Consider the following 69,745-nt stretch of genomic DNA (forward strand, 5'->3'; position numbering starts at 1 on the left):
CTCACTTGAAAAGTTCAAGTGCCAGAGTTCCTTTCCGGGGCACCTTCAAGACATCAAATTCGTAGCATGCGGGTAAAGCTTTCCTCCTACACTGTGCATTCGCAGGCAGGTTGAAGGTGATCATTTTGTGGATAGAGTCTCGTGGGGATGCCGGCTAAGCTCACTTGGGAAGTACAAGTGCCAGAGTTACTTTCCGGGGCACCTTCAAGCCATCAAATTCGTAGCAGGCGGGTAAGGTTTCCTCCTAAACTGTGCATTCGCAGGCAGGTTCAAGGTGTTCCTTTTGTGGTTAGACTCTCGTGGAAATGCCAGCTAAGCTCACTTGAGCAGTACCAGTGCCAGAGTTCCTTTCAGGGGCACCATCAAGAGATCAAATTCGTAGCATGCGGGTAAAGCTTTCCTCCTATCCTGTGCATTCGCAGGCAGCTTCAAGGTGTGTTTCTGTGGTTACACTCTCGTGGAGAAGCCAGCTAAGCTCACTTGAGAAGTACAAGTGCCAGAGTTCCTTTCCGGGGCACCATAAAGATAAATAATTCGTAGCATGCGGGTACTGCTTTCCTCATAAGCTGTGCATTTGCAGGCAGCTTGAAGGTGTTCATTTTTTGGATAGAGTCTCGTGGGGATGCCGGCTAAGTTAACTTGAGAAGTACAAGTGCCAGAGTTCCTTTCCGGGGCACCATCAAGAGATCAAATTCGTAGCATGCGAGTAAAGATTTCCTCCTAAGCTGTGCATTCGCAGGTAACTTCAAGGTGTTGTTTTGTGGTTACACTCTCGTGGAGAGGCCGGCTAAGCTCACTTGAGAAGTACAAGTGCCAGAGTTCCTTACCGGGGCACCATCAAGAGATCAAATTCGTAGCATGCGGGTACAGGTTTCCTCCTAAGCTGTGCATTCGCAGGCAGCTTGAAGGTGTTCATTTTTTGGATAGAGTCTCGTGGGGATGCCGGCTAAGTTAACTTGGGTAGTACAAGTGCCAGAGTTCCTTTCCGGGGCACCATCAAGAGATCAAATTCGTAGCATGCGGGTAAAGGTTTCCTCCTAATCTGTGCATTCGCAGGATGCTTCAAGGTGTTTTTTTGTGGTTACACTCTCGTGGAGAGGCCGGCTAAGCTCACTTCAGAAGTACAAGGGCCAGAGTTCCTTTCCGGGGCACCATCAAGGGATCAAATTCGTAGCATGCGGGTAAAGCTTTCCTCCTACACTGTGCATTCGCAGGCAGGTTCAAGGTGTTCCTTTTGTGGTTAGACTCTCGTGGAAATGCCAGCTAAGCTCACTTGAGAAGTACAAGTGCCAGAGTTCCTTTCCGGGGCACTATCAAGTGATCAAATTCGTAGCATGCGGGTAAAGCTTTCCTCCTACACTGTGCATTCGCAGGCAGATTCAAGGTGTTCCTTTTGTGGTTAGACTCTCGTGGAAATGCCAGCTAAGCTCACTTGAGAAGTACAAGTGCCAGAGTTCCTTTCCGGGGCACCATCAAGAGATCAAATTCGTAGCATGCGGGTACTGCTTTCCTCCTAAGCTGTGCATTCGCAGCCAGCTTGAAGGTGTTCATTTTTTGGATAGAGTCTCGTGGGGATGCCGGCTAAGTTCACTTGGGAAGTACAAGTGCCAGAGTTCCTTTCCGGGGCACCATCAAGAGATCAAATTCGTAGCATGCGGGTAAAGGTTTCTTCCTAATCTGTGCATTTGCAGGTAGCTTCAAGGTGTTGTTTTGTGGTTACACTCTCGTGGAGAGGCTGGAAAAGCACACTTGAGAAGTTCAAGTGCCAGAGTTCCTTTCCGGGGCACCTTCAAGACATCAAATTCGTAGCATGCGGGTAAAGCTTTCCTCCTACACTGTGCATTCGCAGGCAGGTTGAAGGTGATCATTTTGTGGATAGAGTCTCGTGGGGATGCCGGCTAAGCTCACTTGGGAAGTACAAGTGCCAGAGTTACTTTCCGGGGCACCTTCAAGCCATCAAATTCGTAGCAGGCGGGTAAGGTTTCCTCCTAAACTGTGCATTCGCAGGCAGGTTCAAGGTGTTCCTTTTGTGGTTAGACTCTCGTGGAAATGCCAGCTAAGCTCACTTGAGCAGTACCAGTGCCAGAGTTCCTTTCCGGGGCACCATCAAGAGATCAAATTCGTAGCATGCGGGTAAAGCTTTCCTCCTATCCTGTGCATTCGCAGGCAGCTTCAAGGTGTGTTTCTGTGGTTACACTCTCGTGGAGAAGCCAGCTAAGCTCACTTGAGAAGTACAAGTGCCAGAGTTCCTTTCCGGGGCACCATAAAGATAAATAATTCGTAGCATGCGGGTACTGCTTTCCTCATAAGCTGTGCATTTGCAGGCAGCTTGAAGGTGTTCATTTTTTGGATAGAGTCTCGTGGGGATGCCGGCTAAGTTAACTTGAGAAGTACAAGTGCCAGAGTTCCTTTCCGGGGCACCATCAAGAGATCAAATTCGTAGCATGCGGGTAAAGGTTTCTTCCTAATCTGTGCATTCGCAGGTAGCTTCAAGGTGTTGTTTTGTGGTTACACTCTCGTGGAGAGGCCGGCAAAGCACACTTGAGAAGTTCAAGTGCCAGAGTTCCTTTCCGGGGCACCTTCAAGACATCAAATTCGTAGCAGGCGGGAAAGGTTTGCTCCTAAACTTTGCATTCGCAGGCAGGTTCAAGGTGTTCCTTTTGTGGTTAGTCTCTCGTGGAAATGCCAGCTAAGCTCACTTGAGCAGTACCAGTGCCAGAGTAACTTTCCGGGGCACCATCAAGAGATCAAATTCGTAGCATGCGGGTACTGCTTTCCTCCTAAGCTGTGCATTCGCAGCCAGCTTGAAGGTGTTCATTGTTTGGATAGAGTCTCGTGGGTATGCCGGCTAAGTTAACTTGGGAAGTACAAGTGCCAGAGTTCCTTTCCGGGGCACCATCAAGAGATCAAATTCGTAGCATGCGGGTAAAGCTTTCTTCCTAAACTGTGCATTCACAGGTAGCTTCAAGGTGTTGTTTTGCGGTTACACTCTCGTGGAGAGGCCGGCGACTCTCACTTGAGAAGTTCAAGTGCCAGAGTTCCTTTCCGGGGCACCTTCAAGACATCAAACTCGTAGCATGCGGGTAAAGCTTTCCTCCTACACTGTGCATTCGCAGGCAGGTTGAAGGTGATCATTTTGTGGATAGAGTCTCGTGGGGATGCCGGCTAAGCTCACTTGGGAAGTACAAGTGCCAAAGTTCCGTTCCGGGGCACCATCAAGAGATCAAATTCGTAGCATGCGGATAAAGATTTCCTGCTAATCTGTGCATTCGCAGGCAGCTTCAAGGTGTTTTTTTGTGTTTACACTATCGTGGAGAGGCCGGCGAAGCACACTTGAGAAGTTCAAGTGCCAGAGTTCCTTTCCGTGGCACCTTCAAGACATCAAATTCGTAGCAGGCGGGTAAGGTTTCCTCCTAAACTGTGCATTCGCAGGCAGGTTCAAGGTGTTCCTTTTGTGGTTAGACTCTCGTGGAAATGCCAGCTAAGCTCACTTGAGCAGTACCAGTGCCAGAGTAACTTTCCGGGGCACCATCAAGAGATCAAATTCGTAGCATGCGGGTACTGCTTTCCTCCTAAGCTGTGCATTCGCAGCCAGCTTGAAGGTGTTCATTTTTTGGATAGAGTCTCGTGGAGATGCCGGCTAAGTTAACTTGGGAAGTACAAGTGCCAGAGTTCCTTTCCGGGGCACCATCAAGAGATCAAATTCGTAGCATGCGGGTAAAGCTTTCTTCCTAAGCTGTGCATTCACAGTTAGCTTCAAGGTGTTGTTTTGTGGTTACACTCTCGTGGAGAGGCCGGCGACTCTCACTTGAGAAGTTCAAGTGCCAGAGTTCCTTTCCGGGGCACCTTCAAGACATCAAATTCGTAGCATGCGGGTAAAGCTTTCCTCCTACACTGTGCATTCGCAGGCGGGTTGAAGGTGATCATTTTGTGGATAGAGTCTCGTGGGGATGCCGGCTAAGCTCACTTGGGAAGTACATGTGCTAGAGTTCCGTTCCGGGGCACCATCAAGAGATCAAATTCGTAGCATGCGGGTAAAGCTTTCCTGCTAATCTGTGCATTCGCAGGCAGCTTCAAGGTGTTTTTTTGTGGTTACACTCTCGTGGAGAGGCCGGCTAAGCTCACTTGAGAAGTACAAGTGCCAGAGTTCCTTTCCGGGGCACCATAAAGATAAATAATTCGTAGCATGCGGGTACTGCTTTCCTCCCAAGCTGTGCATTCGCAGCCAGCTTGAAGGTGTTCATTTTTTGGATAGAGTCTCGTGGGGATGCCGGCTAAGTTAACTTGAGAAGTACAAGTGCCAGAGTTCCTTTCCGGGGCACCATCAAGAGATCAAATTCGTAGCATGCGGGTAAAGCTTTCCTCCTAAGCTGTGCATTCGCAGGTAACTTCAAGGTGTTGTTTTGTGGTTACACTCTCGTGGAGAGGCCGGCTAAGCTCACTTGAGAATTACAAGTGCCAGAGTTCCTTTCCGGGGCACCATCAAGAGATCAAAATCGTAGCATGCGGGTACAGCTTTTCTCCTAAGCTGTGCATTCGCAGGCAGCTTGAAGGTGTTGATTTTTTGGATAGAGTCTCGTGGGGATGCCTGCTAGGTTAACTTGAGAAGTACAAGTACCAGAGTTCCTTTCCGGGGCACCATCAAGTCATCAAGTTCGTAGCATGCGGGCAAAGCTTTCCTCCTAAGCTGTGCATTCGCAGGTAGCTTCAAGGTGTTGTTTTGTGGTTATACTCTCATGGAGAGGCCGGCGAAGCTCACTTGAGAAGTTCAAGTGCCAGCGTTCCTTTCCGGGGCACCTTCAAGACATCAAATTCGTAGCATGCGGGTAAAGCTTTCCTCCTACACTGTGCATTCGCAGGCAGGTTGAAGGTGATCATGTTGTGGATAGAGTCTCGTGGGGATGCCGGCTAAGCTCACTTGGGAAGTACAAGTGTCAGAGTTCCTTTCCGGGGCACCTTCCAGACATCAAATTCGTAGCAGGCGGGTAAGGTTTCCTCCTAAACTGTGCATTCGCAGGCAGGTTCAAGGTGTTCCTTTTGTGGATAGAGTCTCTTCGGGATGCCGGCTAAGCTCACTCGGGAAGTACAAGTGCCAGAGTTCCTTTCCGGTGCACCATCAAGAGATCAAATTCGTAGCATGCGGGTACTGCTTTCCTCCTAAGCTGTGCATTCGCAGGCAGCTTCAAGTTGTTGTTATGTGGTTACACTCTCGTGGAGAGGCCGGCTAAGCTCACTTGAGAAGTACAAGTGCCAGAGTTCCTTTCCGGGGTACCATCAAGAGATCAAATTCGTAGCATTTGGGTACTGCATTCCTCCTAAGCTGTGCATTCGCAGCTAGCTTGAAGGTGTTCATTTCTTGGATAGAGTCTCGTGGGGATGGCGGGTAAGTTAACTTGGGTAGTACAAGTGCCAGAGTTCCTTCCCGGGGCACCATCAAGAGATCAAATTCGTAGCATGCGGGTAAAGCTTTCCTCCTAAGCTGTGCATTCGCAGGCAGGTTGAAGGTGGTCATTTTGTGGATAGAGTCTCGTGGGGATGCCGGCTAAGCTCACTTGGGAAGTACAAGTGCCAGAGTTCCTTTCCGGGGCACCATCAAGAGATCAAATTCGTAGCATGCGGGTACTGCTTTTCTCCTAAGCTGTGCATTCGCAGGCAGCTTGAAGGTGTTGATTTTCTGGAAAGAGTCTCGTGGGGATGCCGGCTAAGTTAACTTGAGAAGTACAAGTGCCAGTGTTCCTTTCCGTGGCACCATCAAGAGATCAAATTCGTAGCATGTGGGTAAAGATTTCCTCCTAAGCTGTGCATTCGCAGGTAGCTTCAAGGTGTTTTTTTGTGGTTACACTCTCATGGAGAGGCCGGCAAAGCTCACTTGAAAAGTTCAAGTGCCAGAGTTCCTTTCCGGGGCACCTTCAAGACATCAAATTCGTAGCATGCGGGTAAAGCTTTCCTCCTACACTGTGCATTCGCAGGCAGGTTGAAGGTGATCATTTTGTGGATAGAGTCTCGTGGGGATGCCGGCTAAGCTCACGTGGGAAGTACAAGTGCCAGAGTTACTTTCCGGGGCACCTTCAAGCCATCAAATTCGTAGCAGGCGGGTAAGGTTTCCTCCTAAACTGTGCATTCGCAGGCAGGTTCAAGGTGTTCCTTTTGTGGTTAGACTCTCGTGGAAATGCCAGCTAAGCTCACTTGAGCAGTACCAGTGCCAGAGTTCCTTTCCGGGGCACCATCAAGAGATCAAATTCGTAGCATGCGGGAAAAGCTTTCCTCCTATCCTGTGCATTCGCAGGCAGCTTCAAGGTGTGTTTTTGTGGTTACACTCTCGTGGAGAAGCCAGCTAAGCTCACTTGAGAAGTACAAGTGCCAGAGTTCCTTTCCGGGGCACCATAAAGATAAATAATTCGTAGCATGCGGGTACTGCTTTCCTCCTAAGCTGTGCATTTGCAGGCAGCTTGAAGGTGTTCATTTTTTGGATAGAGTCTCGTGGGGATGCCGCCTAAGTTAACTTGAGAAGTACAAGTGCCAGAGTTCCTTTCCGGGGCACCATCAAGAGATCAAATTCGTAGCATGCGGGTAAAGATTTCCTCCTAAGCTGTGCATTCGCAGGTAACTTCAAGGTGTTGTTTTGTGGTTACACTCTCGTGGAGAGGCCGGCTAAGCTCACTTGAGAAGTACAAGTGCCAGAGTTCCTTTCCGGGGCACCATCAAGAGATCAAATTCGTAGCATGCGGGTACAGATTTCCTCCTAAGCTGTGCATTCGCAGGCAGCTTGAAGGTGTTCATTTTTTGGATAGAGTCTCGTGGGGATGCCGGCTAAGTTAACTTGGGTAGTACAAGTGCCAGAGTTCCTTTCCGGGGCACCATCAAGAGATCAAATTCGTAGCATGCGGGTAAAGCTTTCCTCCTAACCTGTGCATTCGCAGGCAGCTTCAAGGTGTGTTTTTGTGGTTAAACTCTCGTGGAGAGGCCAGCTAGGCTCACTTGAGAAGTACAAGTGCCAGAGTTCCTTTCCGGGGCACTATCAAGTGATCAAATTCGTAGCATGCGGGTAAAGCTTTCCTCCTACACTTTGCATTCGCAGGCAGGTTCAAGGTGTTCCTTTTGTGGTTAGACTCTCGTGGAAATGCCAGCTAAGCTCACTTGAGCAGTACCAGTGCCAGAGTAACTTTCCGGGGCACCATCAAGAGATCAAATTCGTAGCATGCGGGTACTGCTTTCCTCCTAAGCTGTGCATTCGCAGCCAGCTTGAAGGTGTTCATTTTTTGGATAGAGTCTCGTGGAGATGCCGGCTAAGTTAACTTGGGAAGTACAAGTGCCAGAGTTCCTTTCTGGGGCACCATCAAGAGATCAAATTCGTAGCATGCGGGTAAAGCTTTCTTTCTAAGCTGTGCATTCACAGGTAGCTTCAAGGTGTTGTTTTGTGGTTACACTCTCGTGGAGAGGCCGGCGACTCTCACTTGAGAAGTTCAAGTGCCAGAGTTCCTTTCCGGGGCACCTTCAAGACATCAAATTCGTAGCATGCGGGTAAAGCTTTCCTCCTACACTGTGCATTCGCACGCAGGTTGAAGGTGATCATTTTGTGGATAGAGTCTCGTGGGGATGCCGGCTAAGCTCACTTGGGAAGTACAAGTGCCAGAGTTCCGTTCCGGGGCACCATCAAGAGATCAAATTCGTAGCATGCGGGTAAAGCTTTCCTGCTAATCTGTGCATTCGCAGGCAGCTTCAAGGTGTTTTTTTGTGTTTACACTCTCGTGGAGAGGCCGGCTAAGCTCACTTGAGAAGTACAAGTGCCAGAGTTCCTTTCCGGGGCACCATCAAGAGATCAAATTCGTAGCATGCGGGTAAAGCTTTCCTCCTATCCTGTGCATTCGCAGGCAGCTTCAAGGTGTGTTTTTGTGGTTACACTCTCGTGGAGAAGCCAGCTAAGCTCACTTGAGAAGTACAAGTGCCAGAGTTCCTTTCCGGGGCACCATAAAGTTATCAAATTCATAGCATGCGGGTACTGCTTTCCTCCTAAGCTGTGCATTCGCAGCCAGCTTGAAGGTGTTCATTTTTTGGATAGAGTCTCGTGGGGATGCCGGCTAAGTTAACTTGAGAAGTACAAGTGCCAGAGTTCCTTTCCGGGGCACCATCAAGAGATCAAATTCGTAGCATGCGGGTAAAGCTTTCCTCCTAGGCTGTGCATTCGCAGGTAACTTCAAGGTGTTGTTTTGTGGTTACACTCTCGTGGAGAGGCCGGCTAAGCTCACTTGAGAAGTACAAGTGCCAGAGTTCCTTTCCGGGGCACCATCAAGAGATCAAATTCGTAGCATGCGGGTACAGCTTTCCTCCTAATCTGTGCATTCGCAGGCAGCTTGAAGGTGTTCATTTTTTGGATAGAGTCTCGTGGGGATGCCGGCTAAGTTAACTTGGGTAGTACAAGTGCCAGAGTTCCTTTCCGGGGCACCATCAAGAGATCAAATTCGTAGCATGCGGGTAAAGCTTTCCTCCTAATCTGTGCATTCGCAGGCAGCTTCAAGGTGTTTTTTTGTGGTTACACTCTCGTGGAGAGGCCGGCTAAGCTCACTTGAGAAGTACAAGTGGCAGAGTTCCTTTCCGGGGCACCATCAAGCGATCAAATTCGTAGCATGCGAGTAAAGCTTTCCTCCTAACCTGTGCATTCGCAGGCAGCTTCAAGGTGTGTTTCTGTGGTTAAACTCTCGTGGAGAGGCCAGCTAGGCTCACTTGAGAAGTACAAGTGCCAGAGTTCCTTTCCGGGGCACTATCAAGTGATCAAATTCGTAGCATGCGGGTAAAGCTTTCCTCCTACACTTTGCATTCGCAGGCAGGTTCAAGGTGTTCCTTTTGTGGTTAGACTCTCGTGGAAATGCCAGCTAAGCTCACTTGAGCAGTACCAGTGCCAGAGTAACTTTCCGGGGCACCATCAAGAGATCAAATTCGTAGCATGCGGGTACTGCTTTCCTCCTAATCTGTGCATTCGCAGCCAGCTTGAAGGTGTTCATTTTTTGGATAGAGTCTCGTGGAGATGCCGGCTAAGTTAACTTGGGAAGTACAAGTGCCAGAGTTCCTTTCCGGGGCACCATCAAGAGATCAAATTCGTAGCATGCGGGTAAAGCTTTCTTCCTAAGCTGTGCATTCACAGGTAGCTTCAAGGTGTTGTTTTGTGGTTACACTCTCGTGGAGAGGCCGGCGACTCTCACTTGAGAAGTTCAAGTGCCAGAGTTCCTTTCCGGGGCACCTTCAAGACATCAAATTCGTAGCATGCGGGTAAAGCTTTCCTCCTACACTGTGCATTCGCAGGCAGGTTGAAGGTGATCATTTTGTGGATAGAGTCTCGTGGGGATGCCGGCTAAGCTCACTTGGGAAGTACAAGTGCCAGAGTTCCGTTCCGGGGCACCATCAAGAGATCAAATTCGTAGCATGCGGGTAAAGATTTCCTGCTAATCTGTGCATTCGCAGGCAGCTTCAAGGTGTTTTTTTGTGTTTACACTCTCGTGGAGAGGCCGGCTAAGCTCACTTGAGAAGTACAAGTGCCAGAGTTCCTTTCCGGGGCACCATCAAGAGATCAAATTCGTAGCATGCGGGTAAAGCTTTCCTCCTATCCTGTGCATTCGCAGGCAGCTTCAAGGTTTGTTTTTGTGGTTACACTCTCGTGGAGAAGCCAGCTAAGCTCACTTGAGAAGTACAAGTGCCAGAGTTCCTTTCCGGGGCACCATAAAGTTATCAAATTCGTAGCATGCGGGTACTGCTTTCCTCCTAAGCTGTGCATTCGCAGCCAGCTTGAAGGTGTTCATGTTTTGGATAGAGTCTCGTGGGGATGCCGGCTAAGTTAACTTGAGAAGTACAAGTGCCAGAGTTCCTTTCCGGGGCACCATCAAGAGATCAAATTCGTAGCATGCGGGTAAAGCTTTCCTCCTAACCTGTGCATTCGCAGGCAGCTTCAAGGTGTGTTTTTGTGGTTAAACTCTCGTGGAGAGGCCAGCTAGGCTCACTTGAGAAGTACAAGTGCCAGAGTTCCTTTCTGGGGCACTATCAAGTGATCAAATTCGTAGCATGCGGGTAAAGCTTTCCTCCTACACTTTGCATTCGCAGGCAGGTTCAAGGTGTTCCTTTTGTGGTTAGACTCTCGTGGAAATGCCAGCTAAGCTCACTTGAGCAGTACCAGTGCCAGAGTAACTTTCCGGGGCACCATCAAGAGATCAAATTCGTAGCATGCGGGTACTGCTTTCCTCCTAAGCTGTGCATTCGCAGCCAGCTTGAAGGTGTTCATTTTTTGGATAGAGTCTCGTGGAGATGCCGGCTAAGTTAACTTGGGAAGTACAAGTGCCAGAGTTCCTTTCCGGGGCACCATCAAGAGATCAAATTCGTAGCATGCAGGTAAAGCTTTCTTTCTAAGCTGTGCATTCACAGGTAGCTTCAAGGCGTTGTTTTGTGGTTACACTCTCGTGGAGAGGCCGGCGACTCTCACTTGAGAAGTTCAAGTGCCAGAGTTCCTTTCCGGGGCACCTTCAAGACATCAAATTCGTAGCATGCGGGTAAAGCTTTCCTCCTACACTGTGCATTCGCAGGCAGGTTGAAGGTGATCATTTTGTGGATAGAGTCTCGTGGGGATGCCGGCTAAGCTCACTTGGGAAATACAAGTGCCAGAGTTCCGTTCCGGGGCACCATCAAGAGATCAAATTCGTAGCATGCGGGTAAAGCTTTCCTGCTAATCTGTGCATTCGCAGGCAGCTTCAAGGTGTTTTTTTGTGTTTACACTCTCGTGGAGAGGCCGGCTAAGCTCACTTGAGAAGTACAAGTGCCAGAGTTCCTTTCCGGGGCACCATCAAGCGATCAAATTCGTAGCATACGGGTAAAGCTTTCCTCCTATCCTGTGCATTCGCAGGCAGCTTCAAGGTGTGTTTTTGTGGTTACACTCTCGTGGAGAAGCCAGCTAAGCTCACTTGAGAAGTACAAGTGCCAGAGTTCCTTTCCGGGGCACCATAAAGTTATCAAATTCATAGCATGCGGATACTGCTTTCCTCCTAAGCTGTGCATTCGCAGCCAGCTTGAAGGTGTTCATTTTTTGGATAGAGTCTCGTGGGGATGCCGGCTATGTTAACTTGAGAAGTACAAGTGCCAGAGTTCCTTTCCGGGGCACCATCAAGAGATCAAATTCGTAGCATGCGGGTAAAGCTTTCCTCCTAGGCTGTGCATTCGCAGGTAACTTCAAGGTGTTGTTTTGTGGTTACACTCTCGTGGAGAGGCCGGCTAAGCTCACTTGAGAAGTACAAGTGCCAGAGTTCCTTTCCGGGGCACCATCAAGAGATCAAATTCGTAGCATGCGGGTACAGCTTTCCTCCTAAGCTGTGCATTCGCAGGCAGCTTGAAGGTGTTCATTTTTTGGATAGAGTCTCGTGGGGATGCCGGCTAAGTTAACTTGGGTAGTACAAGTGCCAGAGTTCCTTTCCGGGGCACCATAAAGAGATCAAATTCGTAGCATGCGGGTAAAGCTTTCCTCCTAATCTGTGCATTCGCAGGCAGCTTCAAGGTGTTTTTTTGTGGTTACACTCTCGTGGAGAGGCCGGCTAAGCTCACTTGAGAAGTACAAGTGGCAGAGTTCCTTTCCGGGGCACCATCAAGGGATCAAATTCGTAGCATGCGAGTAAAGCTTTCCTCCTAACCTGTGCATTCGCAGGCAGCTTCAAGGTGTGTTTCTGTGGTTAAACTCTCGTGGAGAGGCCAGCTAGGCTCACTTGAGAAGTACAAGTGCCAGAGTTCCTTTCCGGGGCACTATCAAGTGATCAAATTCGTAGCATGCGGGTAAACCATTCCTCCTACACTGTGCATTCGCAGGCAGGTTCAAGGTGTTCCTTTTGTGGTTAGACTCTCGTGGAAATGCCAGCTAAGCTCACTTGAGATGTACAAGTGCCAGAGTTCCTTTCCGTGGCACCATCAAGAGACCAAATTCGTAGCATGCGGGTAAAGATTTCCTCCTAAGCTGTGCATTCGCAGGTAGCTTCAAGGTGTTTTTTTGTGGTTACACTCTCATGGAGAGGCCGGCAAAGCTCACTTGAAAAGTTCAAGTGCCAGAGTTCCTTTCCGGGGCACCTTCAAGACATCAAATTCGTAGCATGCGGGTAAAGCTTTCCTCCTACACTGTACATTCGCAGGCAGGTTGAAGGTGATCATTTTGTGGATAGAGTCTCGTGGGGATGCCGGCTAAGCTCACTTGGGAAGTACAAGTGCCAGAGTTACTTTCCGGGGCACCTTCAAGCCATCAAATTCGTAGCAGGCGGGTAAGGTTTCCTCCTAAACTGTGCATTCGCAGGCAGGTTCAAGGTGTTCCTTTTGTGGTTAGACTCTCGTGGAAATGCCAGCTAAGCTCACTTGAGCAGTACCAGTGCCAGAGTTCCTTTCCGGGGCACCATCAAGAGATCAAATTCGTAGCATGCGGGTAAAGCTTTCCTCCTATCCTGTGCATTCGCAGGCAGCTTCAAGGTGTGTTTTTGTGGTTACACTCTCGTGGAGAAGCCAGCTAAGCTCACTTGAGAAGTACAAGTGCCAGAGTTCCTTTCCGGGGCACCATAAAGATAAATAATTCGTAGCATGCGGGTACTGCTTTCCTCCTAAGCTGTGCATTTGCAGGCAGCTTGAAGGTGTTCATTTTTTGGATAGAGTCTCGTGGGGATGCCGCCTAAGTTAACTTGAGAAGTACAAGTGCCAGAGTTCCTTTCCGGGGCACCATCAAGAGATCAAATTCGTAGCATGCGGGTAAAGATTTCCTCCTAAGCTGTGCATTCGCAGGTAACTTCAAGGTGTTGTTTTGTGGTTACACTCTCGTGGAGAGGCCGGCTAAGCTCACTTGAGAAGTACAAGTGCCAGAGTTCCTTTCCGGGGCACCATCAAGAGATCAAATTCGTAGCATGCGGGTACAGCTTTCCTCCTAAGCTGTGCATTCGCAGGCAGCTTGAAGGTGTTCATTTTTTGGATAGAGTCTCGTGGGGATGCCGGCTAAGTTAACTTGGGTAGTACAAGTGCCAGAGTTCCTTTCCGGGGCACCATCAAGAGATCAAATTCGTAGCATGCGGGTAAAGCTTTCCTCCTAATCTGTGCATTCGCAGGCAGCTTCAAGGTGTTTTTTTGTGGTTACACTCTCGTGGAGAGGCCGGCTAAGCTCACTTGAGAAGTACAAGTTCCAGAATTCCTTTCCGGGGCACCATCAAGGGATCAAATTCGTAGCATGCGGGTAAAGCTTTCCTCCTAACCTGTGCATTCGCAGGCAGCTTCAAGGTGTGTTTTTATGGTTAAACTCTCGTGGAGAGGCCAGCTAGGCTCACTTGAGAAGTACAAGTGCCAGAGTTCCTTTCCGGGGCACTATCAAGTGATCAAATTCGTAGCATGCGGGTAAAGCTTTCCTCCTACACTTTGCATTCGCAGGCAGGTTCAAGGTGTTCCTTTTGTGGTTAGACTCTCGTGGAAATGCCAGCTAAGCTCACTTGAGCAGTACCAGTGCCAGAGTAACTTTCTGGGGCACCATCAAGAGATCAAATTCGTAGCATGCGGGTACTGCTTTCCTCCTAAGCTGTGCATTCGCAGCCAGCTTTAAGGTGTTCATTTTTTGGATAGAGTCTCGTGGAGATGCCGGCTAAGTTAACTTGGGAAGTACAAGTGCCAGAGTTCCTTTCCGGGGCACCATCAAGAGATCAAATTCGTAGCATGCGGGTAAAGCTTTCTTCCTAAGCTGTGCATTCACAGGTAGCTTCAAGGTGTTGTTTTGTGGTTACACTCTCGTGGAGAGGCCGGCGACTCTCACTTGAGAAGTTCAAGTGCCAGAGTTACTTTCCGGGGCACCTTCAAGACATCAAATTCGTAGCATGAGGGTAAAGCTTTCCTCCTACACTGTGCATTCGCAGGCAGGTTGAAGGTGATCATTTTGTGGATAGAGTCTCGTGGGGATGCCGGCTAAGCTCACTTGGGAAGTACAAGTGCCAGAGTTCCGTTCCGGGGCACCATCAAGAGATCAAATTCGTAGCATGCGGGTAAAGATTTCCTGCTAATCTGTGCATTCGCAGGCAGCTTCAAGGTGGTTTTTTGTGTTTACACTCTCGTGGAGAGGCCGGCTAAGCTCACTTGAGAAGTACAAGTGCCAGAGTTCCTTTCCGGGGCACCATCAAGAGATCAAATTCGTAGCATGCGGGTAAAGCTTTCCTCCTATCCTGTGCATTCGCAGGCAGCTTCAAGGTTTGTTTTTGTGGTTACACTCTCGTGGAGAAGCCAGCTAAGCTCACTTGAGAAGTACAAGTGCCAGAGTTCCTTTCCGGGGCACCATAAAGTTATCAAATTCGTAGCATGCGGGTACTGCTTTCCTCCTAAGCTGTGCATTCGCAGCCAGCTTGAAGGTGTTCATGTTTTGGATAGAGTCTCGTGGGGATGCCGGCTAAGTTAACTTGAGAAGTACAAGTGCCAGAGTTCCTTTCCGGGGCACCATCAAGAGATCAAATTCGTAGCATGCGGGTAAAGCTTTCCTCCTAACCTGTGCATTCGCAGGCAGCTTCAAGGTGTGTTTTTGTGGTTAAACTCTCGTGGAGAGGCCAGCTAGGCTCACTTGAGAAGTACAAGTGCCAGAGTTCCTTTCTGGGGCACTATCAAGTGATCAAATTCGTAGCATGCGGGTAAAGCTTTCCTCCTACACTTTGCATTCGCAGGCAGGTTCAAGGTGTTCCTTTTGTGGTTAGACTCTCGTGGAAATGCCAGCTAAGCTCACTTGAGCAGTACCAGTGCCAGAGTAACTTTCCGGGGCACCATCAAGAGATCAAATTCGTAGCATGCGGGTACTGCTTTCCTCCTAAGCTGTGCATTCGCAGCCAGCTTGAAGGTGTTCATTTTTTGGATAGAGTCTCGTGGAGATGCCGGCTAAGTTAACTTGGGAAGTACAAGTGCCAGAGTTCCTTTCCGGGGCACCATCAAGAGATCAAATTCGTAGCATGCAGGTAAAGCTTTCTTTCTAAGCTGTGCATTCACAGGTAGCTTCAAGGCGTTGTTTTGTGGTTACACTCTCGTGGAGAGGCCGGCGACTCTCACTTGAGAAGTTCAAGTGCCAGAGTTCCTTTCCGGGGCACCTTCAAGACATCAAATTCGTAGCATGCGGGTAAAGCTTTCCTCCTACACTGTGCATTCGCAGGCAGGTTGAAGGTGATCATTTTGTGGATAGAGTCTCGTGGGGATGCCGGCTAAGCTCACTTGGGAAGTACAAGTGCCAGAGTTCCGTTCCGGGGCACCATCAAGAGATCAAATTCGTAGCATGCGGGTAAAGCTTTCCTGCTAATCTGTGCATTCGCAGGCAGCTTCAAGGTGTTTTTTTGTGTTTACACTCTCGTGGAGAGGCCGGCTAAGCTCACTTGAGAAGTACAAGTGCCAGAGTTCCTTTCCGGGGCACCATCAAGCGATCAAATTCGTAGCATACGGGTAAAGCTTTCCTCCTATCCTGTGCATTCGCAGGCAGCTTCAAGGTGTGTTTTTGTGGTTACACTCTCGTGGAGAAGCCAGCTAAGCTCACTTGAGAAGTACAAGTGCCAGAGTTCCTTTCCGGGGCACCATAAAGTTATCAAATTCATAGCATGCGGATACTGCTTTCCTCCTAAGCTGTGCATTCGCAGCCAGCTTGAAGGTGTTCATTTTTTGGATAGAGTCTCGTGGGGATGCCGGCTATGTTAACTTGAGAAGTACAAGTGCCAGAGTTCCTTTCCGGGGCACCATCAAGAGATCAAATTCGTAGCATGCGGGTAAAGCTTTCCTCCTAGGCTGTGCATTCGCAGGTAACTTCAAGGTGTTGTTTTGTGGTTACACTCTCGTGGAGAGGCCGGCTAAGCTCACTTGAGAAGTACAAGTGCCAGAGTTCCTTTCCGGGGCACCATCAAGAGATCAAATTCGTAGCATGCGGGTACAGCTTTCCTCCTAAGCTGTGCATTCGCAGGCAGCTTGAAGGTGTTCATTTTTTGGATAGAGTCTCGTGGGGATGCCGGCTAAGTTAACTTGGGTAGTACAAGTGCCAGAGTTCCTTTCCGGGGCACCATAAAGAGATCAAATTCGTAGCATGCGGGTAAAGCTTTCCTCCTAATCTGTGCATTCGCAGGCAGCTTCAAGGTGTTTTTTTGTGGTTACACTCTCGTGGAGAGGCCGGCTAAGCTCACTTGAGAAGTACAAGTGGCAGAGTTCCTTTCCGGGGCACCATCAAGGGATCAAATTCGTAGCATGCGAGTAAAGCTTTCCTCCTAACCTGTGCATTCGCAGGCAGCTTCAAGGTGTGTTTCTGTGGTTAAACTCTCGTGGAGAGGCCAGCTAGGCTCACTTGAGAAGTACAAGTGCCAGAGTTCCTTTCCGGGGCACTATCAAGTGATCAAATTCGTAGCATGCGGGTAAACCATTCCTCCTACACTGTGCATTCGCAGGCAGGTTCAAGGTGTTCCTTTTGTGGTTAGACTCTCGTGGAAATGCCAGCTAAGCTCACTTGAGATGTACAAGTGCCAGAGTTCCTTTCCGTGGCACCATCAAGAGACCAAATTCGTAGCATGCGGGTAAAGATTTCCTCCTAAGCTGTGCATTCGCAGGTAGCTTCAAGGTGTTTTTTTGTGGTTACACTCTCATGGAGAGGCCGGCAAAGCTCACTTGAAAAGTTCAAGTGCCAGAGTTCCTTTCCGGGGCACCTTCAAGACATCAAATTCGTAGCATGCGGGTAAAGCTTTCCTCCTACACTGTACATTCGCAGGCAGGTTGAAGGTGATCATTTTGTGGATAGAGTCTCGTGGGGATGCCGGCTAAGCTCACTTGGGAAGTACAAGTGCCAGAGTTACTTTCCGGGGCACCTTCAAGCCATCAAATTCGTAGCAGGCGGGTAAGGTTTCCTCCTAAACTGTGCATTCGCAGGCAGGTTCAAGGTGTTCCTTTTGTGGTTAGACTCTCGTGGAAATGCCAGCTAAGCTCACTTGAGCAGTACCAGTGCCAGAGTTCCTTTCCGGGGCACCATCAAGAGATCAAATTCGTAGCATGCGGGTAAAGCTTTCCTCCTATCCTGTGCATTCGCAGGCAGCTTCAAGGTGTGTTTTTGTGGTTACACTCTCGTGGAGAAGCCAGCTAAGCTCACTTGAGAAGTACAAGTGCCAGAGTTCCTTTCCGGGGCACCATAAAGATAAATAATTCGTAGCATGCGGGTACTGCTTTCCTCCTAAGCTGTGCATTTGCAGGCAGCTTGAAGGTGTTCATTTTTTGGATAGAGTCTCGTGGGGATGCCGCCTAAGTTAACTTGAGAAGTACAAGTGCCAGAGTTCCTTTCCGGGGCACCATCAAGAGATCAAATTCGTAGCATGCGGGTAAAGATTTCCTCCTAAGCTGTGCATTCGCAGGTAACTTCAAGGTGTTGTTTTGTGGTTACACTCTCGTGGAGAGGCCGGCTAAGCTCACTTGAGAAGTACAAGTGCCAGAGTTCCTTTCCGGGGCACCATCAAGAGATCAAATTCGTAGCATGCGGGTACAGCTTTCCTCCTAAGCTGTGCATTCGCAGGCAGCTTGAAGGTGTTCATTTTTTGGATAGAGTCTCGTGGGGATGCCGGCTAAGTTAACTTGGGTAGTACAAGTGCCAGAGTTCCTTTCCGGGGCACCATCAAGAGATCAAATTCGTAGCATGCGGGTAAAGCTTTCCTCCTAATCTGTGCATTCGCAGGCAGCTTCAAGGTGTTTTTTTGTGGTTACACTCTCGTGGAGAGGCCGGCTAAGCTCACTTGAGAAGTACAAGTTCCAGAATTCCTTTCCGGGGCACCATCAAGGGATCAAATTCGTAGCATGCGGGTAAAGCTTTCCTCCTAACCTGTGCATTCGCAGGCAGCTTCAAGGTGTGTTTTTATGGTTAAACTCTCGTGGAGAGGCCAGCTAGGCTCACTTGAGAAGTACAAGTGCCAGAGTTCCTTTCCGGGGCACTATCAAGTGATCAAATTCGTAGCATGCGGGTAAAGCTTTCCTCCTACACTTTGCATTCGCAGGCAGGTTCAAGGTGTTCCTTTTGTGGTTAGACTCTCGTGGAAATGCCAGCTAAGCTCACTTGAGCAGTACCAGTGCCAGAGTAACTTTCTGGGGCACCATCAAGAGATCAAATTCGTAGCATGCGGGTACTGCTTTCCTCCTAAGCTGTGCATTCGCAGCCAGCTTTAAGGTGTTCATTTTTTGGATAGAGTCTCGTGGAGATGCCGGCTAAGTTAACTTGGGAAGTACAAGTGCCAGAGTTCCTTTCCGGGGCACCATCAAGAGATCAAATTCGTAGCATGCGGGTAAAGCTTTCTTCCTAAGCTGTGCATTCACAGGTAGCTTCAAGGTGTTGTTTTGTGGTTACACTCTCGTGGAGAGGCCGGCGACTCTCACTTGAGAAGTTCAAGTGCCAGAGTTCCTTTCCGGGGCACCTTCAAGACATCAAATTCGTAGCATGCGGGTAAAGCTTTCCTCCTACACTGTGCATTCGCAGGCAGGTTGAAGGTGATCATTTTGTGGATAGAGTCTCGTGGGGATGCCGGCTAAGCTCACTTGGGAAGTACAAGTGCCAGAGTTCCGTTCCGGGGCACCATCAAGAGATCAAATTTGTAGCATGCGGGTAAAGATTTCCTGCTAATCTGTGCATTCGCAGGCAGCTTCAAGGTGTTTTTTTGTGTTTACACTCTCGTGGAGAGGCCGGCTAAGCTCACTTGAGAAGTACAAGTGCCAGAGTTCCTTTCCGGGGCACCATCAAGAGATCAAATTCGTAGCATGCGGGTAAAGCTTTCCTCCTATCCTGTGCATTCGCAGGCAGCTTCAAGGTTTGTTTTTGTGGTTACACTCTCGTGGAGAAGCCAGCTAAGCTCACTTGAGAAGTACAAGTGCCAGAGTTCCTTTCCGGGGCACCATAAAGTTATCAAATTCGTAGCATGCGGGTACTGCTTTCCTCCTAAGCTGTGCATTCGCAGCCAGCTTGAAGGTGTTCATGTTTTGGATAGAGTCTCGTGGGGATGCCGGCTAAGTTAACTTGAGAAGTACAAGTGCCAGAGTTCCTTTCCGGGGCACCATCAAGAGATCAAATTCGTAGCATGCGGGTAAAGCTTTCCTCCTAACCTGTGCATTCGCAGGCAGCTTCAAGGTGTGTTTTTGTGGTTAAACTCTCGTGGAGAGGCCAGCTAGGCTCACTTGAGAAGTACAAGTGCCAGAGTTCCTTTCTGGGGCACTATCAAGTGATCAAATTCGTAGCATGCGGGTAAAGCTTTCCTCCTACACTTTGCATTCGCAGGCAGGTTCAAGGTGTTCCTTTTGTGGTTAGACTCTCGTGGAAATGCCAGCTAAGCTCACTTGAGCAGTACCAGTGCCAGAGTAACTTTCCGGGGCACCATCAAGAGATCAAATTCGTAGCATGCGGGTACTGCTTTCCTCCTAAGCTGTGCATTCGCAGCCAGCTTGAAGGTGTTCATTTTTTGGATAGAGTCTCGTGGAGATGCCGGCTAAGTTAACTTGGGAAGTACAAGTGCCAGAGTTCCTTTCCGGGGCACCATCAAGAGATCAAATTCGTAGCATGCAGGTAAAGCTTTCTTTCTAAGCTGTGCATTCACAGGTAGCTTCAAGGCGTTGTTTTGTGGTTACACTCTCGTGGAGAGGCCGGCGACTCTCACTTGAGAAGTTCAAGTGCCAGAGTTCCTTTCCGGGGCACCTTCAAGACATCAAATTCGTAGCATGCGGGTAAAGCTTTCCTCCTACACTGTGCATTCGCAGGCAGGTTGAAGGTGATCATTTTGTGGATAGAGTCTCGTGGGGATGCCGGCTAAGCTCACTTGGGAAGTACAAGTGCCAGAGTTCCGTTCCGGGGCACCATCAAGAGATCAAATTCGTAGCATGCGGGTAAAGCTTTCCTGCTAATCTGTGCATTCGCAGGCAGCTTCAAGGTGTTTTTTTGTGTTTACACTCTCGTGGAGAGGCCGGCTAAGCTCACTTGAGAAGTACAAGTGCCAGAGTTCCTTTCCGGGGCACCATCAAGCGATCAAATTCGTAGCATACGGGTAAAGCTTTCCTCCTATCCTGTGCATTCGCAGGCAGCTTCAAGGTGTGTTTTTGTGGTTACACTCTCGTGGAGAAGCCAGCTAAGCTCACTTGAGAAGTACAAGTGCCAGAGTTCCTTTCCGGGGCACCATAAAGTTATCAAATTCATAGCATGCGGATACTGCTTTCCTCCTAAGCTGTGCATTCGCAGCCAGCTTGAAGGTGTTCATTTTTTGGATAGAGTCTCGTGGGGATGCCGGCTATGTTAACTTGAGAAGTACAAGTGCCAGAGTTCCTTTCCGGGGCACCATCAAGAGATCAAATTCGTAGCATGCGGGTAAAGCTTTCCTCCTAGGCTGTGCATTCGCAGGTAACTTCAAGGTGTTGTTTTGTGGTTACACTCTCGTGGAGAGGCCGGCTAAGCTCACTTGAGAAGTACAAGTGCCAGAGTTCCTTTCCGGGGCACCATCAAGAGATCAAATTCGTAGCATGCGGGTACAGCTTTCCTCCTAAGCTGTGCATTCGCAGGCAGCTTGAAGGTGTTCATTTTTTGGATAGAGTCTCGTGGGGATGCCGGCTAAGTTAACTTGGGTAGTACAAGTGCCAGAGTTCCTTTCCGGGGCACCATAAAGAGATCAAATTCGTAGCATGCGGGTAAAGCTTTCCTCCTAATCTGTGCATTCGCAGGCAGCTTCAAGGTGTTTTTTTGTGGTTACACTCTCGTGGAGAGGCCGGCTAAGCTCACTTGAGAAGTACAAGTGGCAGAGTTCCTTTCCGGGGCACCATCAAGGGATCAAATTCGTAGCATGCGAGTAAAGCTTTCCTCCTAACCTGTGCATTCGCAGGCAGCTTCAAGGTGTGTTTCTGTGGTTAAACTCTCGTGGAGAGGCCAGCTAGGCTCACTTGAGAAGTACAAGTGCCAGAGTTCCTTTCCGGGGCACTATCAAGTGATCAAATTCGTAGCATGCGGGTAAACCTTTCCTCCTACACTGTGCATTCGCAGGCAGGTTCAAGGTGTTCCTTTTGTGGTTAGACTCTCGTGGAAATGCCAGCTAAGCTCACTTGAGATGTACAAGTGCCAGAGTTCCTTTCCGTGGCACCATCAAGAGACCAAATTCGTAGCATGCGGGTAAAGATTTCCTCCTAAGCTGTGCATTCGCAGGTAGCTTCAAGGTGTTTTTTTGTGGTTACACTCTCATGGAGAGGCCGGCAAAGCTCACTTGAAAAGTTCAAGTGCCAGAGTTCCTTTCCGGGGCACCTTCAAGACATCAAATTCGTAGCATGCGGGTAAAGCTTTCCTCCTACACTGTACATTCGCAGGCAGGTTGAAGGTGATCATTTTGTGGATAGAGTCTCGTGGGGATGCCGGCTAAGCTCACTTGGGAAGTACAAGTGCCAGAGTTACTTTCCGGGGCACCTTCAAGCCATCAAATTCGTAGCAGGCGGGTAAGGTTTCCTCCTAAACTGTGCATTCGCAGGCAGGTTCAAGGTGTTCCTTTTGTGGTTAGACTCTCGTGGAAATGCCAGCTAAGCTCACTTGAGCAGTACCAGTGCCAGAGTTCCTTTCCGGGGCACCATCAAGAGATCAAATTCGTAGCATGCGGGTAAAGCTTTCCTCCTATCCTGTGCATTCGCAGGCAGCTTCAAGGTGTGTTTTTGTGGTTACACTCTCGTGGAGAAGCCAGCTAAGCTCACTTAAGAAGTACAAGTGCCAGAGTTCCTTTCCGGGGCACCATAAAGATAAATAATTCGTAGCATGCGGGTACTGCTTTCCTCCTAAGCTGTGCATTTGCAGGCAGCTTGAAGGTGTTCATTTTTTGGATAGAGTCTCGTGGGGATGCCGCCTAAGTTAACTTGAGAAGTACAAGTGCCAGAGTTGCTTTCCGGGGCACCATCAAGAGATCAAATTCGTAGCATGCGGGTAAAGATTTCCTCCTAAGCTGTGCATTCGCAGGTAACTTCAAGGTGTTGTTTTGTGGTTACACTCTCGTGGAGAGGCCGGCTAAGCTCACTTGAGAAGTACAAGTGCCAAAGTTCCTTTCCGGGGCACCATCAAGAGATCAAATTCGTAGCATGCGGGTACAGCTTTCCTCCTAAGCTGTGCATTCGCAGGCAGCTTGAAGGTGTTCATTTTTTGGATAGAGTCTCGTGGGGATGCCGGCTAAGTTAACTTGGGTAGTACAAGTGCCAGAGTTCCTTTCCGGGGCACCATCAAGAGATCAAATTCGTAGCATGCGGGTAAAGCTTTCCTCCTAATCTGTGCATTCGCAGGCAGCTTCAAGGTGTTTTTTTGTGGTTACACTCTCGTGGAGAGGCCGGCTAAGCTCACTTGAGAAGTACAAGTTCCAGAATTCCTTTCCGGGGCACCATCAAGGGATCAAATTCGTAGCATGCGGGTAAAGCTTTCCTCCTAACCTGTGCATTCGCAGGCAGCTTCAAGGTGTGTTTTTATGGTTAAACTCTCGTGGAGAGGCCAGCTAGGCTCACTTGAGAAGTACAAGTGCCAGAGTTCCTTTCCGGGGCACTATCAAGTGATCAAATTCGTAGCATGCGGGTAAAGCTTTCCTTCTACACTTTGCATTCGCAGGCAGGTTCAAGGTGTTCCTTTTGTGGTTAGACTCTCGTGGAAATGCCAGCTAAGCTCACTTGAGCAGTACCAGTGCCAGAGTAACTTTCCGGGGCACCATCAAGAGATCAAATTCGTAGCATGCGGGTACTGCTTTCCTCCTAAGCTGTGCATTCGCAGCCAGCTTTAAGGTGTTCATTTTTTGGATAGAGTCTCGTGGAGATGCCGGCTAAGTTAACTTGGGAAGTACAAGTGCCAGAGTTCCTTTCCGGGGCACCATCAAGAGATCAAATTCGTAGCATGCGGGTAAAGCTTTCTTCCTAAGCTGTGCATTCACAGGTAGCTTCAAGGTGTTGTTTTGTGGTTACACTCTCGTGGAGAGGCCGGCGACTCTCACTTGAGAAGTTCAAGTGCCAGAGTTCCTTTCCGGGGCACCTTCAAGACATCAAATTCGTAGCATGCGGGTAAAGCTTTCCTCCTACACTGTGCATTCGCAGGCAGGTTGAAGGTGATCATTTTGTGGATAGAGTCTCGTGGGGATGCCGGCTAAGCTCACTTGGGAAGTACAAGTGCCAGAGTTCCGTTCCGGGGCACCATCAAGAGATCAAATTCGTAGCATGCGGGTAAAGATTTCCTGCTAATCTGTGCATTCGCAGGCAGCTTCAAGGTGTTTTTTTGTGTTTACACTCTCGTGGAGAGGCCGGCTAAGCTCACTTGAGAAGTACAAGTGCCAGAGTTCCTTTCCGGGGCACCATCAAGCGATCAAATTCGTAGCATACGGGTAAAGCTTTCCTCCTATCCTGTGCATTCGCAGGCAGCTTCAAGGTGTGTTTTTGTGGTTACACTCTCGTGGAGAAGCCAGCTAAGCTCACTTGAGAAGTACAAGTGCCAGAGTTCCTTTCCGGGGCACCATAAAGTTATCAAATTCATAGCATGCGGATACTGCTTTCCTCCTAAGCTGTGCATTCGCAGCCAGCTTGAAGGTGTTCATTTTTTGGATAGAGTCTCGTGGGGATGCCGGCTATGTTAACTTGAGAAGTACAAGTGCCAGAGTTCCTTTCCGGGGCACCATCAAGAGATCAAATTCGTAGCATGCGGGTAAAGCTTTCCTCCTAGGCTGTGCATTCGCAGGTAACTTCAAGGTGTTGTTTTGTGGTTACACTCTCGTGGAGAGGCCGGCTAAGCTCACTTGAGAAGTACAAGTGCCAGAGTTCCTTTCCGGGGCACCATCAAGAGATCAAATTCGTAGCATGCGGGTACAGCTTTCCTCCTAAGCTGTGCATTCGCAGGCAGCTTGAAGGTGTTCATTTTTTGGATAGAGTCTCGTGGGGATGCCGGCTAAGTTAACTTGGGTAGTACAAGTGCCAGAGTTCCTTTCCGGGGCACCATAAAGAGATCAAATTCGTAGCATGCGGGTAAAGCTTTCCTCCTAATCTGTGCATTCGCAGGCAGCTTCAAGGTGTTTTTTTGTGGTTACACTCTCGTGGAGAGGCCGGCTAAGCTCACTTGAGAAGTACAAGTGGCAGAGTTCCTTTCCGGGGCACCATCAAGGGATCAAATTCGTAGCATGCGAGTAAAGCTTTCCTCCTAACCTGTGCATTCGCAGGCAGCTTCAAGGTGTGTTTCTGTGGTTAAACTCTCGTGGAGAGGCCAGCTAGGCTCACTTGAGAAGTACAAGTGCCAGAGTTCCTTTCCGGGGCACTATCAAGTGATCAAATTCGTAGCATGCGGGTAAACCTTTCCTCCTACACTGTGCATTCGCAGGCAGGTTCAAGGTGTTCCTTTTGTGGTTAGACTCTCGTGGAAATGCCAGCTAAGCTCACTTGAGATGTACAAGTGCCAGAGTTCCTTTCCGTGGCACCATCAAGAGACCAAATTCGTAGCATGCGGGTAAAGATTTCCTCCTAAGCTGTGCATTCGCAGGTAGCTTCAAGGTGTTTTTTTGTGGTTACACTCTCATGGAGAGGCCGGCAAAGCTCACTTGAAAAGTTCAAGTGCCAGAGTTCCTTTCCGGGGCACCTTCAAGACATCAAATTCGTAGCATGCGGGTAAAGCTTTCCTCCTACACTGTACATTCGCAGGCAGGTTGAAGGTGATCATTTTGTGGATAGAGTCTCGTGGGGATGCCGGCTAAGCTCACTTGGGAAGTACAAGTGCCAGAGTTACTTTCCGGGGCACCTTCAAGCCATCAAATTCGTAGCAGGCGGGTAAGGTTTCCTCCTAAACTGTGCATTCGCAGGCAGGTTCAAGGTGTTCCTTTTGTGGTTAGACTCTCGTGGAAATGCCAGCTAAGCTCACTTGAGCAGTACCAGTGCCAGAGTTCCTTTCCGGGGCACCATCAAGAGATCAAATTCGTAGCATGCGGGTAAAGCTTTCCTCCTATCCTGTGCATTCGCAGGCAGCTTCAAGGTGTGTTTTTGTGGTTACACTCTCGTGGAGAAGCCAGCTAAGCTCACTTAAGAAGTACAAGTGCCAGAGTTCCTTTCCGGGGCACCATAAAGATAAATAATTCGTAGCATGCGGGTACTGCTTTCCTCCTAAGCTGTGCATTTGCAGGCAGCTTGAAGGTGTTCATTTTTTGGATAGAGTCTCGTGGGGATGCCGCCTAAGTTAACTTGAGAAGTACAAGTGCCAGAGTTGCTTTCCGGGGCACCATCAAGAGATCAAATTCGTAGCATGCGGGTAAAGATTTCCTCCTAAGCTGTGCATTCGCAGGTAACTTCAAGGTGTTGTTTTGTGGTTACACTCTCGTGGAGAGGCCGGCTAAGCTCACTTGAGAAGTACAAGTGCCAAAGTTCCTTTCCGGGGCACCATCAAGAGATCAAATTCGTAGCATGCGGGTACAGCTTTCCTCCTAAGCTGTGCATTCGCAGGCAGCTTGAAGGTGTTCATTTTTTGGATAGAGTCTCGTGGGGATGCCGGCTAAGTTAACTTGGGTAGTACAAGTGCCAGAGTTCCTTTCCGGGGCACCATCAAGAGATCAAATTCGTAGCATGCGGGTAAAGCTTTCCTCCTAATCTGTGCATTCGCAGGCAGCTTCAAGGTGTTTTTTTGTGGTTACACTCTCGTGGAGAGGCCGGCTAAGCTCACTTGAGAAGTACAAGTTCCAGAATTCCTTTCCGGGGCACCATCAAGGGATCAAATTCGTAGCATGCGGGTAAAGCTTTCCTCCTAACCTGTGCATTCGCAGGCAGCTTCAAGGTGTGTTTTTATGGTTAAACTCTCGTGGAGAGGCCAGCTAGGCTCACTTGAGAAGTACAAGTGCCAGAGTTCCTTTCCGGGGCACTATCAAGTGATCAAATTCGTAGCATGCGGGTAAAGCTTTCCTTCTACACTTTGCATTCGCAGGCAGGTTCAAGGTGTTCCTTTTGTGGTTAGACTCTCGTGGAAATGCCAGCTAAGCTCACTTGAGCAGTACCAGTGCCAGAGTAACTTTCCGGGGCACCATCAAGAGATCAAATTCGTAGCATGCGGGTACTGCTTTCCTCCTAAGCTGTGCATTCGCAGCCAGCTTTAAGGTGTTCATTTTTTGGATAGAGTCTCGTGGAGATGCCGGCTAAGTTAACTTGGGAAGTACAAGTGCCAGAGTTCCTTTCCGGGGCACCATCAAGAGATCAAATTCGTAGCATGCGGGTAAAGCTTTCTTCCTAAGCTGTGCATTCACAGGTAGCTTCAAGGTGTTGTTTTGTGGTTACACTCTCGTGGAGAGGCCGGCGACTCTCACTTGAGAAGTTCAAGTGCCAGAGTTCCTTTCCGGGGCACCTTCAAGACATCAAATTCGTAGCATGCGGGTAAAGCTTTCCTCCTACACTGTGCATTCGCAGGCAGGTTGAAGGTGATCATTTTGTGGATAGAGTCTCGTGGGGATGCCGGCTAAGCTCACTTGGGAAGTACAAGTGCCAGAGTTCCGTTCCGGGGCACCATCAAGAGATCAAATTCGTAGCATGCGGGTAAAGATTTCCTGCTAATCTGTGCATTCGCAGGCAGCTTCAAGGTGTTTTTTTGTGTTTACACTCTCGTGGAGAGGCCGGCTAAGCTCACTTGAGAAGTACAAGTGCCAGAGTTCCTTTCCGGGGCACCATCAAGAGATCAAATTCGTAGCATGCGGGTAAAGCTTTCCTCCTATCCTGTGCATTCGCAGGCAGCTTCAAGGTTTGTTTTTGTGGTTACACTCTCGTGGAGAAGCCAGCTAAGCTCACTTGAGAAGTACAAGTGCCAGAGTTCCTTTCCGGGGCACCATAAAGTTATCAAATTCGTAGCATGCGGGTACTGCTTTCCTCCTAAGCTGTGCATTCGCAGCCAGCTTGAAGGTGTTCATTTTTTGGATAGAGTCTCGTGGGGATGCCGGCTAAGTTAACTTGAGAAGTACAAGTGCCAGAGTTCCTTTCCGGGGCACCATCAAGAGATCAAATTCGTAGCATGCGGGTAAAGCTTTCCTCCTAACCTGTGCATTCGCAGGCAGCTTCAAGGTGTGTTTTTGTGGTTAAACTCTCGTGGAGAGGCCAGCTAGGCTCACTTGAGAAGTACAAGTGCCAGAGTTCCTTTCTGGGGCACTATCAAGTGATCAAATTCGTAGCATGCGGGTAAAGCTTTCCTCCTACACTTTGCATTCGCAGGCAGGTTCAAGGTGTTCCTTTTGTGGTTAGACTCTCGTGGAAATGCCAGCTAAGCTCACTTGAGCAGTACCAGTGCCAGAGTAACTTTCCGGGGCACCATCAAGAGATCAAATTCGTAGCATGCGGGTACTGCTTTCCTCCTAAGCTGTGCATTCGCAGCCAGCTTGAAGGTGTTCATTTTTTGGATAGAGTCTCGTGGAGATGCCGGCTAAGTTAACTTGGGAAGTACAAGTGCCAGAGTTCCTTTCCGGGGCACCATCAAGAGATCAAATTCGTAGCATGCAGGTAAAGCTTTCTTTCTAAGCTGTGCATTCACAGGTAGCTTCAAGGCGTTGTTTTGTGGTTACACTCTCGTGGAGAGGCCGGCGACTCTCACTTGAGAAGTTCAAGTGCCAGAGTTCCTTTCCGGGGCACCTTCAAGACATCAAATTCGTAGCATGCGGGTAAAGCTTTCCTCCTACACTGTGCATTCGCAGGCAGGTTGAAGGTGATCATTTTGTGGATAGAGTCTCGTGGGGATGCCGGCTAAGCTCACTTGGGAAGTACAAGTGCCAGAGTTCCGTTCCGGGGCACCATCAAGAGATCAAATTCGTAGCATGCGGGTAAAGCTTTCCTGCTAATCTGTGCATTCGCAGGCAGCTTCAAGGTGTTTTTTTGTGTTTACACTCTCGTGGAGAGGCCGGCTAAGCTCACTTGAGAAGTACAAGTGCCAGAGTTCCTTTCCGGGGCACCATCAAGCGATCAAATTCGTAGCATACGGGTAAAGCTTTCCTCCTATCCTGTGCATTCGCAGGCAGCTTCAAGGTGTGTTTTTGTGGTTACACTCTCGTGGAGAAGCCAGCTAAGCTCACTTGAGAAGTACAAGTGCCAGAGTTCCTTTCCGGGGCACCATAAAGTTATCAAATTCATAGCATGCGGATACTGCTTTCCTCCTAAGCTGTGCATTCGCAGCCAGCTTGAAGGTGTTCATTTTTTGGATAGAGTCTCGTGGGGATGCCGGCTATGTTAACTTGAGAAGTACAAGTGCCAGAGTTCCTTTCCGGGGCACCATCAAGAGATCAAATTCGTAGCATGCGGGTAAAGCTTTCCTCCTAGGCTGTGCATTCGCAGGTAACTTCAAGGTGTTGTTTTGTGGTTACACTCTCGTGGAGAGGCCGGCTAAGCTCACTTGAGAAGTACAAGTGCCAGAGTTCCTTTCCGGGGCACCATCAAGAGATCAAATTCGTAGCATGCGGGTACAGCTTTCCTCCTAAGCTGTGCATTCGCAGGCAGCTTGAAGGTGTTCATTTTTTGGATAGAGTCTCGTGGGGATGCCGGCTAAGTTAACTTGGGTAGTACAAGTGCCAGAGTTCCTTTCCGGGGCACCATAAAGAGATCAAATTCGTAGCATGCGGGTAAAGCTTTCCTCCTAATCTGTGCATTCGCAGGCAGCTTCAAGGTGTTTTTTTGTGGTTACACTCTCGTGGAGAGGCCGGCTAAGCTCACTTGAGAAGTACAAGTGGCAGAGTTCCTTTCCGGGGCACCATCAAGGGATCAAATTCGTAGCATGCGAGTAAAGCTTTCCTCCTAACCTGTGCATTCGCAGGCAGCTTCAAGGTGTGTTTCTGTGGTTAAACTCTCGTGGAGAGGCCAGCTAGGCTCACTTGAGTAGTACAAGTGCCAGAGTTCCTTTCCGGGGCACTATCAAGTGATCAAATTCGTAGCATGCGGGTAAACCTTTCCTCCTACACTGTGCATTCGCAGGCAGGTTCAAGGTGTTCCTTTTGTGGTTAGACTCTCGTGGAAATGCCAGCTAAGCTCACTTGAGATGTACAAGTGCCAGAGTTCCTTTCCGGGGCACCATAAAGATATCAAATTCGTAGCATGCGGGTACTGCTTTCCTCCTAAGCTGTGCATTCGCAGCCAGCTTGAAGGTGTTCATTTTTTGGATAGAGTCTCGTGGGGATGCCGGCTATGTTAACTTGAGAAGTACAAGTGCCAGAGTTCCTTTCCGGGGCACCATCAAGAGATCAAATTCGTAGCATGCGGGTAAAGCTTTCCTCCTAGGCTGTGCATTCGCAGGTAACTTCAAGTTGTTGTTTTGTGGTTACACTCTCGTGGAGAGGCCGGCTAAGCTCACTTGAGAAGTACAAGTGCCAGAGTTCCTTTCCGGGGCACCATCAAGAGATCAAATTCGTAGCATGCGGGTACAGCTTTCCTCCTAAGCTGTGCATTCGCCGGCAACTTGAAGGTGTTCATTTTTTGGATAGAGTCTCGTGGGGATGCCGGCTAAGTTAACTTGGGTAGTACAAGTGCCAGAGTTCCTTTCCGGGGCACCATCAAGAGATCAAATTCGTAGCATGCGGGTAAAGCTTTCCTCCTAATCTGTGCATTCACAGGCAGCTTCAAGGTGTTTTTTTGTGGTTACACTCTCGTGGAGAGGCCGGCGACTCTCACTTGAGAAGTTCAAGTGCCAGAGTTACTTTCCGGGGCACCTTCAAGACATCAAATTCGTAGCAGACGGGTAAGGTTTCCTCCTAAACTGTGAATTTGCAGGCAGGTTCAAGGTGTTCCTTTTGTGGTTAGACTCTCGTGGAAATGCCAGCTAAGCTCACTTGAGCAGTACTAGTGCCAGAGTAACTTTCCGGGGCACCATCAAGAGATCAAATTCGTAGCATGCGGGTACTGCTTTCCTCCTAAGCTGTGCATTCGCAGCCAGCTTGAAGGTGTTCATTTTTTGGATAGAGTCTCGTGGAGATGCCGGCTAAGTTAACTTGGGAAGTACAAGTGCCAGAGTTCCTTTCCGGGGCACCATCAAGAGATCAAATTCGTGGCATGCGGGTAAAGCTTTCTTCCTAAGCTGTGCATTCACAGGTAGCTTCAAGGTGTTGTTTTGTGGTTACACTCTTGTGGAGAGGCCGGCGACTCTCACTTGAGAAGTTCAAGTGCCAGAGTTCCTTTCCGGGGCACCTTCAAGACATCAAATTCGTAGCATGCGTGTAAAGCTTTCCTCCTACACTGTGCATTCGCAGGCAGGTTGAAGGTGATCATTTTGTGGATAGAGTCTCGTTGGGATGCCGGCTAAGCTCACTTGGGAAGTACAAGTGCCAGAGTTCCGTTCCGGGGCACCATCAAGAGATCAAATTCGTAGCATGCGGGTAAAGATTTCCTGCTAATCTGTGCATTCGCAGGCAGCTTCAAGGTGTTTTTTTGTGGTTACACTCTCGTGGAGAGGCCGGCTAAGCTCACTTGAGAAGTACAAGTGCCAGAGTTCCTTTCCGGGGCACCATCAAGAGATCAAATTCGTAGCATGCGGGTAAAGCTTTCCTCCAATCCTGTGCATTCGCAGGCAGCTTCAAGGTGTGTTTTTGTGGTTACACTCTCGTGGAGAAGCCAGCTAAGCTCACTTGAGAAGTACAAGTGCCAGAGTTCCTTTCCGGGGCACCATAAAGATATCAAATTCGTAGCATGCGGGTACTGCTTTCCTCCTAAGCTGTGCATTCGCAGTCAGCTTGAAGGTGTTCATTTTTTGGATAGAGTCTCGTGGGGATTCCGGCTAAGTTAACTTGAGAAGTACAAGTGCCAGAGTTCCTTTCCGGGGCACCATCAAGAGATCAAATTCGTAGCATGCGGGTAAAGCTTTCCTCCTAGGCTGTGCATTCGCAGGTAACTTCAAGGTGTTGTTTTGTGGTTACACTCACGTGGAGAGGCCGGCTAAGCTCACTTGAGAATTACAAGTGCCAGAGTTCCTTTCCGGGGCACCATCAAGAGATCAAAATCGTAGCATGCGGGTACAGCTTTTCTCCTAAGCTGTGTATTCGCAGGCAGCTTGAAGGTGTTGATTTTTTGGATAGATTCTCGTGGGGATGCCTGCTAGGTTAACTTGAGAAGTACAAGTACCAGAGTTTCTTTCCGGGGCACCATCAAGACATCAAATTCGTAGCATGCGGGTAAAGCTTTCCTCCTAAGCTGTGCATTCGCAGGTAGCTTCAAGGTGTTGTTTTGGGGTTACACTCTCATGGAGAGGCCGGCGAAGCTCACTTGAGAAGTTCAAGTGCCAGCGTTGCTTTCCGGGGCACCTTCAAGACATCAAATTCGTAGCATGCGGGTAAAGCTTTCCTCCTACACTGTGCATTCGCAGGCAGGTTGAAGGTGATCATGTTGTGGATAGAGTCTCGTGGGGATGCCGGCTAAGCTCACTCGGGAAGTACAAGTGCCAGAGTTCCTTTCCGGTGCACCATCAAGAGATCAAATTCCTAGCATGCGGGTAAAGCTTTCCTCCTATCCTGTGCATTCGCAGGCAACTTCAAGGTGTTGTTATGTGGTTACACTCTCGTGGAGAGGCCGGCTAAGCTCACTTGAGAAGTACAAGTGCCAGAGTTCCTTTCCGGGGTAACATCAAGAGATCAAATTCGTAGCATTTGGGTACTGTTTTCCTCCTAAGCTGTGCATTCGCAGCCAGCTTGAAGGTGTTCATTTCTTGGATAGAGTCTCGTGGGGATGCCGGCTAAGTTAACTTGGGTAGTACAAGTGCCAGAGTTCCTTCCCGGGGTACCATCAAGGGATCAAATTCGTAGCATGCGGGTAAAGCTTTCCTCCTATGCTGTGCATTCGCAGGCAGGTTGAAGGTGGTCATTTTGTGGATAGAGTCTCGTGGGGATGCCGGGTAAGCTCACTTGGGAAGTACAAGTGCCAGAGTTCCGTTCCGGGGCACCATCAAGAGATGAAATTCGTAGCATGCGGGTAAAGCTTTCCTCCTAACCTGTGCATTCGCAGGCATCTTCAAGGTGTGTTCTTGTGGTTACAGTCTCGTGTAGAGGCCAGCTAAGCTCACTTGAGAAGTACAAGTGCCAGAGTTCCTTTCCGGGGCACCATCAAGAGATCAAATTCGTAGCATGCGGGTACTGCTTTTCTCCTAAGCTGTGCATTCGCAGGCAGCTTGAAGGTGTTGATTTTCTGGAAAGAGTCTCGTGGGGATGCCGGCTAAGTTAACTTGAGAAGTACAAGTGCCAGTGTTCCTTTCCGTGGCACCATCAAGAGATCAAATTCGTAGCATGCGGGTAAAGATTTCCTCCTAAGCTGTGCATTCGCAGGTAGCTTCAAGGTGTTTTTTTGTGGTTACACACTCATGGAGAGGCCGGCAAAGCTCACTTGAAAAGTTCAAGTGCCAGAGTTCCTTTCCGGGGCACCTTCAAGACATCAAATTCGTAGCATGCGTGTAAAGCTTTCCTCCTACACTGTGCATTCGCAGGCAGGTTCAAGGTGTTCCTTTTGTGGTTAGACTCTCGTGGAAATGCCAGCTAAGCTCACTTGAGCAGTACCAGTGCCAGAGATCCGTTCCGGGGCACCATCAAGAGATGAAATTCGTAGCATGCGGGTAAAGCTTTCCTCCTAACCTGTGCATTCGCAGGCATCTTCAAGGTGTGTTCTTGTGATTACAGTCTCGTGGAGAGGCCGGCGAAGCTCACTTGAGAAGTACAAGTGCCAGAGTTCCTTTCCGGGGCACCATCAAGAGATCAAATTCGTAGCATGCGGGTACTGCTTTTCTCCTAAGCTGTGCATTCGCAGGCAGCTTGAAGGTGTTCATTTTTTGGATAGAGTCTCGTGGGGATGCCGGCTAAGTTAACTTGGGTAGTACAAGTGCCAGAGTTCCTTTCCGGGGCACCATCAAGAGATCAAATTCGTAGCATGCGGGTAAAGCTTTCCTCCTAATCTGTGCATTCGCAGGCAGCTTCAAGGTGTTTTTTTGTGGTTACACTCTCGTGGAGAGCCCGGCTAAGCTCACTTGAGAAGTACAAGTTCCAGAATTCCTTTCCGGGGCACCATCAAGGGATCAAATTCGTAGCATGCGGGTAAAGCTTTCCTCCTAACCTGTGCATTCGCAGGCAGCTTCAAGGTGTGTTTTTGTGGTTAAACTCTCGTGGAGAGGCCAGCTAGGCTCACTTGAGAAGTACAAGTGCCAGAGTTCCTTTCCGGGGCACTATCAAGTGATCAAATTCGTAGCATGCGGGTAAAGCTTTCCTCCTACACTTTGCATTCGCAGGCAGGTTCAAGGTGTTCCTTTTGTGGTTAGACTCTCGTGGAAATGCCAGCTAAGCTCACTTGAGCAGTACCAGTGCCAGAGTAACTTTCCGGGGCACCATCAAGAGATCAAATTCGTAGCATGCGGGTACTGCTTTCCTCCTAAGCTGTGCATTCGCAGCCAGCTTGAAGGTGTTCATTTTTTGGATAGAGTCTCGTGGAGATGCCGGCTAAGTTAACTTGGGAAGTACAAGTGCCAGAGTTCCTTTCCGGGGCACCATCAAGAGATCAAATTCGTAGCATGCGGGTAAACCTTTCCTCCTAATCTGTGCATTCGCAGGCAGCTTCAAGGTGTTTTTTTGTGGTTACACTCTCGTGGAGAGGCCGGCTAAGCTCACTTGAGAAGTACAAGTTCCAGAATTCCTTTCCGGGGCACCATCAAGGGATCAAATTCGTAGCATGCGGGTAAAGCTTTCCTCCTAACCTGTGCATTCGCAAGCAGCTTCAAGGTGTGTTTTTGTGGTTAAACTCTCGTGGAGAGGCCAGCTAGGCTCACTTGAGAAGTACAAGTGCCAGAGTTCCTTTCCGGGGCACTATCAAGTGATCAAATTCGTAGCATGCGGGTAAAGCTTTCCTCCTACACTTTGCATTCGCAGGCAGGTTCAAGGTGTTCCTTTTGTGGTTAGACTCTCGTGGAAATGCCAGCTAAGCTCACTTGAGCAGTACCAGTGCCAGAGTAACTTTCCGGGGCACCATCAAGAGATCAAATTCGTAGCATGCGGGTACTGCTTTCCTCCTAAGCTGTGCATTCGCAGCCAGCTTGAAGGTGTTCATTTTTTGGATAGAGTCTCGTGGAGATGCCGGCTAAGTTAACTTGGGAAGTACAAGTGCCAGAGTTCCTTTCCGGGGCACCATCAAGAGATCAAATTCGTAGCATGCGGGTAAAGCTTTCTTCCTAAGCTGTGCATTCACAGGTAGCTGCAAGGTGTTGTTTTGTGGTTACACTCTCGTGGAGAGGCCGGCGACTCTCACTTGAGAAGTTCAAGTGCCAGAGTTCCTTTCCGGGGCACCTTCAAGACATCAAATTCGTAGCATGCGGGTAAAGCTTTCCTCCTACACTGTGCATTCGCAGGCAGGTTGAAGGTGATCATTTTGTGGATAGAGTCTCGTGGGGATGCCGGCTAAGCTCACTTGGGAAGTACAAGTGCCAGAGTTCCGTTCCGGGGCACCATCAAGAGATCAAATTCGTAGCATGCGGGTAAAGATTTCCTGCTAATCTGTGCATTCGCAGGCAGCTTCAAGGTGTTTTTTTGTGTTTACACTCTCGTGGAGAGGCCGGCTAAGCTCACTTGAGAAGTACAAGTGCCAGAGTTCCTTTCTGGGGCACCATCAAGAGATCAAATTCGTAGCATGCGGGTAAAGCTTTCCTCCTATCCTGTGCATTCGCAGGCAGCTTCAAGGTGTGTTTTTGTGGTTACACTCTCGTGGAGAAGCCAGCTAAGCTCACTTGAGAAGTACAAGTGCCAGAGTTCCTTTCCGGGGCACCATAAAGTTATCAAATTCGTAGCATGCGGGTACTGCTTTCCTCCTAAGCTGTGCATTCGCAGCCAGCTTGAAGGTGTTCATTTTTTGGATAGAGTCTCGTGGGGATGCCGGCTAAGTTAACTTGAGAAGTACAAGTGCCAGAGTTCCTTTCCGGGGCACCATCAAGAGATCAAATTCGTAGCATGCGGGTAAAGCTTTCCTCCTAACCTGTGCATTCGCAGGCAGCTTCAAGGTGTGTTTTTGTGGTTAAACTCTCGTGGAGAGGCCAGCTAGGCTCACTTGAGAAGTACAAGTGCCAGAGTTCCTTTCTGGGGCACTATCAAGTGATCAAATTCGTAGCATGCGGGTAAAGCTTTCCTCCTACACTTTGCATTCGCAGGCAGGTTCAAGGTGTTCCTTTTGTGGTTAGACTCTCGTGGAAATGCCAGCTAAGCTCACTTGAGCAGTACCAGTGCCAGAGTAACTTTCCGGGGCACCATCAAGAGATCAAATTCGTAGCATGCGGGTACTGCTTTCCTCCTAAGCTGTGCATTCGCAGCCAGCTTGAAGGTGTTCATTTTTTGGATAGAGTCTCGTGGAGATGCCGGCTAAGTTAACTTGGGAAGTACAAGTGCCAGAGTTCCTTTCCGGGGCACCATCAAGAGATCAAATTCGTAGCATGCAGGTAAAGCTTTCTTTCTAAGCTGTGCATTCACAGGTAGCTTCAAGGCGTTGTTTTGTGGTTACACTCTCGTGGAGAGGCCGGCGACTCTCACTTGAGAAGTTCAAGTGCCAGAGTTCCTTTCCGGGGCACCTTCAAGACATCAAATTCGTAGCATGTGGGTAAAGCTTTCCTCCTACACTGTGCATTCGCAGGCAGGTTGAAGGTGATCATTTTGTGGATAGAGTCTCGTGGGGATGCCGGCTAAGCTCACTTGGGAAATACAAGTGCCAGAGTTCCGTTCCGGGGCACCATCAAGAGATCAAATTCGTAGCATGCGGGTAAAGCTTTCCTGCTAATCTGTGCATTCGCAGGCAGCTTCAAGGTGTTTTTTTGTGTTTACACTCTCGTGGAGAGGCCGGCTAAGCTCACTTGAGAAGTACAAGTGCCAGAGTTCCTTTCCGGGGCACCATCAAGCGATCAAATTCGTAGCATACGGGTAAAGCTTTCCTCCTATCCTGTGCATTCGCAGGCAGCTTCAAGGTGTGTTTTTGTGGTTACACTCTCGTGGAGAAGCCAGCTAAGCTCACTTGAGAAGTACAAGTGCCAGAGTTCCTTTCCGGGGCACCATAAAGTTATCAAATTCATAGCATGCGGATACTGCTTTCCTCCTAAGCTGTGCATTCGCAGCCAGCTTGAAGGTGTTCATTTTTTGGATAGAGTCTCGTGGGGATGCCGGCTATGTTAACTTGAGAAGTACAAGTGCCAGAGTTCCTTTCCGGGGCACCATCAAGAGATCAAATTCGTAGCATGCGGGTAAAGCTTTCCTCCTAGGCTGTGCATTCGCAGGTAACTTCAAGGTGTTGTTTTGTGGTTACACTCTCGTGGAGAGGCCGGCTAAGCTCACTTGAGAAGTACAAGTGCCAGAGTTCCTTTCCGGGGCACAATCAAGAGATCAAATTCGTAGCATGCGGGTACAGCTTTCCTCCTAAGCTGTGCATTCGCAGGCAGCTTGAAGGTGTTCATTTTTTGGATAGAGTCTCGTGGGGATGCCGGCTAAGTTAACTTGGGTAGTACAAGTGCCAGAGTTCCTTTCCGGGGCACCATAAAGAGATCAAATTCGTAGCATGCGGGTAAAGCTTTCCTCCTAATCTGTGCATTCGCAGGCAGCTTCAAGGTGTTTTTTTGTGGTTACACTCTCGTGGAGAGGCCGGCTAAGCTCACTTGAGAAGTACAAGTGGCAGAGTTCCTTTCCGGGGCACCATCAAGGGATCAAATTCGTAGCATGCGAGTAAAGCTTTCCTCCTAACCTGTGCATTCGCAGGCAGCTTCAAGGTGTGTTTCTGTGGTTAAACTCTCGTGGAGAGGCCAGCTAGGCTCACTTGAGAAGTACAAGTGCCAGAGTTCCTTTCCGGGGCACTATCAAGTGATCAAATTCGTAGCATGCGGGTAAAGCTTTCCTCCTAGGCTGTGCATTCGCAGGTAACTTCAAGGTGTTGTTTTGTGGTTACACTCTCGTGGAAATGCCAGCTAAGCTCACTTGAGATGTACAAGTGCCAGAGTTCCTTTCCGGGGCACCATCAAGAGATCAAATTCGTAGCATGCGGGTACAGCTTTCCTCCTAAGCTGTGCATTCGCCGGCAACTTGAAGGTGTTCATTTTTTGGATAGAGTCTCGTGGGGATGCCGGCTAAGTTAACTTGGGTAGTACAAGTGCCAGAGTTCCTTTCCGGGGCACCATCAAGAGATCAAATTCGTAGCATGCGGGTAAAGCTTTCCTCCTAATCTGTGCATTCACAGGCAGCTTCAAGGTGTTTTTTTGTGGTTACACTCTCGTGGAGAGGCCGGCAACTCTCACTTGAGAAGTTCAAGTGCCAGAGTTACTTTCCGGGGCACCTTCAAGACATCAAATTCGTAGCAGACGGGTAAGGTTTCCTCCTAAACTGTGAATTTGCAGGCAGGTTCAAGGTGTTCCTTTTGTGGTTAGACTCTCGTGGAAATGCCAGCTAAGCTCACTTGAGCAGTACTAGTGCCAGAGTAACTTTCCGGGGCACCATCAAGAGATCAAATTCGTAGCATGCGGGTACTGCTTTCCTCCTAAGCTGTGCATTCGCAGCCAGCTTGAAGGTGTTCATTTTTTGGATAGAGTCTCGTGGAGATGCCGGCTAAGTTAACTTGGGAAATACAAGTGCCAGAGTTCCTTTCCGGGGCACCATCAAGAGATCAAATTCGTAGCATGCGGGTAAAGCTTTCTTCCTAAGCTGTGCATTCACAGGTAGCTTCAAGGTGTTGTTTTGTGGTTACACTCTTGTGGAGAGGCCGGCGACTCTCACTTGAGAAGTTCAAGTGCCAGAGTTCCTTTCCGGGGCACCTTCAAGACATCAAATTCGTAGCATGCGTGTAAAGCTTTCCTCCTACACTGTGCATTCGCAGGCAGGTTGAAGGTGATCATTTTGTGGATAGAGTCTCGTGGGGATGCCGGCTAAGCTCACTTGGGAAGTACAAGTGCCAGAGTTCCGTTCCGGGGCACCATCAAGAGATCAAATTCGTAGCATGCGGGTAAAGATTTCCTGCTAATCTGTGCATTCGCAGGCAGCTTCAAGGTGTTTTTTTGTGGTTACACTCTCGTGGAGAGGCCGGCTAAGCTCACTTGAGAAGTACAAGTGCCAGAGTTCCTTTCCGGGGCACCATCAAGAGATCAAATTCGTAGCATGCGGGTAAAGCTTTCCTCCAATCCTGTGCATTCGCAGGCAGCTTCAAGGTGTGTTTTTGTGGTTACACTCTCGTGGAGAAGCCAGCTAAGCTCACTTGAGAAGTACAAGTGCCAGAGTTCCTTTCCGGGGCACCATAAAGATATCAAATTCGTAGCATGCGGGTACTGCTTTCCTCCTAAGCTGTGCATTCGCAGTCAGCTTGAAGGTGTTCATTTTTTGGATAGAGTCTCGTGGGGATTCCGGCTAAGTTAACTTGAGAAGTACAAGTGCCAGAGTTCCTTTCCGGGGCACCATCAAGAGATCAAATTCGTAGCATGCGGGTAAAGCTTTCCTCCTAGGCTGTGCATTCGCAGGTAACTTCAAGGTGTTGTTTTGTGGTTACACTCACGTGGAGAGGCCGGCTAAGCTCACTTGAGAATTACAAGTGCCAGAGTTCCTTTCCGGGGCACCATCAAGAGATCAAAATCGTAGCATGCGGGTACAGCTTTTCTCCTAAGCTGTGTATTCGCAGGCAGCTTGAAGGTGTTGATTTTTTGGATAGATTCTCGTGGGGATGCCTGCTAGGTTAACTTGAGAAGTACAAGTACCAGAGTTTCTTTCCGGGGCACCATCAAGACATCAAATTCGTAGCATGCGGGTAAAGCTTTCCTCCTAAGCTGTGCATTCGCAGGTAGCTTCAAGGTGTTGTTTTGGGGTTACACTCTCATGGAGAGGCCGGCGAAGCTCACTTGAGAAGTTCAAGTGCCAGCGTTGCTTTCCGGGGCACCTTCAAGACATCAAATTCGTAGCATGCGGGTAAAGCTTTCCTCCTACACTGTGCATTCGCAGGCAGGTTGAAGGTGATCATGTTGTGGATAGAGTCTCGGGGGGATGCCGGCTAAGCTCACTTGGGAAGTACAAGTGCCAGAGTTCCTTTCCGGGGCACCTTCCAGACATCAAATTCGTAGCAGGCGGGTAAGGTTTCCTCCTATACTGTGCATTCGCAGGCAGGTTCAAGGTGTTCCTTTTGTGGATAGAGTCTCGTGGGGATGCCGGCTAAGCTCACTCGGGAAGTACAAGTGCCAGAGTTCCTTTCCGGTGCACCATCAAGAGATCAAATTCCTAGCATGCGGGTAAAGCTTTCCTCCTATCCTGTGCATTCGCAGGCAACTTCAAGGTGTTGTTATGTGGTTACACTCTCGTGGAGAGGCCGGCTAAGCTCACTTGAGAAGTACAAGTGCCAGAGTTCCTTTCCGGGGTACCATCAAGAGATCAAATTCGTAGCATTTGGGTACTGTTTTCCTCCTAAGCTGTGCATTCGCAGCCAGCTTGAAGGTGTTCATTTCTTGGATAGAGTCTCGTGGGGATGCCGGCTAAGTTAACTTGGGTAGTACAAGTGCCAGAGTTCCTTCCCGGGGTACCATCAAGGGATCAAATTCGTAGCATGCGGGTAAAGCTTTCCTCCTATGCTGTGCATTCGCAGGCAGGTTGAAGGTGGTCATTTTGTGGATAGAGTCTCGTGGGGATGCCGGGTAAGCTCACTTGGGAAGTACAAGTGCCAGAGTTCCGTTCCGGGGCACCATCAAGAGATGAAATTCGTAGCATGCGGGTAAAGCTTTCCTCCTAACCTGTGCATTCGCAGGCATCTTCAAGGTGTGTTCTTGTGGTTACAGTCTCGTGTAGAGGCCAGCTAAGCTCACTTGAGAAGTACAAGTGCCAGAGTTCCTTTCCGGGGCACCATCAAGAGATCAAATTCGTAGCATGCGGGTACTGCTTTTCTCCTAAGCTGTGCATTCGCAGGCAGCTTGAAGGTGTTGATTTTCTGGAAAGAGTCTCGTGGGGATGCCGGCTAAGTTAACTTGAGAAGTACAAGTGCCAGTGTTCCTTTCCGTGGCACCATCAAGAGATCAAATTCGTAGCATGCGGGTAAAGATTTCCTCCTAAGCTGTGCATTCGCAGGTAGCTTCAAGGTGTTTTTTTGTGGTTACACACTCATGGAGAGGCCGGCAAAGCTCACTTGAAAAGTTCAAGTGCCAGAGTTCCTTTCCGGGGCACCTTCAAGACATCAAATTCGTAGCATGCGTGTAAAGCTTTCCTCCTACACTGTGCATTCGCAGGCAGGTTCAAGGTGTTCCTTTTGTGGTTAGACTCTCGTGGAAATGCCAGCTAAGCTCACTTGAGCAGTACCAGTGCCAGAGATCCGTTCCGGGGCACCATCAAGAGATGAAATTCGTAGCATGCGGGTAAAGCTTTCCTCCTAACCTGTGCATTCGCAGGCATCTTCAAGGTGTGTTCTTGTGATTACAGTCTCGTGGAGAGGCCGGCGAAGCTCACTTGAGAAGTACAAGTGCCAGAGTTCCTTTCCGGGGCACCATCAAGAGATCAAATTCGTAGCATGCGGGTACTGCTTTTCTCCTAAGCTGTGCATTCGCAGGCAGCTTGAAGGTGTTCATTTTTTGGATAGAGTCTCGTGGGGATGCCGGCTAAGTTAACTTGGGTAGTACAAGTGCCAGAGTTCCTTTCCGGGGCACCATCAAGAGATCAAATTCGTAGCATGCGGGTAAAGCTTTCCTCCTAATCTGTGCATTCGCAGGCAGCTTCAAGGTGTTTTTTTGTGGTTACACTCTCGTGGAGAGCCCGGCTAAGCTCACTTGAGAAGTACAAGTTCCAGAATTCCTTTCCGGGGCACCATCAAGGGATCAAATTCGTAGCATGCGGGTAAAGCTTTCCTCCTAACCTGTGCATTCGCAGGCAGCTTCAAGGTGTGTTTTTGTGGTTAAACTCTCGTGGAGAGGCCAGCTAGGCTCACTTGAGAAGTACAAGTGCCAGAGTTCCTTTCCGGGGCACTATCAAGTGATCAAATTCGTAGCATGCGGGTAAAGCTTTCCTCCTACACTTTGCATTCGCAGGCAGGTTCAAGGTGTTCCTTTTGTGGTTAGACTCTCGTGGAAATGCCAGCTAAGCTCACTTGAGCAGTACCAGTGCCAGAGTAACTTTCCGGGGCACCATCAAGAGATCAAATTCGTAGCATGCGGGTACTGCTTTCCTCCTAAGCTGTGCATTCGCAGCCAGCTTGAAGGTGTTCATTTTTTGGATAGAGTCTCGTGGAGATGCCGGCTAAGTTAACTTGGGAAGTACAAGTGCCAGAGTTCCTTTCCGGGGCACCATCAAGAGATCAAATTCGTAGCATGCGGGTAAACCTTTCCTCCTAATCTGTGCATTCGCAGGCAGCTTCAAGGTGTTTTTTTGTGGTTACACTCTCGTGGAGAGGCCGGCTAAGCTCACTTGAGAAGTACAAGTTCCAGAATTCCTTTCCGGGGCACCATCAAGGGATCAAATTCGTAGCATGCGGGTAAAGCTTTCCTCCTAACCTGTGCATTCGCAAGCAGCTTCAAGGTGTGTTTTTGTGGTTAAACTCTCGTGGAGAGGCCAGCTAGGCTCACTTGAGAAGTACAAGTGCCAGAGTTCCTTTCCGGGGCACTATCAAGTGATCAAATTCGTAGCATGCGGGTAAAGCTTTCCTCCTACACTTTGCATTCGCAGGCAGGTTCAAGGTGTTCCTTTTGTGGTTAGACTCTCGTGGAAATGCCAGCTAAGCTCACTTGAGCAGTACCAGTGCCAGAGTAACTTTCCGGGGCACCATCAAGAGATCAAATTCGTAGCATGCGGGTACTGCTTTCCTCCTAAGCTGTGCATTCGCAGCCAGCTTGAAGGTGTTCATTTTTTGGATAGAGTCTCGTGGAGATGCCGGCTAAGTTAACTTGGGAAGTACAAGTGCCAGAGTTCCTTTCCGGGGCACCATCAAGAGATCAAATTCGTAGCATGCGGGTAAAGCTTTCTTCCTAAGCTGTGCATTCACAGGTAGCTTCAAGGTGTTGTTTTGTGGTTACACTCTCGTGGAGAGGCCGGCGACTCTCACTTGAGAAGTTCAAGTGCCAGAGTTCCTTTCCGGGGCACCTTCAAGACATCAAATTCGTAGCATGCGGGTAAAGCTTTCCTCCTACACTGTGCATTCGCAGGCAGGTTGAAGGTGATCATTTTGTGGATAGAGTCTCGTGGGGATGCCGGCTAAGCTCACTTGGGAAGTACAAGTGCCAGAGTTCCGTTCCGGGGCACCATCAAGAGATCAAATTCGTAGCATGCGGGTAAAGATTTCCTGCTAATCTGTGCATTCGCAGGCAGCTGCAAGGTGTTTTTTTGTGTTTACACTCTCGTGGAGAGGCCGGCTAAGCTCACTTGAGCAGTACAAGTGCCAGAGTTCCTTTCTGGGGCACCATCAAGAGATCAAATTCGTAGCGTGCGGGTAAAGATTTCCTCCTATCCTGTGCATTCGCAGGCAGCTTCAAGGTGTGTTTTTGTGGTTACACTCTCGTGGAGAAGCCAGCTAAGCTCACTTGAGAAGTACAAGTGCCAGAGTTCCTTTCCGGGGCACCATAAAGTTATCAAATTCGTAGCATGCGGGTACTGCTTTCCTCCTAAGCTGTGCATTCGCAGCCAGCTTGAAGGTGTTCATTTTTTGGATAGAGTCTCGTGGGGATGCCGGCTAAGTTAACTTGAGAAGTACAAGTGCCAGAGTTCCTTTCCGGGGCACCATCAAGAGATCAAATTCGTAGCATGCGGGTAAAGCTTTCCTCCTAACCTGTGCATTCGCAGGCAGCTTCAAGGTGTGTTTTTGTGGTTAAACTCTCGTGGAGAGGCCAGCTAGGCTCACTTGAGAAGTACAAGTGCCAGAGTTCCTTTCTGGGGCACTATCAAGTGATCAAATTCGTAGCATGCGGGTAAAGCTTTCCTCCTACACTTTGCATTCGCAGGCAGGTTCAAGGTGTTCCTTTTGTGGTTAGACTCTCGTGGAAATGCCAGCTAAGCTCACTTGAGCAGTACCAGTGCCAGAGTAACTTTCCGGGGCACCATCAAGAGATCAAATTCGTAGCATGCGGGTACTGCTTTCCTCCTAAGCTGTGCATTCGCAGCCAGCTTGAAGGTGTTCATTTTTTGGATAGAGTCTCGTGGAGATGCCGGCTAAGTTAACTTGGGAAGTACAAGTGCCAGAGTTCCTTTCCGGGGCACCATCAAGAGATCAAATTCGTAGCATGCAGGTAAAGCTTTCTTTCTAAGCTGTGCATTCACAGGTAGCTTCAAGGCGTTGTTTTGTGGTTACACTCTCGTGGAGAGGCCGGCGACTCTCACTTGAGAAGTTCAAGTGCCAGAGTTCCTTTCCGGGGCACCTTCAAGACATCAAATTCGTAGCATGCGGGTAAAGCTTTCCTCCTACACTGTGCATTCGCAGGCAGGTTGAAGGTGATCATTTTGTGGATAGAGTCTCGTGGGGATGCCGGCTAAGCTCACTTGGGAAATACAAGTGCCAGAGTTCCGTTCCGGGGCACCATCAAGAGATCAAATTCGTAGCATGCGGGTAAAGCTTTCCTGCTAATCTGTGCATTCGCAGGCAGCTTCAAGGTGTTTTTTTGTGTTTACACTCTCGTGGAGAGGCCGGCTAAGCTCACTTGAGAAGTACAAGTGCCAGAGTTCCTTTCCGGGGCACCATCAAGCGATCAAATTCGTAGCATACGGGTAAAGCTTTCCTCCTATCCTGTGCATTCGCAGGCAGCTTCAAGGTGTGTTTTTGTGGTTACACTCTCGTGGAGAAGCCAGCTAAGCTCACTTGAGAAGTACAAGTGCCAGAGTTCCTTTCCGGGGCACCATAAAGTTATCAAATTCATAGCATGCGGATACTGCTTTCCTCCTAAGCTGTGCATTCGCAGCCAGCTTGAAGGTGTTCATTTTTTGGATAGAGTCTCGTGGGGATGCCGGCTATGTTAACTTGAGAAGTACAAGTGCCAGAGTTCCTTTCCGGGGCACCATCAAGAGATCAAATTCGTAGCATGCGGGTAAAGCTTTCCTCCTAGGCTGTGCATTCGCAGGTAACTTCAAGGTGTTGTTTTGTGGTTACACTCTCGTGGAGAGGCCGGCTAAGCTCACTTGAGAAGTACAAGTGCCAGAGTTCCTTTCCGGGGCACCATCAAGAGATCAAATTCGTAGCATGCGGGTACAGCTTTCCTCCTAAGCTGTGCATTCGCAGGCAGCTTGAAGGTGTTCATTTTTTGGATAGAGTCTCGTGGGGATGCCGGCTAAGTTAACTTGGGTAGTACAAGTGCCAGAGTTCCTTTCCGGGGCACCATAAAGAGATCAAATTCGTAGCATGCGGGTAAAGCTTTCCTCCTAATCTGTGCATTCGCAGGCAGCTTCAAGGTGTTTTTTTGTGGTTACACTCTCGTGGAGAGGCCGGCTAAGCTCACTTGAGAAGTACAAGTGGCAGAGTTCCTTTCCGGGGCACCATCAAGGGATCAAATTCGTAGCATGCGAGTAAAGCTTTCCTCCTAACCTGTGCATTCGCAGGCAGCTTCAAGGTGTGTTTCTGTGGTTAAACTCTCGTGGAGAGGCCAGCTAGGCTCACTTGAGAAGTACAAGTGCCAGAGTTCCTTTCCGGGGCACTATCAAGTGATCAAATTCGTAGCATGCGGGTAAACCTTTCCTCCTAGGCTGTGCATTCGCAGGTAACTTCAAGGTGTTGTTTTGTGGTTACACTCTCGTGGAAATGCCAGCTAAGCTCACTTGAGATGTACAAGTGCCAGAGTTCCTTTCCGGGGCACCATCAAGAGATCAAATTCGTAGCATGCGGGTACAGCTTTCCTCCTAAGCTGTGCATTCGCCGGCAACTTGAAGGTGTTCATTTTTTGGATAGAGTCTCGTGGGGATGCCGGCTAAGTTAACTTGGGTAGTACAAGTGCCAGAGTTCCTTTCCGGGGCACCATCAAGAGATCAAATTCGTAGCATGCGGGTAAAGCTTTCCTCCTAATCTGTGCATTCACAGGCAGCTTCAAGGTGTTTTTTTGTGGTTACACTCTCGTGGAGAGGCCGGCGACTCTCACTTGAGAAGTTCAAGTGCCAGAGTTACTTTCCGGGGCACCTTCAAGACATCAAATTCGTAGCAGACGGGTAAGGTTTCCTCCTAAACTGTGAATTTGCAGGCAGGTTCAAGGTGTTCCTTTTGTGGTTAGACTCTCGTGGAAATGCCAGCTAAGCTCACTTGAGCAGTACTAGTGCCAGAGTAACTTTCCGGGGCACCATCAAGAGATCAAATTCGTAGCATGCGGGTACTGCTTTCCTCCTAAGCTGTGCATTCGCAGCCAGCTTGAAGGTGTTCATTTTTTGGATAGAGTCTCGTGGAGATGCCGGCTAAGTTAACTTGGGAAATACAAGTGCCAGAGTTCCTTTCCGGGGCACCATCAAGAGATCAAATTCGTAGCATGCGGGTAAAGCTTTCTTCCTAAGCTGTGCATTCACAGGTAGCTTCAAGGTGTTGTTTTGTGGTTACACTCTTGTGGAGAGGCCGGCGACTCTCACTTGAGAAGTTCAAGTGCCAGAGTTCCTTTCCGGGGCACCTTCAAGACATCAAATTCGTAGCATGCGTGTAAAGCTTTCCTCCTACACTGTGCATTCGCAGGCAGGTTGAAGGTGATCATTTTGTGGATAGAGTCTCGTGGGGATGCCGGCTAAGCTCACTTGGGAAGTACAAGTGCCAGAGTTCCGTTCCGGGGCACCATCAAGAGATCAAATTCGTAGCATGCGGGTAAAGCTTTCCTGCTAATCTGTGCATTCGCAGGCAGCTTCAAGGTGTTTTTTTGTGGTTACACTCTCGTGGAGAGGCCGGCTAAGCTCACTTGAGAAGTACAAGTGCCAGAGTTCCTTTCCGGGGCACCATCAAGAGATCAAATTCGTAGCATGCGGGTAAAGCTTTCCTCCTATCCTGTGCATTCGCAGGCAGCTTCAAGGTGTGTTTTTGTGGTTACACTCTCGTGGAGAAGCCAGCTAAGCTCACTTGAGAAGTACAAGTGCCAGAGTTCCTTTCCGGGGCACCATAAAGATATCAAATTCGTAGCATGCGGGTACTGCTTTCCTCCTAAGCTGTGCATTCGCAGTCAGCTTGAAGGTGTTCATTTTTTGGATAGAGTCTCGTGGGGATTCCGGCTAAGTTAACTTGAGAAGTACAAGTGCCAGAGTTCCTTTCCGGGGCACCATCAAGAGATCAAATTCGTAGCATGCGGGTAAAGCTTTCCTCCTAGGCTGTGCATTCGCAGGTAACTTCAAGGTGTTGTTTTGTGGTTACACTCACGTGGAGAGGCCGGCTAAGCTCACTTGAGAATTACAAGTGCCAGAGTTCCTTTCCGGGGCACCATCAAGAGATCAAAATCGTAGCATGCGGGTACAGCTTTTCTCCTAAGCTGTGCATTCGCAGGCAGCTTGAAGCTGTTGATTTTTTGGATAGATTCTCGTGGGGATGCCTGCTAGGTTAACTTGAGAAGTACAAGTACCAGAGTTTCTTTCCGGGGCACCATCAAGACATCAAATTCGTAGCATGCGGGTAAAGCTTTCCTCCTAAGCTGTGCATTCGCAGGTAGCTTCAAGGTGTTGTTTTGGGGTTACACTCTCATGGAGAGGCCGGCGAAGCTCACTTGAGAAGTTCAAGTGCCAGCGTTGCTTTCCGGGGCACCTTCAAGACATCAAATTCGTAGCATGCGGGTAAAGCTTTCCTCCTACACTGTGCATTCGCAGGCAGGTTGAAGGTGATCATGTTGTGGATAGAGTCTCGTGGGGATGCCGGCTAAGCTCACTTGGGAAGTACAAGTGCCAGAGTTCCTTTCCGGGGCACCTTCCAGACATCAAATTCGTAGCAGGCGGGTAAGGTTTCCTCCTAAACTGTGCATTCGCAGGCAGGTTCAAGGTGTTCCTTTTGTGGATAGAGTCTCGTGGGGATGCCGGCTAAGCTCACTCGGGAAGTACAAGTGCCAGAGTTCCTTTCCGGTGCACCATCAAGAGATCAAATTCCTAGCATGCGGGTAAAGCTTTCCTCCTATCCTGTGCATTCGCAGGCAACTTCAAGTTGTTGTTATGTGGTTACACTCTCGTGGAGAGGCCGGCTAAGCTCACTTGAGAAGTACAAGTGCCAGAGTTCCTTTCCGGGGTAATATCAAGAGATCAAATTCGTAGCATTTGGGTACTGCTTTCCTCCTAAGCTGTGCATTCGCAGCCAGCTTGAAGGTGTTCATTTCTTGGATAGAGTCTCGTGGGGATGCCGGCTAAGTTAACTTGGGTAGTACAAGTGCCAGAGTTCCTTCCCGGGGTACCATCAAGGGATCAAATTCGTAGCATGCGGGTAAAGCTTTCCTCCTATGCTGTGCATTCGCAGGCAGGTTGAAGGTGGTCATTTTGTGGATAGAGTCTCGTGGGGATGCCGGGTAAGCTCACTTGGGAAGTACAAGTGCCAGAGTTCCGTTCCGGGGCACCATCAAGAGATGAAATTCGTAGCATGCGGGTAAAGCTTTCCTCCTAACCTGTGCATTCGCAGGCATCTTCAAGGTGTGTTCTTGTGGTTACAGTCTCGTGTAGAGGCCAGCTAAGCTCACTTGAGAAGTACAAGTGCCAGAGTTCCTTTCCGGGGCACCATCAAGAGATCAAATTCGTAGCATGCGGGTACTGCTTTTCTCCTAAGCTGTGCATTCGCGGGCAGCTTGAAGGTGTTGATTTTCTGGAAAGAGTCTCGTGGGGATGCCGGCTAAGTTAACTTGAGAAGTACAAGTGCCAGTGTTCCTTTCCGTGGCACCATCAAGAGATCAAATTCGTAGCATGCGGGTAAAGATTTCCTCCTAAGCTGTGCATTCGCAGGTAGCTTCAAGGTGTTTTTTTGTGGTTACACACTCATGGAGAGGCCGGCAAAGCTCACTTGAAAAGTTCAAGTGCCAGAGTTCCTTTCCGGGGCACCTTCAAGACATCAAATTCGTAGCATGCGTGTAAAGCTTTCCTCCTACACTGTGCATTCGCAGGCAGGTTGAAGGTGATCATTTTGTGAATAGAGTCTCGTGGGGATGCCGGCTAATCTCACTTGGGAAGTACAAGTGCCAGAGTTACTTTCCGGGGCACCTTCAAGCCATCAAATTCGTAGCAGGCGGGTAAGGTTTCCTCCTAAACTGTGCATTCGCAGGCAGGTTCAAGGTGTTCCTTTTGTGGTTAGACTCTCGTGGAAATGCCAGCTAAGCTCACTTGAGCAGTACCAGTGCCAGAGTTCCGTTCCGGGGCACCATCAAGAGATGAAATTCGTAGCATGCGGGTAAAGCTTTCCTCCTAACCTGTGCATTCACAGGCATCTTCAAGGTGTGTTCTTGTGATTACAGTCTCGTGGAGAGGCCGGCGAAGCTCACTTGAGAAGTACAAGTGCCAGAGTTCCTTTCCGGGGCACCATCAAGAGATCAAATTCGTAGCATGCGGGTACTGCTTTTCTCCTAAGCTGTGCATTCGCAGGCAGCTTGAAGGTGTTGATTTTCTGGAAAGAGTCTCGTGGGGATGCCGGCTAAGTTAACTTGAGAAGTACAAGTGCCAGTGTTCCTTTCCGTGGTACCATCAAGAGATCAAATTCGTAGCATGCGGGTAAAGATTTCCTCCTAAGCTGTGCATTCGCAGGTAGCTTCAAGGTGTTTTTTTGTGGTTACACTCTCATGGAGAGGCCGGCAAAGCTCACTTGAAAAGTTCAAGTGCCAGAGTTCCTTTCCGGGGCACCTTCAAGACATCAAATTCGTAGCATGCGGGTAAAGCTTTCCTCCTACACTGTGCATTCGCAGGCAGGTTGAAGGTGATCATTTTGTGAATAGAGTCTCGTGGGGATGCCGGCTAAGCTCACTTGGGAAGTACAAGTTCCAGAGTTCCTTTCCGGGGCACCATGAAGGGATCAAATTCGTAGCATGCGGGTAAAGCTTTCCTCCTAACCTGTGCATTCGCAGGCAGCTTCAAGGTGTGTTTTTGTGGTTAAACTCTCGTGGAGAGGCCAGCTAGGCTCACTTGAGAAGTACAAGTGCCAGAGTTCCTTTCCGGGGCACTATCAAGTGATCAAATTCGTAGCATGCGGGTAAAGCTTTCCTCCTACACTTTGCATTCGCAGGCAGGTTCAAAGTGTTCCTTTTGTGGTTAGACTCTCGTGGAAATGCCAGCTAAGCTCACTTGAGCAGTACCAGTGCCAGAGTAACTTTCCGGGGCACCATCAAGAGATCAAATTCGTAGCATGCGGGTACTGCTTTCCTCCTAAGCTGTGCATTCGCAGCCAGCTTGAAGGTGTTCATTTTTTGGATAGAGTCTCGTGGGGATGCCGGCTAAGTGCACTTGGGAAGTACAAGTGCCAGAGTTCCTTTCCGGGGCACCATCAAGAGATCAAATTCGTAGCATGCGGGTAAAGGTTTCTTCCTAATCTGTGCATTCGCATGTAGCTTCAAGGTGTTGTTTTGTGGTTACACTCTCGTGGAGAGGCCGGCGAAGCACACTTGAGAAGTTCAAGTGCCAGAGTTCCTTTCCGGGGCACCTTCAAGACATCAAATTCGTAGCAGGCGGGTAAGGTTTCCACCTAAACTGTGCATTTGCAGGCAGGTTCAAGGTGTTCCTTTTGTGGTTAGGCTCTCGTGGAAATGCCAGCTAAGCTCACTTGAGCAGGACCAGTGCCAGAGTAACTTTCCGGGGCACCATCAAGAGATCAAATTCGTAGCATGCGGGTACTGCTTTCCTCCTAAGCTGTGCATTCGCAGCCAGCTTGAAGGTGTTCATTTTTTGGATAGAGTCTCGTGGAGATGCCGGCTAAGTTAACTTGGGAAGTACAAGTGCCAGAGTTCCTTTCTGGGGCACCATCAAGAGATCAAATTCGTAGCATGCGGGTAAAGCTTTCTTCCTAAGCTGTGCATTCACAGGTAGCTTCAAGGTGTTGTTTTGTGGTTACACTCTTGTGGAGAGGCCGGCGACTCTCACTTGAAAAGTTCAAGTGCCAGAGTTCCTTTCCGGGGCACCTTCAAGACATCAAATTCGTAGCATGCGGGTAAAGCTTTCCTCCTACACTGTGCATTCGCAGGCAGGTTGAAGGTGATCATTTTGTGGATAGAGTCTCGTGGGGATGCCGGCTAAGCTCACTTGGGAAGTACAAGTGCCAAAGTTCCGTTCCGGGGCACCATCAAGAGATCAAATTCGTAGCATGCGGGTAAAGCTTTCCTGCTAATCTGTGCATTCGCAGGCAGCTTCAAGGTGTTTTTTTGTGTTTACACTCTCGTGGAGAGGCCGGCTAAGCTCACTTGAGAAGTACAAGTGCCAGAGTTCCTTTCCGGGGCACCATCAAGAGATCAAATTCGTAGCATGCGGGTAAAGCTTTCCTCCTATCCTGTGCATTCGCAGGCAGCTTCAAGGTGTGTTTTTGTGGTTACACTCTCGTGGAGAAGCCAGCTAAGCTCACTTGATAAGTACAAGTGCCAGAGTTCCTTTCCGGGGCACCATAAAGATATCAAATTCGTAGCATGCGGGTACTGCTTTCCTCCTAAGCTGTGCATTTGCAGGCAGCTTGAAGGTGTTCATTTTTTGGATAGAGTCTCGTGGGGATGCCAGCTAAGTTAACTTGAGAAGTACAAGTGCCAGAGTTCCTTTCCGGGGCACCATCAAGAGATCAAATTCGTAGCATGCGGGTAAAGCTTTCCTCCTAAGCTGTGCATTCGCAGGTAACTTCAATGTGTTGTTTTGTGGTTACACTCTCGTGGAGAGGCCGGCTAAGCTCACTTGAGAAGTACAAGTGCCAGAGTTCCTTTCCGGGGCACCATCAAGAGATCAAATTCGTAGCATGCGGGTACAGCTTTCCTCCTAAGCTGTGCATTCGCAGGCAGCTTGAAGGTGTTCATTTTTTGGATAGAGTCTCGTGGGGATGCCGGCTAAGTTAACTTGGGTAGTACAAGTGCCAGAGTTCCTTTCCGGGGCACCATCAAGAGATCAAATTCATAGCATGCGGGTAAAGCTTTCCTCCTAATCTGTGCATTCGCAGGCAGCTTCAAGGTGTTTTTTTGTGGTTACACTCTCGTGGAGAGGCCGGCTAAGCTCACTTGAGAAGTACAAGTTCCAGAGTTCCTTTCCGGGGCACCATGAAGGGATCAAATTCGTAGCATGCGGGTAAAGCTTTCCTCCTAACCTGTGCATTCGCAGGCAGCTTCAAGGTGTGTTTTTGTGGTTAAACTCTCGTGGAGAGGCCAGCTAGGCTCACTTGAGAAGTACAAGTGCCAGAGTTCCTTTCCGGGGCACTATCAAGTGATCAAATTCGTAGCATGCGGGTAAAGCTTTCCTCCTACACTTTGCATTCGCAGGCAGGTTCAAGGTGTTCCTTTTGTGGTTAGACTCTCGTGGAAATGCCAGCTAAGCTCACTTGAGCAGTACCAGTGCCAGAGTAACTTTCCGGGGCACCATCAAGAGATCAAATTCGTAGCATGCGGGTACTGCTTTCCTCCTAAGCTGTGCATTCGCAGCCAGCTTGAAGGTGTTCATTTTTTGGATAGAGTCTCGTGGGGATGCCGGCTAAGTTCACTTGGGAAGTACAAGTGCCAGAGTTCCTTTCCGGGGCACCATCAAGAGATCAAATTCGTAGCATGCGGGTAAAGGTTTCTTCCTAATCTGTGCATTCGCTGGTAGCTTCAAGGTGTTGTTTTGTGGTTACACTCTCGTGGAGAGGCCGGCGAAGCACACTTGAGAAGTTCAAGTGCCAGAGTTCCTTTCCGGGGCACCTTCAAGCCATCAAATTCGTAGCAGGCGGGTAAGGTTTCCTCCTAAACTGTGCATTTGCAGGCAGGTTCAAGGTGTTCCTTTTGTGGTTAGACTCTCGTGGAAATGCCAGCTAAGCTCATTTGAGCAGGACCAGTGCCAGAGTAACTTTCCGGGGCACCATCAAGAGATCAAATTCGTAGCATGCGGGTACTGCTTTCCTCCTAAGCTGTGCATTCGCAGCCAGCTTGAAGGTGTTCATTTTTTGGATAGAGTCTCGTGGAGATGTCGGCTAAGTTAACTTGGGAAGTACAAGTGCCAGAGTTCCTTTCCGGGGCACCATCAAGGGATCAAATTCGTAGCATGCGGGTACTGCTTTTCTCCTAAGCTGTGCATTCGCAGGCAGCTTGAAGGTGTTGATTTTCTGGAAAGAGTCTCGTGGGGATGCCGGCTAAGTTAACTTGAGAAGTACAAGTGCCAGTGTTCCTTTCCGTGGCACCATCAAGAGATCAAATTCGTAGCATGCGGGTAAAGATTTCCTCCTAAGCTGTGCATTCGCAGGTAGCTTCAAGGTGTTTTTTTGTGGTTACACACTCATGGAGAGGCCGGCAAAGCTCACTTGAAAAGTTCAAGTGCCAGAGTTCCTTTCCGGGGCACCTTCAAGACATCAAATTCGTAGCATGCGTGTAAAGCTTTCCTCCTACACTGTGCATTCGCAGGCAGGTTGAAGGTGATCATTTTGTGAATAGAGTCTCGTGGGGATGCCGGCTAATCTCACTTGGGAAGTACAAGTGCCAGAGTTACTTTCCGGGGCACCTTCAAGCCATCAAATTCGTAGCAGGCGGGTAAGGTTTCCTCCTAAACTGTGCATTCGCAGGCAGGTTCAAGGTGTTCCTTTTGTGGTTAGACTCTCGTGGAAATGCCAGCTAAGCTCACTTGAGCAGTACCAGTGCCAGAGTTCCGTTCCGGGGCACCATCAAGAGATGAAATTCGTAGCATGCGGGTAAAGCTTTCCTCCTAACCTGTGCATTCGCAGGCATCTTCAAGGTGTGTTCTTGTGATTACAGTCTCGTGGAGAGGCCGGCGAAGCTCACTTGAGAAGTACAAGTGCCAGAGTTCCTTTCCGGGGCACCATCAAGAGATCAAATTCGTAGCATGCGGGTACTGCTTTTCTCCTAAGCTGTGCATTCGCAGGCAGCTTGAAGGTGTTGATTTTCTGGAAAGAGTCTCGTGGGGATGCCGGCTAAGTTAACTTGAGAAGTACAAGTGCCAGTGTTCCTTTCCGTGGTACCATCAAGAGATCAAATTCGTAGCATGCGGGTAAAGATTTCCTCCTAAGCTGTGCATTCGCAGGTAGCTTCAAGGTGTTTTTTTGTGGTTACACTCTCATGGAGAGGCCGGCAAAGCTCACTTGAAAAGTTCAAGTGCCAGAGTTCCTTTCCGGGGCACCTTCAAGACATCAAATTCGTAGCATGCGGGTAAAGCTTTCCTCCTACACTGTGCATTCGCAGGCAGGTGGAAGGTGATCATTTTGTGAATAGAGTCTCGTGGGGATGCCGGCTAAGCTCACTTGGGAAGTACAAGTTCCAGAGTTCCTTTCCGGGGCACCATGAAGGGATCAAATTCGTAGCATGCGGGTAAAGCTTTCCTCCTAACCTGTGCATTCGCAGGCAGCTTCAAGGTGTGTTTTTGTGGTTAAACTCTCGTGGAGAGGCCAGCTAGGCTCACTTGAGAAGTACAAGTGCCAGAGTTCCTTTCCGGGGCACTATCAAGTGATCAAATTCGTAGCATGCGGGTAAAGCTTTCCTCCTACACTTTGCATTCGCAGGCAGGTTCAAAGTGTTCCTTTTGTGGTTAGACTCTCGTGGAAATGCCAGCTAAGCTCACTTGAGCAGTACCAGTGCCAGAGTAACTTTCCGGGGCACCATCAAGAGATCAAATTCGTAGCATGCGGGTACTGCTTTCCTCCTAAGCTGTGCATTCGCAGCCAGCTTGAAGGTGTTCATTTTTTGGATAGAGTCTCGTGGGGATGCCGGCTAAGTGCACTTGGGAAGTACAAGTGACAGAGTTCCTTTCCGGGGCACCATCAAGAGATCAAATTCGTAGCATGCGGGTAAAGGTTTCTTCCTAATCTGTGCATTCGCAGGTAGCTTCAAGGTGTTGTTTTGTGGTTACACTCTCGTGGAGAGGCCGGCGAAGCACACTTGAGAAGTTCAAGTGCCAGAGTTCCTTTCCGGGGCACCTTCAAGACATCAAATTCGTAGCAGGCGGGTAAGGTTTCCACCTAAACTGTGCATTTGCAGGCAGGTTCAAGGTGTTCCTTTTGTGGTTAGGCTCTCGTGGAAATGCCAGCTAAGCTCACTTGAGCAGGACCAGTGCCAGAGTAACTTTCCGGGGCACCATCAAGAGATCAAATTCGTAGCATGCGGGTACTGCTTTCCTCCTAAGCTGTGCATTCGCAGCCAGCTTGAAGGTGTTCATTTTTTGGATAGAGTCTCGTGGAGATGCCGGCTAAGTTAACTTGGGAAGTACAAGTGCCAGAGTTCCTTTCTGGGGCACCATCAAGAGATCAAATTCGTAGCATGCGGGTAAAGCTTTCTTCCTAAGCTGTGCATTCACAGGTAGCTTCAAGGTGTTGTTTTGTGGTTACACTCTTGTGGAGAGGCCGGCGACTCTCACTTGAAAAGTTCAAGTGCCAGAGTTCCTTTCCGGGGCACCTTCAAGACATCAAATTCGTAGCATGCGGGTAAAGCTTTCTTCCTAAGCTGTGCATTCGCAGGCAGCTTCAAGGTGTGTTTTTGTGGTTACACTCTCGTGGAGAAGCCAGCTAAGCTCACTTGAGAAGTACAAGTGCCAGAGTTCCTTTCCGGGGCACCATAAAGTTATCAAATTCATAGCATGCGGATACTGCTTTCCTCCTAAGCTGTGCATTCGCAGCCAGCTTGAAGGTGTTCATTTTTTGGATAGAGTCTCGTGGGGATGCCGGCTATGTTAACTTGAGAAGTACAAGTGCCAGAGTTCCTTTCCGGGGCACCATCAAGAGATCAAATTCGTAGCATGCGGGTAAAGCTTTCCTCCTAGGCTGTGCATTCGCAGGTAACTTAAAGGTGTTGTTTTGTGGTTACACTCTCGTGGAGAGGCCGGCTAAGCTCACTTGAGAAGTACAAGTGCCAGAGTTCCTTTCCGGGGCACCATCAAGAGATCAAATTCGTAGCATGCGGGTACAGCTTTCCTCCTAAGCTGTGCATTCGCAGCCAGCTTGAAGGTGTTCATTTTTTGGATAGAGTCTCGTGGGGATGCCGGCTAAGTTAACTTGGGTAGTACAAGTGCCAGAGTTCCTTTCCGGGGCACCATAAAGAGATCAAATTCGTAGCATGCGGGTAAAGCTTTCCTCCTAATCTGTGCATTCGCAGGCAGCTTCAAGGTGTTTTTTTGTGGTTACACTCTCGTGGAGAGGCCGGCTAAGCTCACTTGAGAAGTACAAGTGGCAGAGTTCCTTTCCGGGGCACCATCAAGGGATCAAATTCGTAGCATGCGAGTAAAGCTTTCCTCCTAACCTGTGCATTCGCAGGCAGCTTCAAGGTGTGTTTCTGTGGTTAAACTCTCGTGGAGAGGCCAGCTAGGCTCACTTGAGAAGTACAAGTGCCAGAGTTCCTTTCCGGGGCACTATCAAGTGATCAAATTCGTAGCATGCGGGTAAACCTTTCCTCCTAGGCTGTGCATTCGCAGGTAACTTCAAGGTGTTGTTTTGTGGTTACACTCTCGTGGAAATGCCAGCTAAGCTCACTTGAGATGTACAAGTGCCAGAGTTCCTTTCCGGGGCACCATCAAGAGATCAAATTCGTAGCATGCGGGTACAGCTTTCCTCCTAAGCTGTGCATTCGCCGGCAACTTGAAGGTGTTCATTTTTTGGATAGAGTCTCGTGGGGATGCCGGCTAAGTTAACTTGGGTAGTACAAGTGCCAGAGTTCCTTTCCGGGGCACCATCAAGAGATCAAATTCGTAGCATGCGGGTAAAGCTTTCCTCCTAATCTGTGCATTCACAGGCAGCTTCAAGGTGTTTTTTTGTGGTTACACTCTCGTGGAGAGGCCGGCGACTCTCACTTGAGAAGTTCAAGTGCCAGAGTTACTTTCCGGGGCACCTTCAAGACATCAAATTCGTAGCAGACGGGTAAGGTTTCCTCCTAAACTGTGAATTTGCAGGCAGGTTCAAGGTGTTCCTTTTGTGGTTAGACTCTCGTGGAAATGCCAGCTAAGCTCACTTGAGCAGTACTAGTGCCAGAGTAACTTTCCGGGGCACCATCAAGAGATCAAATTCGTAGCATGCGGGTACTGCTTTCCTCCTAAGCTGTGCATTCGCAGCCAGCTTGAAGGTGTTCATTGTTTGGATAGAGTCTCGTGGAGATGCCGGCTAAGTTAACTTGGGAAATACAAGTGCCAGAGTTCCTTTCCGGGGCACCATCAAGAGATCAAATTCGTAGCATGCGGGTAAAGCTTTCTTCCTAAGCTGTGCATTCACAGGTAGCTTCAAGGTGTTGTTTTGTGGTTACACTCTTGTGGAGAGGCCGGCGACTCTCACTTGAGAAGTTCAAGTGCCAGAGTTCCTTTCCGGGGCACCTTCAAGACATCAAATTCGTAGCATGCGTGTAAAGCTTTCCTCCTACACTGTGCATTCGCAGGCAGGTTGAAGGTGATCATTTTGTGGATAGAGTCTCGTGGGGATGCCGGCTAAGCTCACTTGGGAAGTACAAGTGCCAGAGTTCCGTTCCGGGGCACCATCAAGAGATCAAATTCGTAGCATGCGGGTAAAGCTTTCCTGCTAATCTGTGCATTCGCAGGCAGCTTCAAGGTGTTTTTTTGTGGTTACACTCTCGTGGAGAGGCCGGCTAAGCTCACTTGAGAAGTACAAGTGCCAGAGTTCCTTTCCGGGGCACCATCAAGAGATCAAATTCGTAGCATGCGGGTAAAGCTTTCCTCCTATCCTGTGCATTCGCAGGCAGCTTCAAGGTGTGTTTTTGTGGTTACACTCTCGTGGAGAAGCCAGCTAAGCTCACTTGAGAAGTACAAGTGCCAGAGTTCCTTTCCGGGGCACCATAAAGATATCAAATTCGTAGCATGCGGGTACTGCTTTCCTCCTAAGCTGTGCATTCGCAGTCAGCTTGAAGGTGTTCATTTTTTGGATAGAGTCTCGTGGGGATTCCGGCTAAGTTAACTTGAGAAGTACAAGTGCCAGAGTTCCTTTCCGGGGCACCATCAAGAGATCAAATTCGTAGCATGCGGGTAAAGCTTTCCTCCTAGGCTGTGCATTCGCAGGTAACTTCAAGGTGTTGTTTTGTGGTTACACTCACGTGGAGAGGCCGGCTAAGCTCACTTGAGAATTACAAGTGCCAGAGTTCCTTTCCGGGGCACCATCAAGAGATCAAAATCGTAGCATGCGGGTACAGCTTTTCTCCTAAGCTGTGCATTCGCAGGCAGCTTGAAGGTGTTGATTTTTTTGGATAGATTCTCGTGGGGATGCCTGCTAGGTTAACTTGAGAAGTACAAGTACCAGAGTTTCTTTCCGGGGCACCATCAAGACATCAAATTCGTAGCATGCGGGTAAAGCTTTCCTCCTAAGCTGTGCATTCGCAGGTAGCTTCAAGGTGTTGTTTTCGGGTTACACTCTCATGGAGAGGCCGGCGAAGCTCACTTGAGAAGTTCAAGTGCCAGCGTTGCTTTCCGGGGCACCTTCAAGACATCAAATTCGTAGCATGCGGGTAAAGCTTTCCTCCTACACTGTGCATTCGCAGGCAGGTTGAAGGTGATCATGTTGTGGATAGAGTCTCGTGGGGATGCCGGCTAAGCTCACTTGGGAAGTACAAGTGCCAGAGTTCCTTTCCGGGGCACCTTCCAGACATCAAATTCGTAGCAGGCGGGTAAGGTTTCCTCCTAAACTGTGCATTCGCAGGCAGGTTCAAGGTGTTCCTTTTGTGGATAGAGTCTCGTGGGGATGCCGGCTAAGCTCACTCGGGAAGTACAAGTGCCAGAGTTCCTTTCCGGTGCACCATCAAGAGATCAAATTCCTAGCATGCGGGTAAAGCTTTCCTCCTATCCTGTGCATTCGCAGGCAACTTCAAGTTGTTGTTATGTGGTTACACTCTCGTGGAGAGGCCGGCTAAGCTCACTTGAGAAGTACAAGTGCCAGAGTTCCTTTCCGGGGTACCATCAAGAGATCAAATTCGTAGCATTTGGGTACTGCTTTCCTCCTAAGCTGTGCATTCGCAGCCAGCTTGAAGGTGTTCATTTCTTGGATAGAGTCTCGTGGGGATGCCGGCTAAGTTAACTTGGGTAGTACAAGTGCCAGAGTTCCTTCCCGGGGTACCATCAAGGGATCAAATTCGTAGCATGCGGGTAAAGCTTTCCTCCTATGCTGTGCATTCGCAGGCAGGTTGAAGGTGGTCATTTTGTGGATAGAGTCTCGTGGGGATGCCGGGTAAGCTCACTTGGGAAGTACAAGTGCCAGAGTTCCGTTCCGGGGCACCATCAAGAGATGAAATTCGTAGCATGCGGGTAAAGCTTTCCTCCTAACCTGTGCATTCGCAGGCATCTTCAAGGTGTGTTCTTGTGGTTACAGTCTCGTGTAGAGGCCAGCTAAGCTCACTTGAGAAGTACAAGTGCCAGAGTTCCTTTCCGGGGCACCATCAAGAGATCAAATTCGTAGCATGCGGGTACTGCTTTTCTCCTAAGCTGTGCATTCGCAGGCAGCTTGAAGGTGTTGATTTTCTGGAAAGAGTCTCGTGGGGATGCCGGCTAAGTTAACTTGAGAAGTACAAGTGCCAGTGTTCCTTTCCGTGGCACCATCAAGAGATCAAATTCGTAGCATGCGGGTAAAGATTTCCTCCTAAGCTGTGCATTCGCAGGTAGCTTCAAGGTGTTTTTTTGTGGTTACACACTCATGGAGAGGCCGGCAAAGCTCACTTGAAAAGTTCAAGTGCCAGAGTTCCTTTCCGGGGCACCTTCAAGACATCAAATTCGTAGCATGCGTGTAAAGCTTTCCTCCTACACTGTGCATTCGCAGGCAGGTTGAAGGTGATCATTTTGTGAATAGAGTCTCGTGGGGATGCCGGCTAATCTCACTTGGGAAGTACAAGTGCCAGAGTTACTTTCCGGGGCACCTTCAAGCCATCAAATTCGTAGCAGGCGGGTAAGGTTTCCTCCTAAACTGTGCATTCGCAGGCAGGTTCAAGGTGTTCCTTTTGTGGTTAGACTCTCGTGGAAATGCCAGCTAAGCTCACTTGAGCAGTACCAGTGCCAGAGTTCCGTTCCGGGGCACCATCAAGAGATGAAATTCGTAGCATGCGGGTAAAGCTTTCCTCCTAACCTGTGCATTCGCAGGCATCTTCAAGGTGTGTTCTTGTGATTACAGTCTCGTGGAGAGGCCGGCGAAGCTCACTTGAGAAGTACAAGTGCCAGAGTTCCTTTCCGGGGCACCATCAAGAGATCAAATTCGTAGCATGCGGGTACTGCTTTTCTCCTAAGCTGTGCATTCGCAGGCAGCTTGAAGGTGTTGATTTTCTGGAAAGAGTCTCGTGGGGATGCCGGCTAAGTTAACTTGAGAAGTACAAGTGCCAGTGTTCCTTTCCGTGGTACCATCAAGAGATCAAATTCGTAGCATGTGGGTAAAGATTTCCTCCTAAGCTGTGCATTCGCAGGTAGCTTCAAGGTGTTTTTTTGTGGTTACACTCTCATGGAGAGGCCGGCAAAGCTCACTTGAAAAGTTCAAGTGCCAGAGTTCCTTTCCGGGGCACCTTCAAGACATCAAATTCGTAGCATGCGGGTAAAGCTTTCCTCCTACACTGTGCATTCGCAGGCAGGTGGAAGGTGATCATTTTGTGAATAGAGTCTCGTGGGGATGCCGGCTAAGCTCACTTGGGAAGTACAAGTTCCAGAGTTCCTTTCCGGGGCACCATGAAGGGATCAAATTCGTAGCATGCGGGTAAAGCTTTCCTCCTAACCTGTGCATTCGCAGGCAGCTTCAAGGTGTGTTTTTGTGGTTAAACTCTCGTGGAGAGGCCAGCTAGGCTCACTTGAGAAGTACAAGTGCCAGAGTTCCTTTCCGGGGCACTATCAAGTGATCAAATTCGTAGCATGCGGGTAAAGCTTTCCTCCTACACTTTGCATTCGCAGGCAGGTTCAAAGTGTTCCTTTTGTGGTTAGACTCTCGTGGAAATGCCAGCTAAGCTCACTTGAGCAGTACCAGTGCCAGAGTAACTTTCCGGGGCACCATCAAGAGATCAAATTCGTAGCATGCGGGTACTGCTTTCCTCCTAAGCTGTGCATTCGCAGCCAGCTTGAAGGTGTTCATTTTTTGGATAGAGTCTCGTGGGGATGCCGGCTAAGTGCACTTGGGAAGTACAAGTGCCAGAGTTCCTTTCCGGGGCACCATCAAGAGATCAAATTCGTAGCATGCGGGTAAAGGTTTCTTCCTAATCTGTGCATTTGCAGGTAGCTTCAAGGTGTTGTTTTGTGGTTACACTCTCGTGGAGAGGCCGGCGAAGCACACTTGAGAAGTTCAAGTGCCAGAGTTCCTTTCCGGGGCACCTTCAAGACATCAAATTCGTAGCAGGCGGGTAAGGTTTCCACCTAAACTGTGCATTTGCAGGCAGGTTCAAGGTGTTCCTTTTGTGGTTAGGCTCTCGTGGAAATGCCAGCTAAGCTCACTTGAGCAGGACCAGTGCCAGAGTAACTTTCCGGGGCACCATCAAGAGATCAAATTCGTAGCATGCGGGTACTGCTTTCCTCCTAAGCTGTGCATTCGCAGCCAGCTTGAAGGTGTTCATTTTTTGGATAGAGTCTCGTGGAGATGCCGGCTAAGTTAACTTGGGAAGTACAAGTGCCAGAGTTCCTTTCTGGGGCACCATCAAGAGATCAAATTCGTAGCATGCGGGTAAAGCTTTCTTCCTAAGCTGTGCATTCACAGGTAGCTTCAAGGTGTTGTTTTGTGGTTACACTCTTGTGGAGAGGCCGGCGACTCTCACTTGAAAAGTTCAAGTGCCAGAGTTCCTTTCCGGGGCACCTTCAAGACATCAAATTCGTAGCATGCGGGTAAAGCTTTCCTCCTACACTGTGCATTCGCAGGCAGGTTGAAGGTGATCATTTTGTGGATAGAGTCTCGTGGGGATGCCGGCTAAGCTCACTTGGGAAGTACAAGTGCCAAAGTTCCGTTCCGGGGCACCATCAAGAGATCAAATTCGTAGCATGCGGGTAAAGCTTTCCTGCTAATCTGTGCATTCGCAGGCAGCTTCAAGGTGTTTTTTTGTGTTTACACTCTCGTGGAGAGGCCGGCTAAGCTCACTTGAGAAGTACAAGTGCCAGAGTTCCTTTCCGGGGCACCATCAAGAGATCAAATTCGTAGCATGCAGGTAAAGCTTTCCTCCTATCCTGTGCATTCGCAGGCAGCTTCAAGGTGTGTTTTTGTGGTTACACTCTCGTGGAGAAGCCAGCTAAGCTCACTTGATAAGTACAAGTGCCAGAGTTCCTTTCCGGGGCACCATAAAGATATCAAATTCGTAGCATGCGGGTACTGCTTTCCTCCTAAGCTGTGCATTTGCAGGCAGCTTGAAGGTGTTCATTTTTTGGATAGAGTCTCGTGGGGATGCCAGCTAAGTTAACTTGAGAAGTACAAGTGCCAGAGTTCCTTTCCGGGGCACCATCAAGAGATCAAATTCGTAGCATGCGGGTAAAGCTTTCCTCCTAAGCTGTGCATTCGCAGGTAACTTCAATGTGTTGTTTTGTGGTTACACTCTCGTGGAGAGGCCGGCTAAGCTCACTTGAGAAGTACAAGTGCCAGAGTTCCTTTCCGGGGCACCATCAAGAGATCAAATTCGTAGCATGCGGGTACAGCTTTCCTCCTAAGCTGTGCATTCGCAGGCAGCTTGAAGGTGTTCATTTTTTGGATAGAGTCTCGTGGGGATGCCGGCTAAGTTAACTTGGGTAGTACAAGTGCCAGAGTTCCTTTCCGGGGCACCATCAAGAGATCAAATTCATAGCATGCGGGTAAAGCTTTCCTCCTAATCTGTGCATTCGCAGGCAGCTTCAAGGTGTTTTTTTGTGGTTACACTCTCGTGGAGAGGCCGGCTAAGCTCACGTGAGAAGTACAAGTTCCAGAGTTCCTTTCCGGGGCACCATGAAGGGATCAAATTCGTAGCATGCGGGTAAAGCTTTCCTCCTAACCTGTGCATTCGCAGGCAGCTTCAAGGTGTGTTTTTGTGGTTAAACTCTCGTGGAGAGGCCAGCTAGGCTCACTTGAGAAGTACAAGTGCCAGAGTTCCTTTCCGGGGCACTATCAAGTGATCAAATTCGTAGCATGCGGGTAAAGCTTTCCTCCTACACTTTGCATTCGCAGGCAGGTTCAAGGTGTTCCTTTTGTGGTTAGACTCTCGTGGAAATGCCAGCTAAGCTCACTTGAGCAGTACCAGTGCCAGAGTAACTTTCCGGGGCACCATCAAGAGATCAAATTCGTAGCATGCGGGTACTGCTTTCCTCCTAAGCTGTGCATTCGCAGCCAGCTTGAAGGTGTTCATTTTTTGGATAGAGTCTCGTGGGGATGCCGGCTAAGTTCACTTGGGAAGTACAAGTGCCAGAGTTCCTTTCCGGGGCACCATCAAGAGATCAAATTCGTAGCATGCGGGTAAAGGTTTCTTCCTAATCTGTGCATTCGCTGGTAGCTTCAAGGTGTTGTTTTGTGGTTACACTCTCGTGGAGAGGCCGGCGAAGCACACTTGAGAAGTTCAAGTGCCAGAGTTCCTTTCCGGGGAACCTTCAAGCCATCAAATTCGTAGCAGGCGGGTAAGGTTTCCTCCTAAACTGTGCATTTGCAGGCAGGTTCAAGGTGTTCCTTTTGTGGTTAGACTCTCGTGGAAATGCCAGCTAAGCTCATTTGAGCAGGACCAGTGCCAGAGTAACTTTCCGGGGCACCATCAAGAGATCAAATTCGTAGCATGCGGGTACTGCTTTCCTCCTAAGCTGTGCATTCGCAGCCAGCTTGAAGGTGTTCATTTTTTGGATAGAGTCTCGTGGAGATGTCGGCTAAGTTAACTTGGGAAGTACAAGTGCCAGAGTTCCTTTCCGGGGCACCATCAAGGGATCAAATTCGTAGCATGCGGGTACTGCTTTTCTCCTAAGCTGTGCATTCGCAGGCAGCTTGAAGGTGTTGATTTTCTGGAAAGAGTCTCGTGGGGATGCCGGCTAATTTAACTTGAGAAGTACAAGTGCCAGTGTTCCTTTCCGTGGCACCATCAAGAGATCAAATTCGTAGCATGCGGGTAAAGATTTCCTCCTAAGCTGTGCATTCGCAGGTAGCTTCAAGGTGTTTTTTTGTGGTTACACACTCATGGAGAGGCCGGCAAAGCTCACTTGAAAAGTTCAAGTGCCAGAGTTCCTTTCCGGGGCACCTTCAAGACATCAAATTCGTAGCATGCGTGTAAAGCTTTCCTCCTACACTGTGCATTCGCAGGCAGGTTGAAGGTGATCATTTTGTGAATAGAGTCTCGTGGGGATGCCGGCTAATCTCACTTGGGAAGTACAAGTGCCAGAGTTACTTTCCGGGGCACCTTCAAGCCATCAAATTCGTAGCAGGCGGGTAAGGTTTCCTCCTAAACTGTGCATTCGCAGGCAGGTTCAAGGTGTTCCTTTTGTGGTTAGACTCTCGTGGAAATGCCAGCTAAGCTCACTTGAGCAGTACCAGTGCCAGAGTTCCGTTCCGGGGCACCATCAAGAGATGAAATTCGTAGCATGCGGGTAAAGCTTTCCTCCTAACCTGTGCATTCGCAGGCATCTTCAAGGTGTGTTCTTGTGATTACAGTCTCGTGGAGAGGCCGGCGAAGCTCACTTGAGAAGTACAAGTGCCAGAGTTCCTTTCCGGGGCACCATCAAGAGATCAAATTCGTAGCATGCGGGTACTGCTTTTCTCCTAAGCTGTGCATTCGCAGGCAGCTTGAAGGTGTTGATTTTCTGGAAAGAGTCTCGTGGGGATGCCGGCTAAGTTAACTTGAGAAGTACAAGTGCCAGTGTTCCTTTCCGTGGTACCATCAAGAGATCAAATTCGTAGCATGCGGGTAAAGATTTCCTCCTAAGCTGTGCATTCGCAGGTAGCTTCAAGGTGTTTTTTTGTGGTTACACTCTCATGGAGAGGCCGGCAAAGCTCACTTGAAAAGTTCAAGTGCCAGAGTTCCTTTCCGGGGCACCTTCAAGACATCAAATTCGTAGCATGCGGGTAAAGCTTTCCTCCTACACTGTGCATTCGCAGGCAGGTGGAAGGTGATCATTTTGTGAATAGAGTCTCGTGGGGATGCCGGCTAAGCTCACTTGGGAAGTACAAGTTCCAGAGTTCCTTTCCGGGGCACCATGAAGGGATCAAATTCGTAGCATGCGGGTAAAGCTTTCCTCCTAACCTGTGCATTCGCAGGCAGCTTCAAGGTGTGTTTTTGTGGTTAAACTCTCGTGGAGAGGCCAGCTAGGCTCACTTGAGAAGTACAAGTGCCAGAGTTCCTTTCCGGGGCACTATCAAGTGATCAAATTCGTAGCATGCGGGTAAAGCTTTCCTCCTACACTTTGCATTCGCAGGCAGGTTCAAAGTGTTCCTTTTGTGGTTAGACTCTCGTGGAAATGCCAGCTAAGCTCACTTGAGCAGTACCAGTGCCAGAGTAACTTTCCGGGGCACCATCAAGAGATCAAATTCGTAGCATGCGGGTACTGCTTTCCTCCTAAGCTGTGCATTCGCAGCCAGCTTGAAGGTGTTCATTTTTTGGATAGAGTCTCGTGGGGATGCCGGCTAAGTGCACTTGGGAAGTACAAGTGCCAGAGTTCCTTTCCGGGGCACCATCAAGAGATCAAATTCGTAGCATGCGGGTAAAGGTTTCTTCCTAATCTGTGCATTCGCAGGTAGCTTCAAGGTGTTGTTTTGTGGTTACACTCTCGTGGAGAGGCCGGCGAAGCACACTTGAGAAGTTCAAGTGCCAGAGTTCCTTTCCGGGGCACCTTCAAGACATCAAATTCGTAGCAGGCGGGTAAGGTTTCCACCTAAACTGTGCATTTGCAGGCAGGTTCAAGGTGTTCCTTTTGTGGTTAGGCTCTCGTGGAAATGCCAGCTAAGCTCACTTGAGCAGGACCAGTGCCAGAGTAACTTTCCGGGGCACCATCAAGAGATCAAATTCGTAGCATGCGGGTACTGCTTTCCTCCTAAGCTGTGCATTCGCAGCCAGCTTGAAGGTGTTCATTTTTTGGATAGAGTCTCGTGGAGATGCCGGCTAAGTTAACTTGGGAAGTACAAGTGCCAGAGTTCCTTTCTGGGGCACCATCAAGAGATCAAATTCGTAGCATGCGGGTAAAGCTTTCTTCCTAAGCTGTGCATTCACAGGTAGCTTCAAGGTGTTGTTTTGTGGTTACACTCTTGTGGAGAGGCCGGCGACTCTCACTTGAAAAGTTCAAGTGCCAGAGTTCCTTTCCGGGGCACCTTCAAGACATCAAATTCGTAGCATGCGGGTAAAGCTTTCCTCCTACACTGTGCATTCGCAGGCAGGTTGAAGGTGATCATTTTGTGGATAGAGTCTCGTGGGGATGCCGGCTAAGCTCACTTGGGAAGTACAAGTGCCAAAGTTCCGTTCCGGGGCACCATCAAGAGATCAAATTCGTAGCATGCGGGTAAAGCTTTCCTGCTAATCTGTGCATTCGCAGGCAGCTTCAAGGTGTTTTTTTGTGTTTACACTCTCGTGGAGAGGCCGGCTAAGCTCACTTGAGAAGTACAAGTGCCAGAGTTCCTTTCCGGGGCACCATCAAGAGATCAAATTCGTAGCATGCGGGTAAAGCTTTCCTCCTATCCTGTGCATTCGCAGGCAGCTTCAAGGTGTGTTTTTGTGGTTACACTCTCGTGGAGAAGCCAGCTAAGCTCACTTGATAAGTACAAGTGCCAGAGTTCCTTTCCGGGGCACCATAAAGATATCAAATTCGTAGCATGCGGGTACTGCTTTCCTCCTAAGCTGTGCATTTGCAGGCAGCTTGAAGGTGTTCATTTTTTGGATAGAGTCTCGTGGGGATGCCAGCTAAGTTAACTTGAGAAGTACAAGTGCCAGAGTTCCTTTCCGGGGCACCATCAAGAGATCAAATTCGTAGCATGCGGGTAAAGCTTTCCTCCTAAGCTGTGCATTCGCAGGTAACTTCAATGTGTTGTTTTGTGGTTACACTCTCGTGGAGAGGCCGGCTAAGCTCACTTGAGAAGTACAAGTGCCAGAGTTCCTTTCCGGGGAACCATCAAGAGATCAAATTCGTAGCATGCGGGTACAGCTTTCCTCCTAAGCTGTGCATTCGCAGGCAGCTTGAAGGTGTTCATTTTTTGGATAGAGTCTCGTGGGGATGCCGGCTAAGTTAACTTGGGTAGTACAAGTGCCGGAGTTCCTATCCGGGGCACCATCAAGAGATCAAATTCATAGCATGCGGGTAAAGCTTTCCTCCTAATCTGTGCATTCGCAGGCAGCTTCAAGGTGTTTTTTTGTGGTTACACTCTCGTGGAGAGGCCGGCTAAGCTCACTTGAGAAGTACAAGTTCCAGAGTTCCTTTCCGGGGCACCATGAAGGGATCAAATTCGTAGCATGCGGGTAAAGCTTTCCTCCTAACCTGTGCATTCGCAGGCAGCTTCAAGGTGTGTTTTTGTGGTTAAACTCTCGTGGAGAGGCCAGCTAGGCTCACTTGAGAAGTACAAGTGCCAGAGTTCCTTTCCGGGGCACTATCAAGTGATCAAATTCGTAGCATGCGGGTAAAGCTTTCCTCCTACACTTTGCATTCGCAGGCAGGTTCAAGGTGTTCCTTTTGTGGTTAGACTCTCGTGGAAATGCCAGCTAAGCTCACTTGAGCAGTACCAGTGCCAGAGTAACTTTCCGGGGCACCATCAACAGATCAAATTCGTAGCATGCGGGTACTGCTTTCCTCCTAAGCTGTGCATTCGCAGCCAGCTTGAAGGTGTTCATTTTTTGGATAGAGTCTCGTGGGGATGCCGGCTAAGTTCACTTGGGAAGTACAAGTGCCAGAGTTCCTTTCCGGGGCACCATCAAGAGATCAAATTCGTAGCATGCGGGTAAAGGTTTCTTCCTAATCTGTGCATTCGCTGGTAGCTTCAAGGTGTTGTTTTGTGGTTACACTCTCGTGGAGAGGCCGGCGAAGCACACTTGAGAAGTTCAAGTGCCAGAGTTCCTTTCCGGGGCACCTTCAAGCCATCAAATTCGTAGCAGGCGGGTAAGGTTTCCTCCTAAACTGTGCATTTGCAGGCAGGTTCAAGGTGTTCCTTTTGTGGTTAGACTCTCGTGGAAATGCCAGCTAAGCTCATTTGAGCAGGACCAGTGCCAGAGTAACTTTCCGGGGCACCATCAAGAGATCAAATTCGTAGCATGCGGGTACTGCTTTCCTCCTAAGCTGTGCATTCGCAGCCAGCTTGAAGGTGTTCATTTTTTGGATAGAGTCTCGTGGAGATGTCGGCTAAGTTAACTTGGGAAGTACAAGTGCCAGAGTTCCTTTCCGGGGCACCATCAAGAGATCAAATTCGTAGCATGCGGGTAAAGCTTTCTTCCTAAGCTGTGCATTCACAGGTAGCTTCAAGGTGTTGTTTTGTGGTTACACTCTTGTGGAGAGGCCGGCGACTCTCACTTGAGAAGTTCAAGTGCCAGAGTTCCTTTCCGGGGCACCTTCAAGTCATCAAATTCGTAGCATGCGGGTAAAGCTTTCCTCCTACACTGTGCATTCGCAGGCAGGTTGAAGGTGATCATTTTGTGGATAGAGTCTCGTGGGGATGCCGGCTAAGCTCACTTGGGAAGTACAAGTGCCAGAGTTCCGTTCCGGGGCACCATCAAGAGATCAAATTCGTAGCATGCGGGTAAAGATTTCCTGCTAATCTGTGCATTCGCAGGCAGCTTCAAGGTGTTTTTTTGTGGTTACACTCTCGTGGAGAGGCCGGCTAAGCTCACTTGAGAAGTACAAGTGCCAGAGTTCCTTTCTCGGGCACCATCAAGAGATCAAATTCGTAGCATGCGGGTAAAGCTTTCCTCCTATCCTGTGCATTCGCAGGCAGCTTCAAGGTGTGTTTTTGAGGTTACACTCTCGTGGAGAAGCCAGCTAAGCTCACTTGAGAAGTACAAGTGCCAGAGTTCCTTTCCGGTGCACCTTAAAGCTATCAAATTCGTAGCATGCGGGTACTGCTTTCCTCCTAAGCTGTGCATTCGCAGCCAGCTTGAACGTGTTCATTTTTTGGATAGAGTCTCGTGGGGATGCCGGCTAAGTTAACGTGAGAAGTACAAGTGCCAGAGTTCCTTTCCGGGGCACCATCAAGAGATCAAATTCGTAGCATGCGGGTAAAGCTTTCCTCCTAGGCTGTGCATTCGCAGGTAACTTCAAGGTGTTGTTTTGTGGTTACACTCTCGTGGAGAGGCCGGCTAAGCTCACTTGAGAAGTACACGTGCCAGAGTTCCTTTCCGGGGCACCATCAAGAGATCAAATTCGTAGCATGCGGGTACAGCTTTCCTCCTAAGCTGTGCATTCGCCGGCAGCTTGAAGGTGTTCATTTTTTGGATAGAGTCTCGTTGGGATGCCGGCTAAGTTAACCTGGGTACTACAAGTGCCAGAGTTGCTTTCCGGGGCACCATCAAGAGACCAAATTCGTAGCATGCGGGTAAAGCTTTCCTCCTAATCTGTGCATTCGCAGGATTCTTCAAGGTGTTTTTTTGTGGTTACACTCTCGTGGAGAGGCCGGCTAAGGTCACTTGAGAAGTACAAGTGCCAGAGTTCCTTTCCGGGGCACCATCAAGGGATCAAATTCGTAGCATGCGGGTAAAGCTTTCCTCCTAACCTGTGCATTCGCAGGCAGCTTCAAGGTGTGTTTTTGTGGTTAAACTCTCGTGGAGAGCCCAGCAAGGTTCACTTGAGAAGTACAAGTGCCAGAGTTCCTTTCCGGGGCACTATCAAGTGATCAAATTCGTAGCATGCGGGTAAAGCTTTCCTCCTACACTGTGCATTCGCAGGCAGGTTCAAGGTGTTCCTTTTGTGGTTAGACTCTCGTGGAAATGCCAGCTAAGCTCACTTGAGAAGTACAAGTGCCAGAGTTCCTTTCCGGGGCACCTTCAAGACATCAAATTCGTAGCAGGCGGGTAAGGTTTCCTCCTAAACTGTGCATTTGCAGGCAGGTTCAAGGTGTTCCTTTTGTGGTTAGACTCTCGTGGAAATGCCAGCTAAGCTCACTTGAGCAGGACCAGTGCCAGAGTAACTTTCCGGGGCACCATCAAGAGATCAAATTCGTAGCATGCGGGTACTGCTTTCCTCCTAAGCTGTGCATTCGCAGCCAGCTTGAAGGTGTTCATTTTTTGGATAGAGTCTCGTGGAGATGCCGGCTAAGTTAACTTGGGAAGTACAAGTGCCAGAGTTCCTTTCCGGGGCACCATCAAGAGATCAAATTCGTAGCATGCGGGTAAAGCTTTCTTCCTAAGCTGTGCATTCACAGGTAGCTTCAAGGTGTTGTTTTGTGGTTACACTCTTGTGGAGAGGCCGGTGACTCTCACTTGAGAAGTTCAAGTGCCAGAGTTCCTTTCCGGGGCACCTTCAAGACATCAAATTCGTAGCATGCGGGTAAAGCTATCCTCCTACACTGTGCGTTCGCAGGCAGGTTGAAGGTGATCATTTTGTGGATAGAGTCTCGTGGGGATGCCGGCTAAGCTCACTTGGGAAGTACAAGTGCCAGAGTTCCGTTCCGGGGCACCATCAAGAGATCAAATTCGTAGCATGCGGGTAAAGCTTTCCTGCTAATCTGTGCATTCGCAGGCAGCTTCAAGGTGTTTTTTTGTGGTTACACTCTCGTGGAGAGGCCGGCTAAGCTCACTTGAGAAGTACAAGTGCCAGAGTTCCTGTCTGGGGCACCATCAAGAGATCAAATTCGTAGCATGCGGGTAAAGCTTTCCTCCTATCCTGTGCATTCGCAGGCAGTTTCAAGGTGTGTTTTTGTGGTTACACTCTCGTGGAGAAGCCAGCTAAGCTCACTTGAGAAGTACAAGTGCCAG

The sequence above is a fragment of the Kogia breviceps genome, chromosome 5 (genome assembly GCF_026419965.1).
Source record: "Kogia breviceps isolate mKogBre1 chromosome 5, mKogBre1 haplotype 1, whole genome shotgun sequence".
NCBI classification, from domain to species: domain Eukaryota; kingdom Metazoa; phylum Chordata; class Mammalia; order Artiodactyla; family Physeteridae; genus Kogia; species Kogia breviceps.